The 72,089-nt window shown below is 49.1% G+C and overlaps 1 protein-coding gene across 1 annotated transcript; it reads left to right on the top strand.

Annotated features, from left to right (window-relative positions):
- Positions 1-17,272: 17,272 nt before the first annotated feature.
- On the top strand, positions 17,273-56,530 carry LOC119406729 (uncharacterized). The gene is made up of 2 exons (XM_037673462.1): positions 17,273-17,422; positions 56,212-56,530. Exons 1-2 carry the CDS (start codon positions 17,273-17,275, stop codon positions 56,512-56,514), a joined length of 453 nt encoding a protein of 150 aa, XP_037529390.1. The 3' UTR covers positions 56,515-56,530.
- Positions 56,531-72,089: the final 15,559 nt, after the last annotated feature.

Raw genomic sequence — 72,089 nt, 5'->3', positions numbered from 1 at the left:
ATCATCGTTCCTCTTCGGATTCCGTAAAGTGTTACGTACCAGAGTGGACCATTATTCCCCTGAAGAATACGATGGAATTGTTCTTGCTTTATGTGAAGTCCTCCGAGTTCTCATCGGCCAAGGTAGGTGACGAGCGCTGACACAGAATCTTTTCCCTTTGTTATATGCCCCTTGCGCAGCTTGGAGGACGCTCATCGGGACGAGGGGAGAGTGAAAGCGCCTAAAGCGTGCGACAAATTCGTGCAAATCGGCTCGTTCGTCATGGAGTCGATCAATTCTAGAGGCAAGAACTCCGGTACTGAAACCACTTGATTACTTGAAAAAGTCGTTCAAGAACCTTTTAACTTAAGGGAAGGCACTCAGGAAACGAGGCTCGTTGGCGGGAAATATGTACCACCGACAATAGTTTCCTAGATACATTGCATGCATCACGACATTCATGACGGCTTCGGACGCATCTACATAAAGCTCCTGAAACCGTTTACGAGGCAAAATATGAAAGATAATGAGAGAACCTACATTCGCACATGCCAGCTGGGTAAAGAGAACAATGAAAAGTTGAAGCAGGCAATAGATGTAATGATTACGCCGACACGCCCCCCTCATAATTGTCATCATCATTCTCAGCCTGTTTTAGTCCACTGCAGGATGAAGGCCTCTCCCAATGATCTCCAGTTTACCCTATCCTGTGCGAGCTGGTTCCCATTCATTCCTGCGAACTTCATTATTCCGTGACTTAATCTAACTCTCTGCCTTTCTCGACTGCGTTTTACATTCTTTGGTAACCATTCTATTGCTCTTACTGTCAATCGGTTGTCTGTTCTGTGCATTATTTGGCCGGCACAGGTACATTTCTTTTGCTTGATGTCAACTAGGATATCTGCTACCCTCGTTGGTTCATTGACCAATTCCGTCGTCCTCTGATCTCGTAATGTTGTTCCTATCATTTTACGCTCCATTGCACGCTGCATGGTCCTCAACTTTTTCTCTAGTTGCTTTGTTCTCCTCCATGCTTTAGACCCCTTTGTAAGAACCGGCAGTATGTAGTGAGTGTATACATTTCGCTTTAATGCGCTCCAGCCCTTTTTTATTCTTCGGAGACTTTTTCTAGTGATTAGACTGTCCTGTCAGTAGTTGTCCTTGGTATACATATTCTTGTATACTCTCCAACGTGTGGTTTTCAATGTTGGACACTTCGTCCTCTTTCGCCAGGCTGTTCAGCATTGTCTATGTCTTTATGATATCCATTTTAGTCCTACTTTTATGCTTTCTTCGTTTATTTCCTCAATAATTTTTGCTACTTGTCACTATCGTTACTGTAAAGTACTATGTCAACTGCAATTCGTAGGTTGTTGAGCCCTTCTCCTTTAACCTAATTCCTGTTTCTTCTCAGTCTTACTTAAATACTTCCTATAAACATGCAATAAACAGTGCCGATATTGTATCTCCTTGTCAGACTTCTTTTCGTTTGTAATTTTATAGCTTTATTGTGAAGAAGACGTGGGAGCGGCCCGCTACGTGCCAGTTCTCGCCCCGAAGGACAGAAAGAAAGTTTTTCTATCCGACTGCAAGTGAGGCAGCCGTGAATTCTTGTAGATGTCCGCTAAGGTTGTGACATCAGATTTAGGTCGTCCTTGTCGACTTAGTGCTTTTAGGACTACACGTGTCTCTACTGAGTCGAATGCCTTTTCGTAGTCTATGAAGGCTGAGAGGTTTGTTGTATAAAGCAGCCTTCTCCATTACCAGATTGATTTCGTGAAGGTGATCTATCGTAGAGTAGCCTTCCTGAACCCGGCGTCCTCTTTACGTTGGTTGAACACAAGTGCTTCTCTTATCCTATTTGAAATTACTTTGTAGATATTTTGTACATCACCGAAAGTAAGCTGATTGGGCTATAGTTCTTTATCTTTTATGTCTCTTTTCTGGCGTAATAGTATAATGTTGGCATTTTTTCTACTGACTGGAACCATTGCGGTTTTGAGGCACTGAGTGTTAAGTCTTGCAAGTTTCTTCCGAATAATTTCTCCTCCATCTTATTGAAGATTGGCTGTTATTCTATTACCACCAACTGCTTTCGGCCTTTCTAACCGCGTGCAGAGCGTGTCGGAGCGTGCATGTTATGCCTTCCTAGACAGAATATCTTTTTGACTGCTTTGATAGTGGTGCCTTTTTTTAGTGCCTCTTATACCGTTTTGACGTTGTAGTTGCTTGTCTGAGTGTGTTTCTTATTGTTGATCAGCTTTGTCCACAGTGAACTATTTTAGATCTTGAGTTAGTGCCGTTCATATGGGACCATTTCTTTAAGGGTTTTGTTGATTGCGAGATCTTGCCTAGTTCTTGACCTGGCGCTTTGTCTCCAACTTTCATAGCTGGTCCAGAGATGAGTCTAGGTACTTTTTGCCGTTTGATGGTCTTCATTTGCACTTCGCGGAGATCAGTCTAGTTGCTGCATGCCATTTCAAGTCCTTCATCTTCGCTTTGCGGAACGAAAAGGCTCAGGGTACCAAGAGAACACATGCATTCTTGCTCGGCATAGGCGAAGGCACAAAAAAGGACACCAACTTGGGTATTGCTTTTCTTCATGCTGAGTGTTTCAATGCCACAGAGACAACAGCTTGTGAAAACCACTGTGCCTTCCGCAGTGCAAAGCTGGCTAAGTGTGTACGATATCGTGGCATGAGTATGAAGTTTTGCTGAGCAGATCTCCCTGCAACAAATGACCTTGCTGAACGTGCTAGTCGTGACATAAAACGGCACTTGGAAATGTACCCCAAATGTTAAGGTGGCTGGAAATGCTGCCTCGATGCTGCCATTAGGAATTACAACCGCTTGTAAACCAGTGCTTTAGGATGCAGTTCTTTTGCTGCGTCTGTTCTTCGGCCTGCACCGTAGGCTGACGGCGAAGTTGGCCTACTTCTAAAACTCGTTCGAAAAGGAGTCGGAAAAGTTAGACGCTTACAGGCAACGCATTAAGAGGAACTGTGAAAAAAGACGCAACTGTGACATGGTGGATATACAAGTGAAAGACCACTTCTTAATCAGGAAAAAAATCGGCGTGTGAATAATGAGTTGTGTTGGTAAAATTGGCATCACAAAACAGTGTCCTCAAGACGACTTGGTACACGCCATCAGCTTGTCAGACTGAGTGCGCTTCTATTATAAACGTGTTCAAATGTTACGTCAGGAAGTAATGGGCGCGAGTCCGACCACCGAAAAGCTGGCGGCGCCGTCGGCGAGACGTGGTAGGTTGGATCAAGTGTTCACAGCAGGTGCGTGGTCTGTTCCGGGAGCATCGACGCGATATGAAAACGAAATGTTAGAATGACACCTGCGCTGTATTTCTGATTAAGTGGGAAGGCTTTTCCGCTTCGGTTGTGTGCTTGACAACACTTGGAAGCACTACAATATGCGGTCGCTGTCTTTCAAGGCGTCTCTTGTGGTAAGGCCACTGCCCGATGCAGCAGCGCAGCGCGTCTACCTGAAGCTTGGATTGTGAAAATTAGAACTGGTAATCAGCCATCGGCTGCAAGACGCGCGTGCAGCCAGCACGCCGCGAGAAAGATTTCTGCTGTGGCGTGGGCTGCGATATTCGGCGAGTAACAGAAACTGCTCACTGAGACGCCGCCAGGCTTATGATGCCTTTCTCCCATAGCTGGCCTCCATATCAACCCGAATATTAGACTGATTCACTGCGAAATTCAAGTTGCCCTATCTCTACCTTATTTGTTTTCTACGGAGCCGTACGTATTCTTGTCGGAAAGTTGCCACGCCTTTCGCTTTATAGACACAGTTTTGCACCACAATTGCTCGAGAACTATCTAGGGAAGGATGCGCAATAAATTCGACCACTGCCGTCTGTACAATTGTTTTTACCCCGATTTGCAGCTACTTGTTGCAATAAATTATGTTCTTCACTTTGATTCCAAGCTAATGCGAGTACTTGTCTAGTATTGCCGTTCAGAACCAGTCCAGCGAAGGTTATGTGATATTTAATCGCCTTCGCGTTGTACAATATCACATGCTCGTCCTGGTCGACTGAATCTCCTGCCAACAGAGGACAAAGAAAGCGCGAATGATGATGCTAGTTTTCTTTATAGAGGCACGGCAAACCTCGAGAAGACCAGCCCAGCTCTAAAAAGGATGGTCGAAAATGAGCAAGGAGCTTCCAAGCTTCTCGAGCCGTGAAAGTGAATTGGCGCACGTCTTGAGTGGTGTAGTCGTTTAAGTCACCAAATAGCCTCTTCGACCACGTGCGTGTGAAATTTGAAGGGCTTATTCCGTCGTGCCAAAGTTTCATGAACATGCATACGTATGTCGACCGTGGACAGCCTGTGTTTATTTTCTGTGAATGCACACAGCCAGGCAGGTATTTCTGCGACGCGACTCTATGAAGACGCCATTGACTCGTACGAAGGCCCCTTTTGGTGTTCTTTCTCGTTCAGAGAAGACCTTCAAGATTGACGTTCCGGGCAATGAAAAGGCCTCCTGTAATGATTACGTGATTTATTAACTGCTTCTTTCATTCCTCCTGTTCATCGCTAAGCCTTTGAGGGGAGCGGGCCTTTTAGCGTCCGTTTGTCGCTTCTTTGTGGCTTTCCTCGAAGAGTCACGCATCTGAGGACTATATGTTCTCTAAGCAATTTACGGGGTACTTCGCTCATCAGAAAGTCGGCTCCACTGAGATCTTTTCCTTGCTCTTTCTTGGTATCGATGCAGGAAACAAACAATGAGATGACTGCACAGCCAATAGGTGAATCCGTCTTTAATTTTGAATAAAAGTGAGCCTACTCTGTGTTTTGTTCTCACACTGTGAATGCATGTAGTTCTTGCCTCCGCTAAACTAAGATCCAAACAAACTTGTCCAATAACACAACTACTCGGTTCACAGAAAATCGTCGGAACATACGACTTCACGTAAAATATTGCCCTGAAGCAATCCTCTTACAGACCGCTTCGCAATACGTAGATTACCATGTGCGTGCGACCTATGGGGATTTTTTCACTCTTTTCTGAAGATGCAGACAGATGTTATTGAACAACGAAGAATCAGAATATTGGGGCAGCTATGCACTAGTGCTGCGAAGACAGCAAACAGCAGAGTTGGTGGCGTCATTTCCCTCCTGCTCACCCTCACTTCTCCACCAATTGCCATACTATACAATACAAAACTATGCTATGCTTTACCCTTCTCCCTCCTACTTTTACTCGTCCCAACCCTCACTTTCCTTTCCTACCCATTGCTATACTATACATGGTGGCTATGCTATGCTTCGCCCTTTTGCTCTTACCTCACCTTGGAATCACTCCACCGCATCGTCATTTCCCTTTCCCAGTGCTTCGCTAAACTATACCGTAAGAGGCTATGTCATACTTTACCATCTACTCTCCCTCTTTTTCCTCCTCACCTTCACATCACTCCGCGTCACCACGTTTTATTTCCCACCTCCTAGCTATAGTATACTACACCTATGCTTTCTCTGTACCGCTTTCTTTGTCTCTCTCTTCATTTTTTTCTTTCTTTTGTTTCGCTCTTTCTCGTCCTCTCGCCCATAGCAATGCCACCACATGGTTCCTATAAATGTCTGTTCTGCTAGCGTGCTCCTCCCCTTCACATCACTCACCCTTACTTTCCTCCGCCATCCCCTTGCTATACTATACTATACAAGGCTTCGCTATGCTCCTTTGGTCTCTCTCTCTGTTTTAGATGTGAAGCATCTTATAGCGGAGTTCAATCCGGTGGTGGTGGTGGTGGTGGTGGTGTGCGGCGTGACCACCCTTACTGCGCATGCGCAAACCTTCTCCACTACCCTGTCCACCCCCTCTCTCCCCTTTCCCTCTCCCCATCACCTCTCTCCTTCCCTTTCCCCTTTTATGTCCCTTTCCCATCCCCCTCTCCACTTCCCCTCTCCACTCCTCCTCTTCCATCTCCCATCTCCCTCTCCCCTACCATGTCCACTCCACCTCTCCCCTCCCTTTCCCTTCCCCCGTCTCTCCATTCCTCCTCTCCACTTCCCCTCTCCCCTTTCCCCCTCACCACTCCACCTCTGAAACGCGGGCTCTACATGCCGAAATTCTCTCCTGCGCAACGCCGCGATGAGCCCGAGCGCATGCGCGTCCCCTTCCCTTCTCTCTCCTCTCCTACGCTGCCCGCCTCTCGCCCGCCTGTCGACCGCGTTCGCCACTCGCCCTGTAAAAATTAACGGCCAGGCTAGATGGAACATACGACGCGCGTAGCGTCCCTCTTCGCGTTCCACGATGCGAGGTCGGTAGCATGCATAACGAACGCCAACGGAACGCGATCGTGCAAGTGCTCCGGCTTCGCATCGGCTCATGGTCCCCTTTAGCGGGAGATGGTGTAATTTTTCTTTATATCGTTTTCTTTCTCTCTCCCTCTGTATTTCGTTTGAATTTTTCTATGTGTTTCTCTCTCTTTCTCGCTCTCTCGCCCATAGCAATGCAATCATATGGTTCCCATAAATGCTTCTGCTAGCATACCGAATAATAAATATCGTGAAAGAAAAGAAAGGTCTCGATATCCGAGCGGTTAGGACGCTCGCCTTCGGACTGTGCACACGCGGTTGGAATAAATCCCCGCCAAGGAATTTTATTTTGTTTTATGTATTTTTATCATATAAAACATAGGCCAATAATGATGACGATAGTTTCTTTAACGGCACAACATCTGCTGTTAAAACAACCATCAGCTTCAGTGCGTATGCCTTGAGATTGAATGTTTCCATCTCAATCAGGAGATCAAATTTTCCTCGATATGAAGTACTGTGATGGAAGCAATATGGCTCCTGCAATCAGTCGCTATGAGTCATAGCGCCGTTGCCACCTGCATGAAAGCTATAAAAAATTTAGGAGCCCTCCCGCACTCGAAGAAATAGGGGCAAGCAACGCTTGGAATGCCTGACGTAGTGCCTTTCTTCCGTCTTTCCTTTCCTTCTTTATTATACGTAGCGCCTTCCTCGCAACGCTGTTTTCGGGCTGAATCGGTGTGGTGTCTTTCATCTTCCTTCGAGCGTTCGTCAGCCTGGAACAGCCCAACGAAAGGGCCATCATGCGATGATGAAAACGCGGTTCGGGAACTTAAATTTCTAGAAGTCGGAAGTTTCCTGAAATCTCAAATCCTGATATCGACCTTACGAAATCTCCAGCAGATCGCTTTTCGCCCGCCAACGCGAACTATTGCAATGAAGCGCCAACAGCAAGAGTGCTGCTCCCCTATTGTTTTTTGCATCGTCGGTATAACGCATTCAGATTCTTTAGTTCAGTTCTGATTGAACAAGCACAGGCGCGTGGCATAGTTTTTAACGCACTCGCTTGCGGAAACTGATGCGACTTCACTGCCACACCACAAGTTGCCAGGTTCGCTCCAGCAGTACGTGGCCACATCCACACAATCTCCCGATGTTGTCATCTTACAGGAACCATGGTGGACCCCTTCTTTATCAGGATACAGCACGGCTCTTGGATGGTGTCTTTTGGTGGGAGCCGTAGTTTCGAAACACCTCACATCTCGCGCGCATACCGCGAGTACTGACATCCCTCCTCAAATAATTACGCAGGGCTCACAAAGGAAAAGCCTTTTTGTACTCACTGTATACGGCTGCCCCCCGTTTGCGTGTGCACTGTTTTCTCCGCCGCCTCATCTAATTTGGGAGGTTTGGACTGGTTTGTGCGCTATTTACAAAGACATCCTCTGTCATTATAGGCACGTCCCGTCCACCGCACTCACAGCGCACCACCGCCATCTTTCTCGCTCGAGGAGACAGTAGCGTTACGCCAATGGCATAACAACACATTTCAAAATTTTCTCTCTCTAAATAAATATCTACCTGTACTGCTGTGCAGACCGTTGCCCGTGCTGCGGAAGCTCGCCCACTACCTTTCATGTCACGGATGTATGCACTGCAATCATCTTCTTTCGCTTACCACTTTTTATTTTCATTTTACGCGACGAGGAGCATCGGCACAATGCCCTCCACGATAGACCTCCCGAGGTCCTCAGAACCACGATACAGCGGGCCCGACTCGTCGCTGGAGTCATCCTAGGACTCCGGACTATGGGTTAACCGACATTCTCCTACTCCATTCAAACATTAATAAAGACGTCTTGCTCTCTCTTGCTTTTGGTAGGTGGGGACCCGGGTTCAAAACCCAGCCCTGGAAAAAAATTCTTTTGTATTATTTATTATTTCTTTTGTGCGCGCGCGCCAGCTGTGGGTGAGCATTTTTTGTGGGAGAGGAGCGTTTTTTGAACACCACCAGCTACACAAGTCAGTCAATACAAGCTTCGCTGGAAAATATGCACAAAACGCAGACGGTGAAAAAACAGGGGGACGCATCGCATCTTGAGTTATAGGAAAACCGCCATACCTTCTTTTCAACCGGATGTGCTGGTGATAAACATGTTTACATCTGCGTCAGGGTTAACCTGCCTGACTGTACGTATATGTCACAGTACGAGAGGTGAGCACAGCTTCAATTTGTAGAAGTAATAACATAGCCTTTCCCACCAGCCGCACCACCACGGGGCTTTGGGCGCAAGGAATTTCCGCGACATTCGATGGTTGGCTAGAAATGTAGAAAACGGAGATCCACTTATAGGTTTCCCTATGTCACGCAGCTCTTTGCTTGCCTTCTTGAACGTCAACGCGTTGAGTAAACTGTTCGAGGCACTCCTCTACGGGCAAGAAACCTCCTGAGGGCAAGAATGAGACTCCGATGAGAGGCAGTCTGCCAGTTCCAGATGTACCGCCCTTGTTGTTAACACGATGTAAACCTTGGTAACACTGGGTCTCTCTCTTGTTGAATTTCACATACAACGGGCCTGCAAAATCGATTCCGACAACTTCAAAGGGGTGAGACATAGTAGCTCGATCGCCTGGCAGTGGGGCATGTTCCACATTCATGGGCTTCGTTCGGAATCGTTTACAGAGGTAACAGTTGTGGATCACTTTCTTTGTCTCCTGGCGCGCATGAATAATCGAGAACCGCTCACGAAGTATTGTCAGTGCGGCTGATACTCCACCATGTAAAACACGGCAATGCGCTTCCATAATTACTAGTCTCGTGAAGTCATGGTTCTGAGGCAAAATCAGTGAATGTTTTTCTCGAACTGAGAGTTGCGCTCCCTGTAGGCGTCCACGAAGACGAAGTCGTCTTTCTGTATCTAAAAATGGATGCAGGTCATAAAGAATAGACCGTCTTGATATGTCGAGTCCGTTGGACAGCTGCCCCATTTCTTGAGAGATAGCTTCTCGCTGAGCTCTTATTATCCAGAACTTCTCGACCAAATGCAGCTCTTCTGCGGCAATAGGACCCGTATGTGGTTCTGGCGCGCGCCGTCTTCTTTCCACAAATCTGGTAACTAACGCCGTAACAAGAAGCCTAGTCATGCTGCTGTACTTCTGGACGTTTATGACATTTTCAAGTGGTTGTCGTATGTGTAGAAGTAGGTCCGTCTCAGAAACTTCATGTTTGTTGTCATTTTCTGGAACGGCAACCGGATTGGTTTCGACCGGCCAAGTGGTTTCGGGCTGAAGCAACCATTCTGGGCCGTTCCACCAGTCGAGACATGCTGCAAGCGCTGCTTATGATAAACCCCGTGTAAGATAATCACATGGGTTCTCCACTCCAGGACACCAACGCCATTGATATCTGTCGGTACAGTCAGCTATTTCAGCGACTCTGTTTCTCACAAAAGGTTTGAGTTGACCTTGTGCACGAATCCAGCTCAGCACAATTGTAGAGTATCACCACATGATATTTGAAAACTGTACGGTGTCCCATGACTTCCTGAGGTATTTTAGTAGTCTCGCTCCTACAATTGCGCCCATTAGTTCCAACTTTGGCATTGTCAAGGATTTCATGGGTGCCACTCGAGACTTTGCCACGATGATCTTCCTACCGCACGGCCATTGAGGTCCACTGTTCTAAGGCATGGAGGAAGGAAAACTAAGGAGAGGCCCTCGCTATCCGAGCTGCAGCGCAAAAAGTGTGGCGGAAGTCACGTGGTTTTTTCGCAACGGCTGCTGGGATTCCACGGGCACGCCGCCGGCTCGTGTACTCTGCTCCACCACCACAGAGCCGGCCACAGAGTTGCGAATATGCATTTTTATGCGATCGTTTCGTTTCGCGGATGACGCACGGTTTTCGAAGCCTACAGTGAGCGTCGGTCTTCACGATTGTGTGTTCAGTTCATTCAGCATGCAGACGCAAGTGGTTGTTTTCGAAGCCCGCTGCAGCTTATCCGCAAAGGCGTCGCGCCGCAGCTTCCTTGTTAGCCTTTGGCACCGTGCTGTTGTGTCCCTTAGCGGTGAAATGATACATTTCCGAGAAAAAAGAAACGACACCTCTTAATGTGGGAGACGGCGGTGACCCGTTCCCGCGCACGACGGTGACAACGATTGGAAAGCATTGGCCCGGAGCGCTCAGCGAAGGTTCCAGCGTCAAGGGTAGAAAAGACGTGCCAGACCCAATATTGTTTCACTCAGTCAGGTGATTTGTAAAGCAACTTGGAGCGCTCGGGCTCGGATTTTTTACCTTTTGTACGCGGTATGTTTATGTACGCCAAAGTTATCTTCTATGCGGTCGTAGACGACCGACCCGTGCCACTGTAGGCTCGAGTGCCACGACGTTCGTGCAAACGTTAAGACACACACAGGCCGGGGATAATCTGAAGGCGCCGCATGCCCCTACGTAAGAAGACCAATTCAGATGTTGCTATTAGATTACGTCGCGTAGGGTTACTGTATATGCTACCTTTAGGTAGCATACAGTGACTCTAAAATGTCGCGTGCCCTGAACTTACCGTTTCTCCTGGAAAAAAAAAGCGATCGAGCTGTCCGCGGCGACCATCCTGCCGAATTGCACCATTGCTTTCTTGCATTCAGCTGAATAAACATGAAGCACAAAGTTGGAAATTTATTGGACAATCTCCAGGGCGCAGTTATTGCGGTCTCTCACCAGGGCAGGGACGGCATCCTCGTGGAGGCGAACTACCAGCGGCGACGCCCGATTGAATTGTTCGAGTGCAAAGTGTTTTGAGCACACGCAAGCCGACTTCGCCGGTTCCCAGTCGCGTTGACCGGGTCTTATGGCTTCGATCCATAACCTCCGACGATGGGGATCTTTGGGAAAGCTGTTTGAAAGCATGTAACAATACATACGCGCATTCGCATACATTAATAAGAAATGGACAAACAGCCACGAAAAATTGGAACACCGCGCAACCACGACGTGCACAAAGAAGACGAAAAGACAAACACCAGCGCAATGATCGTGTCGTCGTTGCGCTATGTTTTAATAGTCAAGGAGAGTCACCAACTGGCCCAGCTTTCCATTCCTCTACAGCATGTTCTACAGCCATGAATAAAGCAGAGGAACACTACGCTCACGCATGCAGTATCGTGCATTATGTTCTGAGAGCTAGCGCATGCGTTTACTTTCGATCATGCGTCAAATACAAAGCAAATGCAATACGCTTACGCGTGGAAGGCGACGCCCGGTTCCTTTCTTATCGCGCGCGAGCGGCACCCGGGCACACTGCAAGAAGGCATTGCCGCTCCTTTGTTCTTCGATACACTCACATGCTTCGTTCTTCGGCTCGTCTGTCAGCTGACGGCGCCCCGACGCTCTGCAGGCGCGACGTGATAGTCTGCTAGCCGCTAACGACGCATGCGTCAGCGAGTTAGCGTGCCCAACCTTGCGAGAAGGAGCCTTCTCTACCCTTCCCTACTTCCGGCTTCAAGAAATGTGACGTAACTGCCTCTCCTTATTTTATTCCTTCCTCCATGGTTCTAAGGTATGCGGATGCTCCATAAGCCCTTGGACTAGCATCAACGAAGATATGGGCTTGCGTCATGGTGACTTCTGCTTTCGGATGCCTCATGACGTAGCGTGGTATCTTAATAAGGCGTAGCTGAGCAACTTCGGATCACTATTTTATCCATGCCTTCTCGATTTCCTTTGGTAACCTGGAATCCCATGGCGTCCGTAACAACCATAGCTTCTGGAATAGGATTTTCGTAGTTAGCGTGAAAGGTGAAAGAATACCGAGAGGGTCGAATATTCTGGAAGCTGCTCTTCAAATGGTCCGCTTCGTGTTCTCCTTCCGCGAAACCAGGAAGTGAGTGACAGACTTTGAAGATCATGCCAAATAATCGTCTTCGGTGTTCCAGAGCATACCTAGAACCATTATTGAAATACTGTCAAATCCTTCCAGACACTCTTCGTTATTCGAGAAAACTTCCTGGAGTGGAGTGTCATCTCTCTTCCACTTCCACAGGTTCATCGCAGCGTCTTCCAGCATCGACCTTGCCTTGTTGTACAGGTCTAAGCCTTCGTCAAAACTGTCGGCAAGTCGTCCACGTAGAAACTCTGTTTCAGCGTTCGGGCCAACGTTCTTTGCTCTCCTCCTACGTTGTCCAGGTGGTGATATATTGTTGCCATAAGCAGGAAAGGAATTGATGTAGATCCAAATGGCACACGTGTCATTCCCCATTCGAATGTGCGGTCTTTTACACCACAGGGCACGTTCTCAAACCACAGAAACCGAAAGGCATCTCGATCCGGTTCCTGTATTTCTATCGGCAGGAAAGCTTTCTCGATGTCGGCGTTGATGGCTATTGGGTAGCATCGAAAACGAAACAACACTTCAAGCAGATCATTATTCAGGTTGGTTCCTTTGTCCAAACAGTCGTTGAATGACGTGCATTCTTTGACATGCGATGACGCGTCGAACACTACTCGCAATTTTGTGGTCAGTGAGTCTTCTCGTACAAATTTGCGTGCCGCATATAGTACACGGTATTATCAGTGTTTTGGTCCGGCACCACTTCAGCATGTCGCATTCGCAATTAGTCGTGTCATATGTTTCTGTTAAGCCACCACGCTGATAGTATTTTGACGAGCTTGTAAAGCCGGTTGATTGCTGTGTCACGATTGTCGCCTAGAAGATGCTTGCGACCTTCTCTCCATGGAAGTGCCACCGAGTACCGACCGCCAGACTTCCTAACGGTATGCTTAAACTGTAAAAGGTTCCGGTCGGAGAGACGTTCGCTGGAGTCAGTAATGCCCATAGACTCCAGTTGTCAAAAGAACTGTAGCATTTCTGCTGTCGACTCCTCGTCTGCTGCATCAACGCGCAAGACGCTGACAAGGAGATGAGTTCCACAGTCCAAAAAAGTCTTGTGGCTAATAGATCCCTGTACTGTGCAACAAAATATTGTCTATATTGCTACCAGACCTGGAACGTGTGGACTTCGGACAACTTCGCCGGTGATTACTTGCCACATATAGTCCGAACCTATTAGCAAACCGATTCCGGTGTCTGTTGTGACGTTAGGCCAGTAGTCGTTCGCGAGCAACTTGCCTTGTCCTCTTAATTCTTGAATGAATGTGTTGTTGGCTGACGGCACAGTCACATCGTGGCAAATGGCAGGGACGACTACAGCTTATATGCGAATGTTAGCCTTGTTGTGTCTGTTTCGAAGCTGTATTTTAACCACGTTCCGCATTTCTGGTGCTGATGAGCAAGTGCTTCCGAAGGCATTCAGTGCCAACCGTGTCTGTCTGACCAACTTCAGGCTAAGCTTACAAGCCACATCTTCCTTAATGCAATTTCTTTGGCTTCCTCCATCCAGAATCCCTCGAACGCAGTGCCTCCTCTCTTTGTTGGCCAATTCAGTGCGGAATGTCTGTAGGCACACCGCGTTGTCCTTAGGTGGTTGGCCAGTGGACGATTCGTTATTGCAGGACGAAAACCTTCCGGTAATTGGGGTGGCACATACGTGAGGCGTCTCTTCCGCGGCAGGAACTGCAGGTGAGCTTGATGCGACAATTCTTCGCTCTGTGACCTTTTGACGTGCCGCAAAAGCACCGGTTATCTTTTGTCAGCTGCTCCTTTTTGACCGCCTCTAGGGATATCTGCGTTGCAACTCCGCGTCCCATGCTGATCAGTACGGCAGAATAAGCATTTGAACCTTGCGCTAGACGTGGCGTGCAAAACTGATGCCGCCGGAATGCCACTATGCCTTCGGTCCAAGCGATCGTCCAAAGGAGGTCTCTGACGTGGCAGTGCGTGCTGTTCTCTGCTTTCGAGCTCCACCCGCATGAACAGTAAAATGTCGTTCAGCTCGGCATCCGAGGCAGTTGACGCACCTGCTGGTGCACCCGACGAAGAGACTTGAGCAGCACGTAAGTCAGATGACTGTGTCAAGGGGCGGTGGCGTTTTCCTCGAGTGAAGGAGAGACTGATGTGACGTGGTAGAGCCTGCCGCAAGATGTCGATGAGCATAGCTGAATATGTCGGGGTAGGCACGTTCAGGGCTCCAAGGCAGCGAACATTCACTTGCGTGGCATCATACAATCTTCGAAAACCGCGGATGTCGTTGGTTGATGTCACGTTCGAAAGATTCCTCAGTGCCGTCAGATGGTCCTGAATAATCGTTGTTTTGTCGCCGAATCGTTACTTCAACATAGCAACAGCATCGGCGTAAGATGATTCGGTCGTGGGCAAGCCCGCGATTGCTGCTGCTGCGTCACCGGATGGAAAACTCTTCAGGTAATAGAATTTAGTGGTTGCCGTCGGGTCGTTGTTGAGATGAACAACTGGTTCAAGTTGCTCCCAAAAGCCTGTCCACTGTGAGATGTCACCTCTGAACGTCAGGATGTGCAGCTGAGGTAACCGGGGAGCCATAAATCTTGCGGGAGCCTCATTTCTGAAAGCCGGTTCTTCTGTGCTTTAACCACTGGGAGCTTGAGCATGGCCGTTCCGATCTCTCTGCAGTTGGGATATTCGGATATTCGGCATTGTAACTCAGTAAGGATGACAGCGGGCTTCATCCTTGTTTTCAGCTGTAGCTGTATACTTCTGTTCGATATTTTCTGTCGGAATGTACTACTCATATAGCTCGACGATCTGGGAGAGCTCATCGTTGCTAGCCGCGGGTCGTTCCTTCACATATGCGCGCTTCGCGGTCTCGACGTTAGCGGAGTCAAGCAAGAGTCACGCTTCCTGAATTATCTTCGTGTTCTGCGCGCGTCTTGCAGATCGCTTGCCTGTGAGCCGATCAATTGAGTGAACAATACTGCTGGCCGAAGTCGTTGTACCAACGCCGATATTCGCATCCACGATCCGTCGATTCCTCACCGCCTGCGACGCGAAGCTAGAGTAGATTCCTGGTCGCCGTGCGTAGATGGAAGGCGCGTCCGCACGTGAGTTTTCGGCACCAAAATGTAGATGCTGCGATATTAGCGGGTACAGAAAAAAATTCACAGCATATCCACGGGTGAATGATGAGCTTGGGCGAAGCTCCTGAAGCAATCATGGTTACAACGTGAAGTCTTCAGTGGTTTCGCCCAGCAGTAATCAAAACGATAGCCCAGTACATCATCAAAGACGTGACAAACACTGTATATATTTATACAAGAAATTTTATTAATCGTAAGTGGTAGCTAGACGTGGCTTCCGTTCCCCCTTCAGTTAACCGCTTTATAGTCGGTGAAGTGATGGATCGGTAATGGGTCATAATGGGATGTTTGCAGAGACGAAGTAGTGGGCAGTTTGCAAAGGTGGCTTCCGTTCCCCTTTCATTATAACGGCTTTATGGTCGGTGAAGTAATGGATCGGTGATGGATCGTAGTGGGATGTTTGCAAAGACGAAGTAGTGAGCAGTTTGCAAAGCATCGGTGATGGGTCGTAGCGGGATGTTTGCAAAGACGAAGGGGTGGGTAGTTTGAAAAGGTGGTTACGCCGGATAACGGAGACGTGACAAGGTTAGACTAAGAGGAGCTTCGCCCCTAAACTGAAAAAGCCATCGTTTGCTTGCTTGTTCCTTGTGTTGGCTCTTACCGACTACGGTGGATTGGCGTGTCGCCATGATAGAACGTGTTCTCTACTTCTTCTTTGCCTTTTTTGCCTTTTCATATACCTTGCCGCAGGATAGGGGGATCGAGTACACGACCCCCGTGGAACATTTCACAAAAGGCCTCTCATGATTCTTCTCGCTGCTGCGCTTTTTGCTATCGCAATTACGTTGGCTTAGATTTGAGCCTCACGTGGAACAATCAGCACTTTTGCTGATTTCTTTCATCCCCGTGTTATGAAGGAGCTGTTGCCGTACGACTCTGTCCATTCAAAGATTGTGAAGAGGGGCGTATCCTCTCTCTGCTTGGAATCAGTGCTTAGGAGGTCCTGCCCAAACCCCATGGAACGTAGTTTCCGTAATTAGGTTAGCCGATTAGAGGCTGCTGGCTTCCCTCGATCGGTCACACGGGCGTTGCTAAATCACTGCTGCAGAAGTTTAAACGTGGAACACGGAAAGCGACGACTGCTACACAGCCCTCAAGGATTAGGCCACAAGTTGTGCAATATCCATAGGCTCTCGCACAATTTCAAGGAAGTCGCGGGTAGGCACGGTATACCGATGGTCTTTTTGGCGCCCGAGGAAATCGGGAAGTTGTGCCAACGTCTTTGCGATAGCAAAAAGCGCGGCTGCGAGAAGAAGCATGAGAGGCCTTTTGTGAAATGTTCCACGGGGGTCGTGTCTCGATACCCCTATCCTGCGGCAAGGTATACATCGGTGAAACCGAAAGGGGTGTTAATGACCGGTTAAGAGAGCACGCCCAGAAATTAATAACACGAGACAAGTATGCGCACCTGGTTGCGCATGCTGTAATGTGTGGCTATGACGCAGGATTCTCTGAGGCAAAGATTCTGGGCAGAAGCACAAGGAAAACTGCACGTAAAGTGTTAGAGCTTTTTTGCAGAGAAAACGACAAGGACCGCTGTGTAAGCACCCCGTCGCTCTCTTTGTTTCCTAGGAAAATTCAGCTCATCAGTTATAGACTGTGACCAGCAAGAAGCAGGAAAGGAAATGTTTGTCTTGTTAGTGTGTGTGTTGGCTTTATCTGATGTTAATGCGCGCAGGTACCACATGTATATATTCAACCTCCGTGCGATAAATAAATCAGTTTGAAGTGAACGCTGTACGTGGTTGATGCCTGGGTGTGTGAGTGTGTGTGTGTGAATGTGTCGTGTGTTTGCGCTCTAATTAAGTTTTTTGGAAATCGTACAATAGTGGACGCATAGTGGCGGTGCGAAAAAAGTAGCGAGGTATTTAGAGGGCCGAAATGTTTGTTTTTGACGTTTCTTTCCGTATTCAATTCACCACTAACTATACTTACATGCCCAGCTGTGCATACACCGCATTCCCGTCGATTTCTTCTGGGCCTTTGGATGCTCTTCGGGCAAGTTTTGTCCATGGGTTACAGCGGCAACCTCATCTCCTATATGACTGAACCCGGCAGGGAGCCCGCTGTTGACACACTCGCTAAGCTTGCAACAGAGGTGCGCAGGAATCACTACGCTTGCGGCACGATCCGTGACGCCTCCGAGCATGTGATGCTCAAGGTGAGCACAACAGAAAATGCTTTGCGCCTATTTTATACAAGAACGTGAACGAATAACACAGCCGTGCTCTACTTCAATAACTTAAACTCGCTTTTTGCAATTTGCACTCGAGTTAAATTTGCCTATACTAATAATTGTTGGTGTTTAAGGTCCCAAAACCACATTATGATTATCAGGGAAGCCGTAGTGGAGGAATCCAGAAATAGCAATAACTTGAGCAGTCGAGCACCATAACCACTAGACCACCATGGCGGCTTTCCATTTGCCTGGAGGCACAGGAGCAAACAGACACACTACGGCACGTTAGCACATCAGAATAAACAGCCAAGCCTTCTAAATACACGGCGTATAATTACAGACCTAACTTGCCGATGAGCTATCGTAACCAATTCTCAATTTATTTATTCGCTTATTCAAGCTACACCTCGGGGACAGTTCACAGGAATCCTAACAACTTGCTCCCCACTACGAGCAAAGTGTTGAACAAATCAGCTGTTTTGATGGTTGCTCTTGACGCGGGCGATGTGAACGAATGAATAAGTACTAACGTGATGGTAAATTTCGATTTGTGCTTGGTAAAGCATTTCCCTTCTGTAGTGGCGGTTAAATGGAGAGACACAAACCCTGTTTAAATACTGCTCTAGAAAAAGAAGTAAATGCCGGTAATCCATGTATATCTCTGCTGCTTCTCGTTTACCCGAATGATGTTTCGTTTGCAGCGCAGCTTTCATTAATTACCAAAATAATTGTGAAACCCAGCAAAAAGAAAAGAAAATGTGAAGATCCACTGAAAATCCGAAATAACAAAGCTCCAAGCAGCACGGCACAATCGACCGCCGCCTGCTCAGGTTACAAGAACACACGTCCTGCATAAGTATGCGCTGGTAATGAATATAATGTGCTGTAGGGTATACAAATGATGGATCGCCCCGATATATATATATCTATATATAGGTATATCTATCTATATATATAAATATATATATATATATTTGTGTGTTGTCACGAAACTTTGTCAAACTTTGTCTTCTTCATTCCTTATTCTATCGGGGTCCGCGTGATTCTTTTCCCACTACTATATATATATATATATATATATATATATATATATATATATATATATATATATATATATATATATATATATATATATATATATATTGTTGCGGTGCAGCGCGAACAAAAGGCAAGAAGCACTTGCGACAGCGAGACAGCGTGTCTAAAGCTACTTGTACAGAAAAACGTCTTCTTTTTTTCCGAAACCTACTGCCCCACTAGCCAAAGTCTCTGAAACTTCCCCATCGTCATTCTCTTTTATGTATACTGACTTTTCACTTGCCTCTCCTTAAATAAGCATCGCCCCGATGCTAAACCAGGACCGCCGTTTCATGGGAACGCACAGTCAGTCGCTGACATGCGGCTTCATGCGTACTGCATGCACAAGTTCAGGCCGGTGCTGGCGACGCGTCATGTAGTAGGGACTGTCAGGGACGACCTCGTAGGTGACGTCACTCAGCTGTCGCGATACTCGATATGGTCCGAAGTATCGCCTTAGCAGTTTCTCGGACAGTTCACGTTTTCGTATGGGCGTCCAAACCCACACTCTGTCGCCGGTTCCGTAGGTTACTGTTTTGCGGTTCATCCTCGTTCCGTACCTCCCGTTCATGAACGAGGGTGAATGGAGTCATGCGATTCGTTTCTTGTTTAGCTGTATCGTGTGAGAATGTGATATAGGGCAAGATTTAGTCCCAATTTTGTGTTGGACATCCACGTACATCGAAAGCATATCTTCGATCGTCTTGTTTAGGCGCTGTGTTAGCCCGTATGTTTGCGGGTGGTAGGCGATGGTCTTACGATGAGTCGTTCCACTTAGCTTCAAGACGCCGTCTAAAAGAGCTGCCGTGAATGCGGATCCACGGTTTCACGACGCTTGGTGCACCATGTCGCAGTATAACATTTTCGACGAAGAATCTAACGACCTCCGCTGCTGTGCTTCTTTGGATAACCTTTGTTACGGCGTACCGTGTCAGATAATCCGTTGCGACGATAACGCAGCGGTTCCATGCAGTAGAGGTAGGAAGTGGACCCCAAATGTCCATTCCGATCTGGTCCAATGGAGTTAGGGGGATTTGAACAGGTTGCAGCAGACCGGCTGGTTTCGTCGGAGGCGAGTTGCATCGCTGGCAGTTGAGGCAAGTGCGAATGTGGTGGTTCACGGATATCGTGAGTCTTGGCCAGTAGTATCTTTGCCAAACCCTTGCAAACGTGCACGTGTAGCCTAAGTGGCCAGAAGTCACCTCGTTGTGGTATGCTTGAAGCACTTGATTATTTAGGGTTGCAGGAATGACGAGCTAATAGGGAGATACAATCGATGAAAAGTTTCTCTTATAAAGGACGCTATTCTGTAGACGAAACGACGACAATATTCTTGCAAAAACTCTGGGTGCACTCTGAGACCACTCGTCTAAGTAATTAATTAAACCAAGTAACTCGGGGTCGTCAGGTCGTTGTTGGACGATGGTGGAAGTGCCGAGGACACAAAGGAATGGAGTTTCATCCTCATCAGGTAGATAAGCTGAATGTATTGTTGAAAAGGAGAGGCAGTCGGCGTCCATATGTCGCTTCCCTGACTTGTGTATGACCGTCATATCAAACTCTTGCAGCCTCAGACTCCAACGCGGTAATCGGCCGGTGGGATCATTAAGATTAGTCAACCAAGAAAGTGAATGATGGTCGCTAATAACTTTGAAGGGGCGGCCATACAAATACGGGCGAAATTTCATAACTGCGCATACCATGGCGAAGCATTCTTTCTTTGTTGTAGACAAATTTGCTTCTGCGCGTGTTAGCATTCTGCTTACGTAAGCGATCACTCTTTCTGTGCCCTCCTGCCGCTGCACTAGCACAGCTCCCAGACCTACATTGCTAGTGTCAGTGTGAAGCATCGTGAGGGCTTCGCGTCGAAGTGGGCTAGCACTGGGGGTGTTTGAATACGTTGGCGCAGATCATTAAACGAAGCTTCCTGTTCATCGTTCCTCTCAAAGGCAACGTCGTCTCTCGTCAGGCGAGATAAAGGTGACGTGATGCGTGCGAAGTCCGCGATATACCGTCGATAATAAGCACAAAGGCCCAGACAGCGTCAGACAGCCTTCTTATCGGACGGTACCGGGAACTCTACAACGGCGGCAATTTTTTCAAGATCAGGCCGAAAACCTGCGTGGCTGATGACCTGACCAAGAAACTGCAGTTCTTCAAAACAAAAGTGACATTTCTCTGGCTTCAACGTGAGGCCCGCAGACCGTATGGCTCGTAAAACAACATTCAGCCTTTTGAGGTGCTCGTCAAAAGTTGCTGAAAACACTATGACGTCGTCAAGATAAACTAAGTAGCTTTTCTACTTGAAACCCGAAAGTACGGTATCCATGAGCCAGTTGAATTTCCCGCGTTCAGCTTGCTGGAAGAAGAAGACGAGCTTTGGGCCAGCGAGCGCGTGAGCTCGCTTTATCAGGAACGAAGGAGCCATCTTGAGGTTCTGGGCTCATGCGGACGCCAATAAACGTCTGTTTGAGCTTGTAAGTCCGCGTCGGCTGTTATTTGTGCCACATATTTTACAAGCCTTTGACATGTAGCGGGCGCTGAGCACAAACCGAACGGCAATAATTTAAAGGGACACTAAAGAGAAACAATGAATTGGCTGTTATTGATAAAGTGTGCTTGGAGAACTCTTGTGTAGTTTATTTCACCACCATAGGTTTATTATTGGAGGAGAAAACCAAGTTCAAAGTTTCATTTTTATAATTCGCGCCGAACTTTGTAATTCGTGATGTAAAATGTTTCAAAGAACATTTAACGCATTTTGGCGCCACTGGCTCGACGAAATTTCCACAAACTCCTTATGTCAAGTCTCTGGCCCCCTCAGAGGACAATGCACTTCGACTTAACTGATTATGAACTACGTAGGTCCAAGCAGGCGCCGTCAAAAATATGTGACGTCACGGCAAGTGGTGCGGGAAATCCAAGGTGGCGTACGCACCTGTATTTTCATTTTGCGCGTTTTCTCGCTTAATAGGCGTCTTATCGCAGCAAGCGCGGTGTTTTTGGTATCGTGGAAGACTACTTTACTAATGCGAGAAAAATCGTTTCGCTCTTTGGTGTCCCTTTAAATTCGTATTAACCATCTAGCATCACAAAAGCGGTTTTCTCCCGGTCTCTCGGGTCTACCTTAATTTGCCAGTATCCGCTCAAGTCCATTGAAGAAAAGTAGCGAGCGTGTCGAAGTCTGTCAAGGGAATCATCGATACGTGGAAGTGTGTACACATCTTTGTTGATCACCTGATTCAGCTTCCTGTAGTCCACGCAAAAACGCAGGGTGCCGTCCTTTTTCTTGATTAGCACTACAGGTGACGCCCAGGTGCCATCACAGGTCCCCTGTGATGGCTGATTCGCGTCATCTTCAAGTGTTTTCGCTACTTGTTGCTGTATCACTTCACTTTCCTTCCGAGCCACACGATAAGGATTCTGGTGAATAGGTCTCGCTGTGTCTTCAGTAATTATTCATTAGCGGCGTGCGACCAACTCATGATGTTGATGAAAAGTAGTCTAGGAATTCGGCTAGAAACTCAAGTCGCTTTCACTCGTCCTTTGGCAAACTAGTGCCAACGTCAAGAACGGGTACTGATTCTTGTTTAGGTGCTTCGTCTAGTACCGATATGCAACCTTTACTACTACAACAAAAGGGAGAGTTGGGCTATTTGGTTTGCGTTCATATTAAACCGCGCAAAATACGTAGGACACAGAAAGACTTGACAACACGAGCGCTGACAGTCAACTGAATGGTTTATTCAAGCGAAAGGTAGAAAGAGCGAAGAAGAAAGAACAAAAATTGGGGGACCCTTAAGCTTCCCCTTTAAGAGTTGAACGCAATAGCGAAATCCGGCCCCTAGTGCGCACTTCAACCACTAAGTGCATACTTAATAATGTGTATTGTTACACACACACGCACGCAGACACACACACGTGCGCGCGCGATGTGTGTATAGTAATGGTACAGGTTTTCGATCTAAAGCACTTCCCTGGTGCAAGAGTCGAGACATTTTTCTCACAATGCCCCACAGATGGCAGCACATTATCTACGTTTGCTGTTTGCTTGATCAACGCCTCCTCTAGAAAGCAGGCGTTGGCTTGATATGTTTTCCGCTAGATGGACATAGTTGTCCATTCTTAGAGCTGTTTGAAAGCTCGTGTGTTTTTAGCGACGATGGCTGCCCAATAAGGCTTTTTTAGAAGCATGGCGTCGCGCAAAAAACGTAGTTTGGTGGTCTCGCCAATGCGCCTACCAATCGTCGAATGGGCTCATTTTCTCCGTGACACCTGCCGAACAAAATGCGGTAAGTACTTCCACTACATGGCATTTATGTAGTGTTTTTGTCCGTAGCAGCTTCGAGTAACATCGCGGCTTTGTGGTAGGACATCTGCTTGCCACGCAAACGGCCCGGGTTCGATCCTCAATGGGACCGAAGATATTTATTGTTTTATTTGCATCTTTCTCGATTTTTCTGTCACGGAGGAGTTTTCGCTCACAAGCGTTGGTAGCGACGTCTACACCGACATTTCTACGATACGAGCTCTCTAACGCTACCGTGTTAAAAATGCGCACGAATCCTATGCACATGACAAGACTGCACTTGTAACATCATTATGTCTTCTCCAAGTATGTCAACTCGCAATCAATATTAATGAGAACTAACAGACAATAGACCCGCGGGCAGGTTCGGTCCATGCCCGCGGCAAGCTATCTTTTCGTCAACTTTTCTTTCTTCACATTTACATTACATTTACTACTAATAACGTCCCCTATACTTTCCTTGGCATTATTGTCTGTTAGTTCTCATTAATATTATGTATAACAAAGAAAAACGAGCGCTTAAAATTTCCACTTCTTTCCTTCATTCATAGCCAGGGTCCCGTTCTGGCAGACTTGATGCTTTCAGGTACTATACGAGGGATTATTGGTCAGCTGCCAGCTCGTAATAAGTTCACGTGCTACGTGACGCCAAGAGGCAGAAAAAGAGTTCCACACTTGCTGTCATGGCTACTGGCGGCGCTGACTGACGCTCTCACGTTTAAGTACACATATTGTGACGGAGGCGAGATGACGGTTTGGTGGATATTTACACAAGTGAAGTGGCAGCCAAACAAGATGGCTGAGCAACCCCACGCGCAAGCGCTTCTCGCTCACTCGTCGTCTGCATCTTAGGCGAGCACCGCGCTAGCTCATCTCCATGACGCACCGTGACATCACTCTCCCGCGGCGGAAGCTCCGTCACGGCGCTTGGTATGGCAGCGAGGGACTAGGAGGGCAATACGGTTTCAGTCTGGAAACGTGCACAACGTCCGTCTGGTGTGAGGAGGTCAAAGAGGCAGTGTCGAGGGGTGTGTCCTCATAATTCACGTTACTGAGTTGTCGTACCACTTCATAGGGGCCATGGTAACGGGGGAGAAGCTTTTCTGATAAGCCGACCTCGCGGTGTGGTGTCCAGAGGAGGACCAGAGATCGCGGCGGGAAGTGAACATTTCGGTAGCGACTGTCATAACGGTTTTTTTGGTGTGCTTGCGACAAGGATAATCGGTTATCGGCAAGCTGACGAGCTGCATGGGCTCAAGCAACGATATCGCTGGCGTAATCTGTAGACAAGGGTACAGCTGAGGAAGAAGCGTGTCAAAAGGCAACACTGGATGTCGGCCAAATAGCAAATAAAATGGTGAATAACCAGCGGTGTCATGTCGTGAAGAGTTGTGCGCGAAGGTGACAAATGGGAGTGCTCTGTCCCAGTCACGGTGATCAGGGGAGACGTTCATTGACAGCATCAGAGTCAGCGTTCGGTTCAGACGCTCGGTCAATCCATTCGTCTGTGGATGATAAGCGGTGGTAAGCTTCTGCTCAGTGGAGCAGGCACGCAGCATGTCATCCACAACGCGTGACAGGAAGTACCTCCCTCGATCGGTAAGCAGCTGCCGGGGGGCACCATGACGAAGAATGACTTCATACAAGAGAAGTCAGCGACGTCAGTGGAGCAACTTGTTGGCCATTCTCGTGTGATGGCAAAGCGTGTGGCGTAATCTGTGGCAACTGCAACCCATTTATTTCCCGAAGTGGACGTAGGAAAAGGGCCCAGCAGGTCAAGGCCAACACGGAAGAATGGTTCCGCAGGTATATCGATGGGTTGTAGAAGACTGCAACCCATCGGCAGCGCAGAGGGGCGCTTGCGGCGTTGGCAGCGGTCGCAAGCAGCGACGTAGCGGACCACAGAACGGTACAGGCCGGGCCAGAAAAAGCGACGTCGCACGCGATCGTTGGTACGAGAGACACCGAGGTGACCGGCTGTCGGGACGTCGTGGAGTTGTTCGAGAACACTGGTACTTAGATGGTGGGGTAGCACAAGATGTAGTTCCGGGCCATCGGCGTTGAAGCTGCGACGGTACAGAATGTTGTCATGCAACTCGAACAGGCGCACGGAAGGGTCTTGTGAAGCGGAGGTTAGATGGTTGATGATGGAGAGTAACGAAGGGTCCCGTCGTTGTTCGGTGGAGATATCAACCAAAGCGCGGATGGAGAGCACGCAGGGGTCTGATTCAAGGTCAGTGACGTCGGGCGCTTCTACCGGATGACGTGACAAACAGTCTGCGTCTGTGTGCAGTCGTCCCGACTTGTAGTGGACCACGAACGAGTACTCCTGCAGACGTAGGGCCCAGCGACCGAGACGTCCAGATGGGTATTTTAGCGATGAGAGCCAGCAGAGAGCGTGATGGTCTGTGACTACGGAAAAAGTTCGGCCATACAGGTAGGGCCTGAACTTTGTCACTGCCCACACTAAAGCTAGGCATTCACGCTCAGTGATGGAGAACTTCCGTTCGGCGGGCGAAAGAAGACGACTGGCGTAAGCAATTACTCGATCCGTGCCGTGCTGTCGTTGGCCGAGGACCGCCCCAATTCCATGGCCACTGGCATCGGTCCGGAGCTCTGTATGCGATGCTGGGTCGAAATGGGCCAGTATTGGTGGCGTAGTTAGCAGATGAATAAGGGCAGAAAAGGAGTCTACTTGCTCGACGCCCCACGTGAAGGGAACGTCCTGTTTTAAGAGATCAGTAAGCGGTCGGGCGATGTCGGCTAAGTTGCGGACGAATCGACGAAAATAGTAACATAATCCTACAAAATTTCGGACGTCCTTGGTTGAGGACGGGACAGGAAATTCTTGTACTGCTCGCACCTTATCTGGGTCCGGTTGAACACCGGCGGCACTCACAAGCTGACCGAGTACAGTGATTTGGCGCCGTCCGAAAATTTTGCAGAATTCAGCTGGAGAGCGGCTTTTCGAAAGAAATCCAGAACGGCCGACAGACGCGTGAGATGGCTGTCAAACGTAGGTGAATAGACGATGACATCGTCTAAGTACATAAGCAGACAGACCACTTATATTCTCGGAGAAGGGAGTGCATCATGCGTTCGAAAGTTGCCGTGGCATTGCATAGTCCGAACGGCATGACCTTGAACTGGCAAAAACCATCGGGCGTAACGAAAGCGGTTTTTTCGCGGTCCATGGGCTCGACGGAAATTTGCCAATAGCCGGACCGAAGGTCGATAGATGAAAAGTATTGGGCACCATGGAGGCAATCGAGGGCGTCATTGATTCTAGGCAAAGGGTAGACATCTTTATGAGTTACATTATTTAAATTGCGATAGTCGACGCAAAAGCGCCAGCTGCCATCCTTCTTTTTGACGAGCACGACCGGGGAGGCCCAAGGGCTGGAAGATGGTTCCATGACGTCTTTGGTAAGCATTTTGTCGACTTCACTCTCAATGACTTGACGTGCCTGTTGAGATACACGATATGGATGCCGGCGTATAGGGCTGGCGGCATCAGTGTTGATCCGGTGAGTCACGACAGATGTTTGGCCTAGAGGGCGGTCGTCAAAGTCGAAAATGTCACGACAGGATACGAGCAGACGACGGAGGCCGGTAGCTTGCGCTATGTTGTGTGGGGTTGCACACGCAACCCATTGTCTTCAACGCGGCGGCACCTCGGCTTCGCGCTACGTTTGTACGCGCAGTGGCGAGGGGGGTTGCGTGGGAGAGGACACGTGCCGCTCCCGCAGCCCTTCGCGCCCTGCTCCCTGGCCGAAGTCGAGATGCCCCGTTTTCCCTCCTTGCCCTTTTCGGGAGAGACTCCTATCCAGACCCCAAGGGACGCACGCCGCTTCCTTGGGGACCGCCTTGTCTTTCGACTCGAGCAGCGGTGACGACCACAGCTTGATCGAGTCGGGAGCCACCCAGACGCCATCATCCCCTGCGCAAGGCCCGGTCTATTGTGAGGCAACTTACTGCCTCAGGGCCGGACTGCGAAGCCACGAGAGGTGAGTTGAACCTTATCGCTCTAAATCTCGTATGCTTCCCATTTTGTTGTTTTTTTTCACGTTGTCGTGTGGAACTTCTCCGCCGCTTCGTTTTTATCTGTATTTTTGTTGCGTTGGTGGCGCTTTTGGCACAATAAACTGTGTCAGGCAAAGAACTTGTCTCTGTTACCACTGGCTTGAAACCCGCCGTGGTCGCACTCAACGCGAACCGCGGGATAGGGGGTCACAGCTCTGACTGTTAGGGCTGCTGCGTAGCGCTAGTAGCGAGTAACTACACTCATCTAGTGCGCGGTGTGATCCAATGACGGGACAGTTTCGCACGCGCGGATCTGTTCGTTACAAAGTAACCCCTATATTTGGCGCCCAACGTGGAGCCAGTGGTTAAACAGGACGAGTAGTTCGTGTGAGTGACTGCCACTACACGAACAACCATAGCAGCAGACGAGGCTGACTTACAGCCGCTCTTCACGCTGTCAAGGGTGGCTGCCAACAGGCAACAATTCGAAGCGCGCGGTAACTGCTACCGCACAGTCGGACCCTGCGGCGAACATTAGCCAAGGGGATCTGATTAGCTTCGATGAGGGTGGTGCTACACATGAGGCCCTCCCTCCGTTAGATTGTCCGCTCGAAGGCGCGAGGCACATTACGCCGAGCCCTTTGTCCGAGCGTGCGGAGAGCAGGGAGCCACAGCGGCATACCGGCTCAACGCAATCAGCTCCTGTGCCAGACCTTACTGGCCAGAGCGAGTCTCCACAGGTTTTAAGGGATGCCTTGCGCCTGATTGAGACTTTGACGGGTGTCGTGCAGAACACTCTGCTGAGGCCCAGCACAGCTGCGCGACCAAACGTAAAGGTGGACTTACCCACCTACAGCGGTCAGCGCCAATGATTACCTCGACCGCATGCTGACTTACCAGCAGGCAACGGCGTTGTCCGATGGCGAGATGCTAGGGCGCGTCGTTACAGTATCACTGACTGAGCAGGCTGCCCGGTGCTTCCGACTTACCGGTTACCGGTCAAGCACGCTGAACGAATTCCGAGCGAGGTTTCGCGACGAATTTTTACCCGCTGATTACCAGCGTCGCATGCTGCGCGAGTTAGAGCGGCGTACTCAGCATCCGGACGAATCCTTGCTCGAGTACGTGAGGGCGATGGACGAGCTCTATCGTATTGCTGACCCCTCTGCTCTAAATTGCGAGAAGGTGGAGCGAGTCACGCGACAAGCGCACCCCACTTTCGCAGCATATTTGAGAGGCGGCAAGTTCAGGGATTTGGACGAGCTGGCGTCGGAGGCAAAACGCATACAGGCGGACATACTCGCAGCACGTGCGTACCGACCGCCACCCCCAGCGTCGCAGGCACTTGAGCCGCGATGCGCGTGGAACGGAGACAATGTTCGCTTCCGTCTACAGGGAAATGGTGCAGTTGCTTTCAGTGACGGGCACTCGAGTAGCGGTTGGGACATATCTGACCGGGCTCTTGACCCGTACACGTACGCCATGCGAGCAGCACACGCTGCCGATGGCCGAGGTAAGCAGAATCGGAGTCGACATACCGACCCGAGGACGCTACAGCGGAGCGCGCCCAGAAGGGAGCATCCGATAGGGAGGAATGGTGGCCAAACGGCGCGAGGCACAGCACGCCAAGCCCGAACGCGGCCGGCCACCCTCTGCTATCGCTGCAACCAGCCGGGGCATTTCGCCCGAGATTGTTGGCAACCCGCAAGCCGAGAGCACGCGCTTTCGGGAAACGAGCGAGGCCGCCGGTGAGCAACACTGCATGGCCGGCGGCAAACAAAGCGGTGCTGAGTGAGACACATGAACTCCTAGCCCCGCTGGCTTGTCGTACTGGACCACCCAACGACACGCCAGTGCCACTTATTGAGCTAACAGTCGCCCGGCGCAGGTTCTTTGCGCTGGTAGACACGGGAGCAAGCGCTTCACTCTTTGGCGACGAAATGTACTATCATCTCTGTCGGAACGCTATCCGGCTTAGATCGAGTAATGTGACTTTCGGGCTCGCCAGCGGCTCGGCGCAAGCAAGCGCTGCCGCTCGGCTTGTGGTGCGGTGGGAGAAACGGGTCAGGCGGCAACGCCTAGCTTACCTCCCCGGCCTGTCGGTTCCCATCATTCTTGGTAGAGAGACTTCCTCGCCAAGACGGGCATTGTTATTGACGTCTGCAACGGAGGATATAGGGAGCGAGCATGTGGCACCCTGAAACCTTTCGTTTTCTTTCAAAAAGCGTCAGAGACAATTACGTTCGATGATGCTTCGCGCGCAGACCGTCCCAACAATTGCCCGAAAAAGTCACTCGTACATGTTTCTGCCGGGTCGACAAACCGACCCGCGGAGAAAGAACGCGCCGGAGGGAACGGCTCCCCTCGCGCGCGTCCCCCGTCCCCCTCTGCGGAGGCACTGTGCACTGCAGAGCGGGGTGAAAGGGACCACCCGCTGCTCATAGCTCAAGCAGTTTGACGGTGGAAGAGAAAGCTCGCCTCTCATCGCTTCTGAATGAACATGACGCCATATTCACAGAACAGCCTGGCTGCACTGCGCTAGTTAGGCACAAAATTGAGACAGGCGAGGCTTCTCCTTGGAAATGCAATCCTCGGCCGGTGAGTTTGGCTAAGAGGAAAGCATTAGACAGCGCTCTGGACGAACTGCTCGATACAGGCGTTGTCGAAAGGTCAGAGAGCCCGTGGGGTTTTCCCGTGGTGCTGGTACCGAAAAAGGATGGGACGGCCCGTCTTTGTGTTGACCACGGTCGCCTGAACGAGGTAACAAGCAAGGATACATATCCGCTTCCTAGCATTCCCTTGATCGTATCCAATGTTGGCGGAGCGTAGTATTTCACTACGCTCGATGCTAGCAGAGGATACTTTCAGGTGGAGGTAGATCACTGTGACCGAGAGAAGACTGCCTTCACTTGTCACAGGGGCCTTTTCCAGTTTACCCGTATGCCATTCGGCCTTGTCGGTGCGCCTGCGACTTACTAGCGCCTGATGGACCGCGTCTTAGGTGATGCAAGGTGGCACTACGCTCTTGCTTACCTGGACGATGTCGTGGTATACTCACGAACCTTTGATGAGCACTTACGCCATCTCAGGGACGTGCTGGAGCGTCTGAGGTCGGCGGGAATAACGCTAAACCCGGCCAAAACTCAGGTTGCCGAGACCCGAGTAATGCTACTGGGTTTCACGTTGGATAACGGTCGCCTTCTGCCGTGTGATGACAAGGTTCAGGCATTATTGAACTACCCATCACCGACAGACATAGGCGGACTGAGACGCTTTCTGGGGCTGGTGAACTTTTATCGTCAGTTATCCCAGACTGCGCTGCACTGCAAGCCCCCTTGACACTTCTGTTGAGGAAATGTGAGCGGTGGAGATGGGGTCTCGAGCAAGAGGAGGCACTGCGCAACCTCATTAAAGCGCTCGCGGAAACCACTGAATTAAGGCTAGCGGATCGCAGCAAAGATTTTGTGATCCAAACGGACGCCAGCGACCTCCCAGGCAGCACGCCGCCATTGGACCGATCTCGGCCCAACGTCGGCAAATGACGGCAGCAATATTGGCCCCACGTCGGCAAATCACGCTCGCGCTACTTTCACCCGCATCGGCCCGACGTCGGCTAGCCGCCTTTGGGCCGATGCGGGCTTGCCAGCTTCGGGTCGACCTGGGCTAGCCAGCGTCGGTCCGTGTCGGGCCTGCCGTTATTCAGCCGATGATGGCAAGCCGTCATTGGCCCTATCTATGCTAGCCGATGCTGGCGCGGTGTCGGCCCCGCCGACGTCGGGTAGCCGCCGACGTGACCGTTTACACCCGTTATTATGTTTTAGCAGTGGTGGCTTACCGTGCGTTAAGTACGGTAGTACTGTACCGTCGTGGTCGGCACGTAGCTAGTTTATATGGAGACACCGGCGGTAGTTGCTCGATGCGTAAAGTAACTTGATCAGGCAGGCTGATACATGCGTTATAAAGTAAAATGGCTGCGTGCCGACCACGGCAGTTCGGTATTACTGTGGTTACTGTACTGTAAGTCAGCAGCGCTAAAATAGACTATTCGCGGCCCAACGACATTCATCGACTGCCGTTGGTGCCATATTCGAAAAATGCTTCCTAATTAGAACGACTGCTCCACTGATGTCTTAGTGTGCGATTAAGACCCACAATTCTGTCGAACCGTGCAAGGCCGAGAACGAAAGTCAATATTGTCTCTAACACAACTAAATTGATGAAAGGCCTGCTGCACCAACTACGCATGCGTCTGAGAAATTAAGGAGCAACACATTTGCAAGGTGATAAACACAAATTTATTGACAGATATGAACACAGGCCAGCAGTTCCGGAATAATTATGCCATTAAGGAATATCTAAACATCTATACATACCGTAGCCAACATCTAAAACAACCCCACAGCCACCGTATTCCTCAAAAAAACAGGACAATCTTAATCAAGAATGGGATCAGGCGCAAAATCATAGGCGTGAGCAGGGTTCCCCTTCAGAGGGGGTGGGGGGGCGAAGGTTCATCGCGGCGCCCCCCTCCCTCCCTATTAAGTCAATGTGTTTGGCAGACCTTGCGCCCACCTCTTCTTAGGTGACTACGGGGGCCGGCCGCCCCCCTGCCCCACTGTGTGCACGCCTATGCGAAGTTACAATCTCCTCAACGTTATGCGCGGCACATTCACTATAAATATTGAAAGAACTAGAACGGGCAAAAATAGGAATAAGGATTAACGAAGAATATCTTAGCTACTTGCGTTTTGTGGACGATATCGCGCTTTTCAGTAACGACGGTGCCGAATCACGAAAAAAAATTCTGGAGATGTAAAGGAAGGCAGCATTAAAGTAGGATTAAAGACGGACCCGAAGAAAAGAAAGATAATGTTAGGCGGCTTGCCGAAAAAGCGAGATTAAGAGTGGCAACTAGACTAGAAGACTGTGTATACGCGTGAGCTAATTACGAGCAGAGGAGCACCCCCCCCCCCCACGTTTATTAAGTTCACCAAGGAACAGTAGGCATTCGCAACACATGACTGGCAATTAAATTAGCGTTATCCTTTAAGCGGGGATTGCAATTTTTTAGTGATATCTTAAGGGCCAAAAAGATGGATAAACTGCTGCACGCAACGCGAGAAACATTGCGAGTGGTACCACAAGATCCCATGAACTCTACATCTAAACAAGATAGACACGCACGCATTTCTAATCTAAAGGCAAGATTGTAACAAAGGAATCGTGCATAAAAACCACTCACGTGTGCCCGTTGGATCGCTAAAAACACGAGCGAATAAAAAATGCAAGCGCACCACATCAGAATACACAAAACACGATGGTCAATAGAGAATACGCGATAAGAAGAGAACAAAAATCTGATGACACGTAACAGTAGTGAACACGCGGCCTTATATGAGGTGAGCGAGTTCAACATGGAAGCAGGGGGCCACTGGTGTCTCGCTGCGGTGATCTCTGCCGAAAACAATGCCGGAATGCTGCCGCGTATCCGTCTCGTGCACGATTTTAACTTTCAACCACACATGTCCACACACCGCACTTCTTGAAGAATTCTGCTGGCCGGAGTGAAAAAACTTGCTCCCGCAGCTACGATTGTCCCTACCCTGCCTGGTCCCTACCCTACGATTGTCGCCACCCTACCCTGCCTGGTCAAGCGAGTTTCTCGGCAATTACGCTGAACGAGGGGAAGGGAGGGAGGGGGGGGGGTAGAGGTTGAAGACGAAAAAAAAAGCGAATTCTCCCTTCTTGAAAGCACGGCTCAGCCTACCACAATGGTGTGCGATCCCCCCAGCATGTCTATGGGCATGCCGTTTGAGAAAGGCGTTCGTCGAATTTTCAATGCATCACTTGTTGCCACATGTCGCTACATGAAAACTTTGCGTACACCACGTTGTAGCCGCATTTTTCATCGTATTTCACGTGCCATAATAATAATTTTATGCGACTGTTTCTGAAAGCACGTGGGAAGTAATCGTTGAGCGAGTTTTTTACTTGAAAAAGATATGTATGTCACAAAATGGACGGCAAAGAAGTGCAAATGCGAACTGACAAACACGTGGCAAACACGTGTTTGTCAGTTCGTTAAAGATGGTCAGCGAGCTAGTTGATTTGTAAACATTCAAACGACAAAACTTGTCATCACTTCGCCCGGTCTTTTTTGCACCATACTTATTTTTCTCAAGTAATGAACCAACTGGCTCAGCAACACGCCTTGCTGAGCTTTTTACTATTTTCGTAAAGTAAAATGTGACATCACTGAAGCAAATGCGCTTGTTACGCTTCACCCAAACACGTGCGTGTGTAAATATGTGTAAACACAAAGATCGGAAACTGTCCGTGTAGTATATGAGCGCTGGCGCCACACATTCAGCGGCTGAAAGGATATAGCGCTATAAATATGATGACAGGCTCGATTTATATTCACATAAAACTTCTTCCGCTAAAAGCATTCGTGCGGGAATGTTTGGGTGAATTTTGATGCTGGATACATTAGTGAAGTCGGCCGACCAGTGGCAAAAACATTCATGAAACAGAAGTACTTCGAATTTGGCGCATGAAGTTATTGGTATGTGTTATAACGTTTCAACGTTTTTGATAGCGTTGAACAACTGGTCAACGAAGTGGCCATCTAATTTCAATCAGTTATTCTTCTAAAGACCACCTTTCTTGGTAGAAAAGTGACTGTGCTAGTGATAGTTGTTAGTCATTGTCATAGCAGAAACTAATAAGAGAATGCAAGCTATTCAGTCGGCGATAACTTCGCGCCCCGAGTCGTACGTGCGGCATTAGCACGGTACAATATTGCAACTTTGTTATTTGTGCTAGTACAGCAATCCATGTAGCGGTATTCTACAGCTTAAGCTACAAATATTCAAGCGCCTAATGCTCTATTGCATTACGATTGTATTCTAGGCGGGCGAGCTGCCGGGCTTCTTCGGCGGGCTAAAGGTAGAGCGCAACGTCGAGGTTATTCTCGTCACTGACGGCCGGCAACACGGCGTCCAGCGTCGTTGGGGGGCTTCCGTGAACTAGTTTGAACGGCGTCATATGTGCGCCGTTTCTTGCACTGCCGTGTTAACTTCAGGTTATGTGCGGAAGATATTATGGCGTCCCATGTCATGTGTTGGACGTACAGTACATTGCCAGCATGTCGGCGAGGGTTTCATTTAGCCGCTCCGTGAGGCCATTCGCCTGCGGGTGATGTCCGTCGGTGACTTGTGTGGCTATATTTCAAGATGGTTTGCGTTAGTTCTGCCGTAAAAGACGTACCTCTGTCGGTGACGAGGACTTTTGGAGCGCCGCGACGCAGGAGGACGTTCTCAACAGGGCATGTATAACTGTCTGAAGGGAGACAAAAAAGTTCCAACATCGTCGATAAGCCATCGGCTCCGCCGATGTCAGCTGAAGCACGGCAGAATGACGGCATGCTCGGCCCAATGTTGCCGGTGAAAACCATCGGCTCGGTCGATGTCGGCGAAAGTACGGCAAAACGGCGGCTAACTCGGCCCAATGTTGCCGGTGAAAGCCATCGGCTAAGCCGATATCGGCGGAAGAACAGCGAAACGCCGGCAAACTTGGCCCAGTGCTGCCGGTGAAAGAAATCGGCTAAGCCGATATCGGCGAGAGGACGGCAGAAGGCCGGATAACTCGGCCCAATGTTGCCGGTGAAAGACCAACATTGGCTGGAAGGCGGCAAGGTCGGCCCAATTTTGCCGGCAAAAGACGACGGCACCGCCGATATCGGCGCCAGGCTGGCAATGCTGGCCCGAGGTGGGGCCGCGCACAGCCGTCGTAAAACCAATATCGGCCCGACGTCGTGTGCTGCCTGGGCTCGGCCTAGGTGCGGTTTTGCTCAACCAGCTGTGGGAATCGAGCGCGCCCTCCCCTTTGGCGCCTCATTCCCCAGCTAGCGCGTGTGTTGGCCCCGCGCGGGTACGCGTCCGGGCATGACTCGACATGCTCACATGCTCACGCCACCAAGCTAGCTTACGTCACTGCGCAACGCCTCTCCTCATTGGCCGCCAGTGACAACCCCCTTCCCCTTTGAGCTCGCTTCTGTCTGGCGCGGGCTTGCCCGCGTCAGATGCTCTCAGGCCTTGACGAGAGGTTGACGCGCTGCTCTAAAAGGCGGCTTCTCGTTCGTGTGCTCGACTGCTGCCCTTTGTGTGAGAGTCGTAGCGCCGTAGGCAAGCGTACTTGCTCGGTCTTGCGGAGTTCCCTATACGGCCTGCAAGCCCGTGAGTGTCGCACCGTGCTGCATCTTGGCTTAATAAACCCGTTGTTGTTGTTACCCTGCCTCGTGCGTGGTTTCTGCGCCGTGTCGGAGAATACGACGAACCCGGCCGCAGCGTCGTCGCACGCAGCGGTCGCGCTCGTAGGTAAGCCTAGTGCAAACCTATCTCCACACAGCACGAAGGTGGCTTGCGGCCGGTAGCTTTTGCTAGCCGCTCTTTGACTCCCGCAGAGAAAAATTATTCAGTGACGGAAAAGGAATGTGTGGCAATTATTTTTGCCCTGAAAAAGTTCGATTACTATATTGATGGAGCTCAATTTGTTATCGAGACTGATCACATGGCACTAACTTGGCTTAGACGCCTAGGGGAGCCGAGCGGCAGACTTGCACGATGGGCACTTCTCCTGCAGCGATACGACTTTAACGTTCCCTACAGGAAAGAAAAGAGCAACGTTGTGGCGGACGCACTTTCGCGCGCACCCGTTGACTGTGAGAAGAGTAACATTACTACTCAACTCACCTCGCCCGACGTCGTGCCCGAGAGCGACGTAACTGTTGCGACGCTCGATGTTGTCACGAGTGGTAACATTAATACCCATCCTGACACCTTTGAAACTCAGCCTAAGAGCAGAGTAACTGCTACACTGCTCGACGGCGAGAGTCCTCACGGAAGGGCGGACAACCCACCTTCAATTGAGGAGAGCGTTAACCACTTGGACTGCGTCAGTTCAGTGGGGAACGTGTTCATCAGGAAGGAGCTATTAGAGGCTCAGCGGGAGGATCCATTTTGCAAAAAGGTGCTTGAGGGGCTCCGGGAGCCCGGCGGCGCGGCCGCGGCGCATGTTGACGCAGCTGGTGTTGCTGTTAATGCGCGGCGCTCTGAAACAACTGGTAATGCTGTGAGCGCGTTGGATTCCTACCTGCTTGACTCTGACGGCACTTTGCTGAGATACATTCCTGCGGAGAAGGATACACATGAGTCCTTCAAAGTGGTGATCCCACGCACGTTGAGAGGAGCACTGTTACGCTACTTTCACGATACGTGCATCGCTGGGCATGCAAGTGACCCTAAGACTTACATTAAGTTGTGCCGCTTTGCTACCTGGCCAGACATGAAACAGGATGTAACGCGCTACGCCCGCTCATGCAATGTGTGCCAACGCGTGAAGCCGTGTGGTGGACGCCCACACGATCTCATGCAGCCGATCCAAAGCCAAACACCATGGCAAATAGTGGCCTGTGACGTCATGGGACCTTACCTAAGAACACCGAGAGGAAATCAATTCCTTCTCGTCGTCACAGATCACTTCACCAAGTGGGTGGAACTGTTCCCCCTACGAAGGCTGACGGCACGCATTATCATGGAAAAGCTCATCGAAGTGTTCACGAGATTCGGCCATCCAAAGCAGTTGATTACGGACAATGCGTCCTATTTCACCGCCAAAATTTTTGTGGACTCTTGTGCAGCCCTGGGCCTTAAGCACAAGAGAACAACCACGTACCACGCCCAGGCAAATCCAACCGAACGTGTAAACCGCAACATCAAGCACATGCTTGTTGCTTTTGCGGGGACGCACAAGGATTGGGACAATTGCGTCCCTGAAATCGGATTTGCTCTGAGGACGACCGTGAACCGCTCGGCTGGCTTTACCCCCGCCACTCTCAATTTTGGGAGAGAGCTGCTGAATCCAGTAGAACATACTCTACAGGAACGCAGCACGGAACTGGCTGCTTCGTCGGCACGCGCCGATTATGCAGCTGGGCTGCGCGCGAAGGTGACGGAGGCTTTGGGCGAAGCACGACGGAACCTGAGCACTGCTCGTGGGGAGCAGAAAGCGCAGTAAGACCGCTCTCATCCGGACGTTCACTCAAAAGTGGGGGACCTGGTGTTGAAGCGCAATCATGTCCTAAGCGATGCCAGTAAGAAATTCTCAGCTTCTCTGGCACCGAAGTGGATAGGACCGTACCGGGTGGGAGAGACTGTCTCGTCTCTCGTGTACAAGCTGACGGACTTAACGCTAAGACCGATCGGCGGACCGGTGCATGTCTGTGATCTCAAACTCTACTATGACAGAGGGAACGAGTGGCCCGAGGGAAACGCTTCCCCGCGCCCGCAGGCAGTGGCATCCGAAGGCACGGCTCGACGTACGAGCTCAGTGCGACGTTACAACTTGCGATCTCGGCAGAATCCGATTCCCGCTGCCCACAAATTGCCCAACACCAGCAACCAGGGAGGTGCGGAGGCAGCGCCAAGCCGTCCGGACGCCCCCGGATCATCCGAGCCTGTCGTCCAGGGTCCATCACCAGCACCAGGCGCGAATCACAAAACGCGCTCGGTCGCCACCTGGACGTTTCAGGCCGGCACGGAGCCGCCCACCTCCTACTTCTCGGCGGCACCGTGGAAGAAACAGGAGCGGGCGCAACGCTCGAAGCCCGAGAACCGGCTGTTCGCGCCATTCCAGGGGCGGACGATCGACCGACAAGCAAGGGGAGCCTGCCTCCCGCCGACACCCGGGTCCACCTTTTGTGAATGCGGCGGACTGCTGTTGCACGACGCCCACGGGCGTTCGCTCTTACATAAAGGGTGGGCGGCGGCACAAAAGGACGGCAGAGCGGGAAGTGCAGCCACTGCGACGGACGACATCATCCGCCGCCTTCAATCGGAGCCGCAATTCGCCATGTGGCTGGCGTCGCTGGCTTCGGGAGCGACGACGCCAGGCCCGGCGGATCCACCGTCACAGCCGCCGACCATCCAGCAGCGGTCAACACCGGCCAACGCCACACCTGAAGCGGCGTCGACCGACGGACCAGCGACACCGGTCGTGGACGAGTCCGACTGCGCGCTCGTGGACTTGGACTTTGACGTGTTAACTTAATTTGGCCCCTCCTCTTAAGCCCCAGGTGATGGCGGTCCTCTTTTTTTTGGCTAAAGGGTTCAATTAAGGAGGGGGGGGATGTGGGGTTGCACACGCAACCCATTGTCTTCAACAAGGCGGCACCTCGGCTTCGCGCTACGTTTGTACGCGCAGTGGCGAGAAGGGTTGCATGGGAGAGGGCACGTGCCGCTCCCGCAGCCCTTCGCGCCCTGGTCCCTGGCCGAAGTCGAGATGCCCCGTTTTCCCTCCTTGCCCTTTTCGGGAGAGACTCCTCTCCAGACCCCAAGGGACGCACGCCGCTTCCTTGGGGACCGCCTTGTCTTTCGACTCGAGCAGCGGTGATGACCACAGCTTGATCGAGTCGGGAGCCACCCAGACACAATCACCCCCTGCGCAACGCCCGGTATATTGTGAGGCAACTTACTGCCTCAGGGCCGCACTGCGAAGCCACGAGAGGTGAGTCGAACCTTATCGCTCTAAATCTCGTGTGCTTCCTATTTTGTTGTTGTTTTCACGTTGTCGTGCGGAACTTCTCCGCCGCTTCGTTTTTATCTGTGTTTTTGTTGCGTTGGTGGCGCTTTTGGCACAATAAACTGTGTCAGGCAAAGAACTTGTCTCTGTTACCACTGGCCTGAAACCCGCCGTGGTCGCACTCAACGCGAACCGCGGGATAGGGGGTCACAGCTCTGACTGTTAGTGCTGCTGCGTAGCGCTAGTAGCGAGTAACTACACTCCTCTAGTGCGCGGTGTGATCCAAAGACGGGACAGTTTCGCACGCGCGGATCTGTTCGTTACAAAGTAACCCCTATAGGTGAGATCGGGAGCAATCATTTTGTTAATGTCATCGAGAGGCAAAGTGAGATCAGCATCATGACATGGAGACGCAATTTTGGCGTCCATATCAACAACCTTGCAATTGTCAAGCGGAGAGATGGTGGCCAAAGACATATCTTGCGGAAGAACTTGAGTCAACATACTGACGTTGAGAAGGGGAAGGGTCACTGTATTATCAGTCACGGAAACAACAGTGTGAGCAAGAGCGACGTGTCGGGTCATCAGTACGTCAACAATAGGAGTCACGATGTAGTCACCATCGGGCACACCGCGTGAAGACGACAGAGTGACGTATGTCGCAGCTTGTGGAGGCAAGCGAACGTAATGGCGAGAGCATAAGCGTGGAGGTAGGTCGGTTGGAAAATCAGCAAGCTGCGGCAACTCGAGCTGAAGAGCACCAGTCGCACAATCAATGAGCGCAGAATGACGTGACAGAAAATCCAAGCGAAGGATTAGATCGTGAGGGCACCTCTCAATGACGGCGAATTGGACTGATGTAGGATGACGGGCAATAGAAACACGGGCTGCGCACATCCCTTGAACGGCAGGAGTTCCTCCATCAGCGACTCGGAGTGTAGGGAAGCAGCAGGCGTGAGTACTTTGTGCAGTCGGCGGCGAAGGTCTGCGGTCATTACAGAAATGTGCGCTCCGGTATCGATAAGCGCGGAAATAGTCACACCATCGACGTCAACTTCTAATAAGCTTCGTCTCGTCAAAAGCGTCAAGAGAGGATTTATGGAGGAAGTCGACAATGCAGCGTCGCCTCCGGGCGCTGCACTGTTTAGTTTTCCGGATAAGCAGAAGCAGGGTTGAATGGGGACGACGGTTGGCGAGTGTGCGGCGAGCGAGACGACTGGCGACGTCCTGGAGGCGAACGCGACTGGTGGCCGTGCGGCGACGGAGAGCGGCTGGTGAACATTCTGTTGAAGTTAGCGAAGCAGACTGGGTGGGAGGTGCGAAGCGGGTGCTGTCCTGTCGGTGGTAAGGGGCAGACGATGGCCGAGGTGGCGAGGACCAGCGGGTATCGCAGTAACGGGCTACATGGCCGATACGATGGTGGTGAAAACAAATTGGTCGATTGTCAGTGGTTCTCCAAGCAGCAGGGTCGCGAGATCGGGTCGGAAACCGCTGCTCTTGATAGGACGAGGGCGGACGCCACGAAGTTTGCTGTGGGCTTGTCACAGTGCAGACAGAGTGAATGCCTATGCTGGCGAGTTCCTGACGCACGATGGCTTGAACCATGGAAGCAGTGATTGGGGTCGTGTCACTTGCAGTAGTACGAGCCAGAGGAGGGTACATGGCTTCAAGTTTGTGGCGGACAATGCGGGTGACCTGGTCTGATGAAACTGGAGCTGGTGGTTGTGTTATTGCACGATCTTCGCAAGACGATGTTGCAGCCGTATTTGGCACTCCTTTATAATGGCGTTCACTGTCGACTAATTTTTGGATAATAAGAGGTTGAAGGCGCCATCCGCGATCCCCTTGAGTATATGTCCAACCTTGTCGGCCTCCGGCATCTCGGCATTGGCTTTTCGACACAGTGCTAGCACATCTTCTATATACGAGACGTACGATTCCGTGGAAGTCTGCGCCCGAGACTCGAGCATTTTGTTCGCGGCCATCTTTCGTTCGACGGGCATCCCAAACAAGTCCAACATTTTCTCTTTGCACGTCGCCCAACTCCCGAGTTCAGTTTCGTGGTTCTCATGCCACACTTTGGCAGTTCCCTTGAGGTAAAATATCAGATAGGCCAGCATAGGAGGCGGGCCCCAGCGGTTGCGAGCACTCGCCCGTTCGTACTCTGCCAGCCAATCCTCGACGCCCACTTCATTAGGATCGCCGGAACCACTAAACGTGCCAGGATCCCGTGGGTGTTCGAGCACGACCGTTGTTGTCGCAGATGCAGCTGCAGTCGCCGCATCTTCTTCATCCGCAGAGACCGGGCGCAGATGCAGCAGGCGTATCTTCCGCCATTGTTGTCGAGAGACCTTTCAAATGACGGCCGCTGTGGAGTTCCGTTGCGAGGCGTGTCGTATCCAGCACCTCCACCAAGTGTGACGGAGGCGAGATGACAGTTTAATGGATATTTACACAAGTGAAGTGGCAGCCAAACAAGATGGCTGAGAAACCCCGCGCGAAAGCGCTTCTCGCTTACTCGTTGTCTTCATCTTCGGCGAGCACCGCGCTAGCTCATGTTCATGACGCACCGTGACAATATATACCCCATAAAGAGGACGGGGGGGATGGCCGCCGCGGTAGCTTAGTTGGTAGAGCATCGGCCGCGTCATTCGAAGGTCGCAGGTTCGGTCCCTGCTCGCGGCAAGCTATCTTTTCGTCCACTTTTCTTTCTTCACATTTACATTGTATTTACTACTAATAACGTTCCATATACTTTCCTTGGATTTATTGTCTGTTAGTTCTCATTAATATTGTGCATAACAAAGAAAAACGAGCCCTTAAAATTTCCACTTCTTTCCTTAACTCGCAATCAAGTAATGCAATTGACGGTGCGCTGACACACGTGTCACTGTTTTTGCAGATAGCGAAGGCTTCAGTAATCTCTCGTATGTAAGAAGCCGTGTATCTATAAATGGTGGTCGTGCGGCAGAATTCTGGGGTGCAACCACAGGCGGTACAGAGGGCAGGCAAATCGGGAGAACGGCGCACCCCTTTAAAGAGCTGTGGTGCTCACGCAGGCGAATGCTGAGGCAGCGCTCCGTTTGTTCCACAATGGGGCGTTCTTTGGCTGCTTTCGGAAAGGACGCAGCTCGTGCTGAGAGTGGGCCCCGCCTTGACTGTTGCTGTCGTGTGTTGCAATATATAAATATATATAAAATTATATAATATATAAATATATAAATATATATGTCACGAGCGATAGCAGACGACGCTCGGTTTGTGTCTCGTGCTTTCGCGCGAAGAAAATGAACAAGATCGTCGGCGACCTCGCGCGCGCTCGGGCAGCTTCGAAGAATAAAGAAAAGGGTCTGGCAGTCCCTTCCTGGTCTCCAATGTGTTCGGTCGTCTTTCCTACGCCGCCTCAGAACCCATAGATTCCGACGGCCACAACGGCACGCCACATGTCGCGCCCAACGGCTCGGGGTGAGCTAAGAAGGCGTTCATATTTTCTATGTGGGGACGTCGCTCTCTACGTGCTCCTTTGGCTGAACCACTCACTTCAGGACAACGTCGGCTCCGTGAACCCAAGATGGCGACCGCCCCGTGTTCCATCGACGTGTTCGAACAGCTGGATGACGCCGCCCGGGTGAAAGCCTACAGGTCAGCTGTGTCCGAAGCCGGTGCCCTGAAGACCGATGTGGATCAGCTCCGGCGCGAATTGGAGGGACTCAAAACCTTGATTTCGACGAACCGCGACGCCGCTAAAGCCGAAGACGCACTACGGCCACCTCTGGACCCGTAGCTGCAGGCAAGTCACAATTTCTTTTGCAACCTACTAGCTCCACTTGTAGAACGCATCGAGCGCTTGGAGTAAAAAATGCATGAAGATTCTGACGCCGAATCAAGCACGAGTGCAGAGAGCAGCGCGTCGATGAATCTTAAACGTGGCTCGCAAAATCAACACAGCAAAGCCAGAAGCAATAATGCCATATGCATGTCTAACGGTGAAGAGGCTCGCGACCGACTTTCCAGTTTCGCGGCGAGTTTCTTGCCGCATCTCGGGAAAGATCTTAACGCCTGGTTTCACCGAGTCGACTGTTCGTTCAGAACCTTCAGCGTTGCTGACGAGGTCGCCATACAGTTCATTATTTCGAGGCTCCCAGCTAAAGGCTCACCACACAAAGGTGGCTGATATCACTACTTGGGCTGATATGAAAGCAGCGTTCCGCCGAACTTATAGCATGGATTGCGATGTAACGTCTAAGCAGCTAATGTTCGGAGCAACGCAACACACTGGAGAGTCTTGTACAGACTTCGCATACCGAAAGTTGGACCTCACTGAACAGTGCAATTATCCCGTACTTCAATCAGAAAAGTGTCAAGTCATCATGGCTGCACGGTCACTTTAGGCAAAGAAGCACTTTTTTTGACAAGACATTCATGCAGTTAGACGATATGATAAGTTCCTTTCTGCACTCCCACCAGATCAGCAATTCTGAGGAAAGCGTTCAGACTGCTGATCCAGAAGAACGCGAGAGTCCATCCATCCTCTGAACGCCGCGTTAACTCAAAGCGTTGGCCTTGGAAACCTATGCGCCATCGTCAGCGCACGGATAGCATAGAGTCGAGTGATTCTTCAGAGGATCAAGTAGCACAGAAGAACGCGCTTAAAAAAGAAGACACAAATGCGACGCCGTCTCCGTTGCAGCATTCGACTCATTCCGGGACGCGCGTTTTTGAAAGATCCCAAGGAAACGTCCTGAGAATTCGTAAACTGTGCTTGAACTAGCCCAGAAGTGGTCACTTTGCCACGCAGTGTCGTCTACCGCTAACGGAAGAATTCTTGAAGTGGCAGGAAGAATTTGAATCTTCCAGTTCAAAACAGCGGGGAAGCGCACAGCTGGTGACGCCAATGCCCGCGAGCAGTCGCCAGTAATTGAGCAGGTGTCGTGTGTCTCAGAAGCGGGTACTTTTTCCGTTACTGTCACCATCAACGGACGAACAATTAAAGGCATCCTAGACTCTGGAGCTGTCAAAAGTGTGACTACGGCTCCACTAGTTCACAAACTCAAACTAACCATTTGGCCTTCGTCCCTACGTTCGGTAGGAGCAAGCGGCCATCACCTGCAAAACTTGGGTGAAGTCAGAGCCGTACTAGCAATAGTGGATGACCAAGCACCGCAGCATGCCTTTGTAATTGTTCCCAGTTACCTCACGAAGGAATCCTTCTAGGCGGCGACTTCTTGCGGGCCTCAAGAGCCGTCGTCGACTGGTGCTCGGAGAGCTTTGCGCATCTGTCCCTCAAAGGCTACGCAAGGTCTACCTCGTTAGGGAGCAAACACTGCCAGCTTTTATCACAGAAGTTAGTTCCCATAACCTGGCATCGCATATATGAGGAGGAACATTTTGTAATAATCATCAGAGGGACGAAGCTCTTGTGCGACCGCATATCACCCCGCCGCAAACGGCTTGTGCGAAAGGGCCAATACGATGATTGCCATGACTGCCGCCGGGGGAGAAAAGTGAGGCGGTATTGTCCTATATGTTACATTCGGCTACAACACCGGGCACACGGTTCGTCAAACCCCATTCTTCTTGGTGAACGGTAGGGATCCAGTGCTGCCACTAGACGTTGTTTACAGCCGCCGGAAACCTCAATAGCTCAAAGAAGAATCAAGCTATTTCGCGGTAGTGCGTGAAAGACTGCAAAAAGCCAGAAAGCTCGCTGTCACGTTCATCAGACTGACTTCAGAAAAACAAGAAGAGCACTTCAACAAGCACCACAAAGACGTTGTGTCTGAGAGAGGGTAACATGGTACTCCTCAGGGACCCTATCTGACCCCCATTGCTCAGATCGGTCAACCTCATGATTAGGACTAAACTATCCACGTGTTCGATTCAGTGTTAATTATCGTCAGTGCTTCTGGATACTTTTGCGTGCGTGAAAGTGGAAAGACTTCGATTGATTTTCGTAAATTGTTATAAATCGGTCTGTTTAGGTTAGTTTAGTTATGTTTAGCCAATCTTCTGTTTTTGTGTTACGCGATGTATTACGTCGGGACGACTAGTTTCAAAACCCGGGCATGTCACCAGCGATAGCAGCAGACGACGCTCGGTTTGCGTCTCGTGCTTTCGCGCGAAGAAAACGAAGAAGATCGACGCCGAGCTCGCGCGCGCTCGGGCAGCTTCGAAGAATAAAGAAAAGGGTCTGGCAGTCCCTTCCTGGTCTCCAATGTGTTCGGTCGTCTTTCTTACGTCGCGTCGGAAACCATAGATTCCGACGGCCACAACGGCACGTCACAATACACACATATGTAGTAATGGAATCAGACACAAAGACAGCACCTTTGCTGCGAGGTGGCTGTTCTATTCCCCCCCTCTTCGTCTTCCTATCTTTCGAGCACTGTGCGCGCTGTCGTTTTCCTTCGGTGCGTTGAACACACTCGGCCATGACTGCGAACGCGCGGAGTAGCCGACAATGTCTCTGGTGGGCGTTACTGGCCGTACCGCGGTGGCAGATCCCGGCCACGCTGTGGCTTGGCTTGTGGATCCGTCATACGTGTCTGTACGGCGACATTGGCTGGATGGCGGTGGTCGGTCCACGCCACGCGGCGACTTGGCTGGAGATGGTGCCTCAGCGTTCTCTGGCGGGCGAAATTCACTTTGTCGGTGTGGTCGAAGTCCTCGGCCATGGTGCGACATCGTTTCAATATATATCGGTGACGGCTCTGGCGAGCGGCCCTTGTTGCTATAGACTGGTCGCATGTAGTCCACAAATTTATTCCGTCGCAGTTGGGAAAACAGGGGAACAAGTGATGAGCCCTAGAACGCCACTTGATGCACCGACCCTGCGCTTTTTGGAGGGTCTTCGCTTTTTGCAGTGGTTCGAAAGGCAGCTGGTAGCCCTAGTGGACGTCTGCGGTAACGTGAAGTTCACACGCTGACCTGCGACTTGGCTTGTGCTTTTGTACCATTCTCGATGTTGTGCACCCTGTCGTTCTGAAACGAGCTCTTCAAGGCGCGCTGTCACCAGCCGGTACATCTTCGTCAGAAGCCGTTCCAACAACAGGACATTTGTGTTGCAGTGGCAGGTCTTCTGACACCTTGGCGTCTTCTGGAGAGACGTGTCACAGCAAATTGGAAGCGTTCTCACGTTCTGCCAGTGCATGCTGTGGAGTACACAGATCCGCCTCGGACTAGTCAGAGAGGATCGTGTTGGAATCCACGGACAGGTACGGCTCGTTTTGTGTTAGAGCGTCCACTACTACACGGGCCGGTGCCTCAAATTGTCCAAGTTATGACGAGGCTGGCGGCAGCTTTTCCGACAGATATGGCCGGCAAATGCTCTCTGCCACCGGCAGGGACGTTCTGACGTCGGATACCGAAGCAGTCACAGCACAGTTCGAGTCCCGTTTCGGTACTTGGCCGAGCTGTGCAGCTGTCTGCCGATGAGCTGCAGTGCACAGTTGCAGAAAAAGGAAACGCGGCTATTCAGAAAAACTGGCGAGAGATGTCAGAAAAACATGCCAAAGTAAGAATGAAAACAGCGGAACTACTCAACAGCCTGAGTCTAGGAAAACGGCTCGAAAGGGTAAAGAAAGAAACAGGCCAGACTCTAGGAAGTTTTCTTTTCCGCTAGGACTCACAAGCCCGAAATCTCTTTCCGAACCATTATTTCTTAAAGGAAAACTTGGCTTGAGGTAGTGCCTCGGTACATACAGAACTTGGAGCGCCTTGTTCATAACGATCCTTTCCTTGTGCCCACTTCAGACATGGTCGTGGAATTTCTTAGGCAGAACTACTCGGGAGGGTCACGGGCGTTCAGCCTTGACATCGAGGGTCTATACTACTCTTTACCGCAAGGTCCTCTGCTGCAGTGTGTAAAGAAGTGTATAGGCGATCAAGATAGCAAAGAACCATTCACCACTCGTTAGGGCCTATCGGTTGGTGGTTTCCTCGAGGTGCTACCTGGATTCAACGTTCGTCACCTGGAAGGAGAATGTTTTCGCTCAGAGATCTGGCGTATGCATTGGTCCTTGCGAGGTGCCGACTCGGAGTACGATCTTTTTAGCGAAGGTAGTAACCTTTTCGGTCTAGTAAACAAGGTAATTTGTTGTGCTGACGACTACTTGGTCTTTGTGGACAGGCGCAATTTCTGCAGAAAAATGGTTGATGTTATGGAGGTATTCAGGAAACAAGGGCAGGGACTCACCTTCACATGCGGGACCCCCCAGAACGATATATTGCAGCATCTCGACCTTCATTTGGTTTTTTGCCCTGATGATATATTCTTGCAGTATAAACCAACATCGCAAAATTTTTTGCTCAGCTATCAGTCTGGCCATTCTACGGTTGTAAAAAACGACCTTCCGAAGTCATGCATCAGGTCTGCCATCTGAAAGTCTTGCCCGCACCTGGTAAACCAAAGCGCTAACGAACAGGCTAGAAAACTGCGGCAGGCAGGTTACCCTGATGCTCTAATAGCAGATACCAGTGAACGTGTGCCAGAAGTTGTAAGAACAGGTGGAAAGTTGGTGCCGGCAGGGAGAACTGAAAAAAAAAACAGGCCGTTCTCTGTGATGCCCTACATTCACGGAATGTCCTACCGCTTCAAGAGAGTGGCTGCACGCTCTATTGATGATGTCCTTTCAGCCGCAACTAAGCGAAAGGGAATTTGTCCAATACTTCAGTATCAGCAGAAAAGAAAAAAGAAGCAAGAGGAGAGTGCACCATGAAACATGGCCTTCGTTTTGTGTCGTGAGTAAAGGGGGTGGTATACCACATTCCCTTTTCATGTGGAAACGTTTATGCGGGCCAGACTGGCCCGTGTCTGAATATTCGTCTGCACGAGAACAACAGCTCCTTCTTTTGTAAAAGTTGCTGTTAGGCTAGTTGGTGCATGTTTACAAGAAAATTCGACGACGGAGACCACCGAGAACCATCTTTCGCCTTTTCTTCTCGGTGGTTTGCGTCGTTGTATTTTCTTGTAAACAGCTCCTTCAAATGTGCTCCGTCGTCCACTTTGGCCTTACATTGCCGTCAGTGTGGTTGGAATCCGCTGTTCGAACTAACCTCTTTTATTATTCTGTCACAGGGTGCAAATAAATCGTGAAATAGCTGAGCTTTGCGTCATCCAGAGGCAAGGCTCCATGTGCGTGAGCCAGCCGTCTGTACACCTTCATGATAAGCAATTATCATTCCTTAACATACCTTCCTAAAATCGCACTCGTCATGGTAACATCAGCATTATGGACGAATTTATTTACTTACCTGATGTTGAACTTGTAATAGCAATGCGTACATGAAGTGTTATTTCTGTTTTGTTGTTTTTCTAGATGAGGATTACTGTACTGATCTTTTTTTTTCTGTGCTTCTTTGGTATCAGCAGGGACAGTCGGGCGAGTTCGTTATTTGGTGCCATTGCTGTCGACACATGCGGTATACTCTGCTCAGTAGTATCACTGTCTTCCGAAATAAATGCGGTTTGAAGTTAGCACTTGTGCTGTCTACGCCTCTATCTTTTGCGTCCCTGCCTCATGCGCTGCCCATTCGAAGTTAGGCAAGTATGTGTTCTTAATATCAGTCAGAGAAGTACCGGCGAGCGTGGCCGGCAGATTTTGATGACAGCCTATGTGCGTTGCTTAAAGTACGTCACATCGATGGTCATCGCACACAGCAAAAACACGTCGATCCACCTCGTAACGCCATAAAATAGAGTATAAATGTACTTCCTGAGTGCTTCGCATCATACCGATTGTATTCGAGAAGCTTCGCGATTGTATTCGAGAAGTGTTCGAGAAGCTTCGCGATTGTAATAGATCATTTTGTTAAGATTGCGCGCAGGACGCGAATAGTTTAGATTATTCCGGAGCTTGCGCGACCAGCAGTCATAAGACTGGCAAGTTCTATGCGTGATGTATGAAAAACGGCGCGTCCCAGCCATGTGCAGATTATCGACGGCCGACGCCCAGTTCGGCGCTCTCAGTGTACAGCGTGTATTGCTGTAGTTTGATCTTTCATTTCCCGGCCACAAGTGCGGCCAAATAAAGATTTTCATCTTGAGCACGGCGGCCGCTGTCTTCGTGGACGTCACGACCACGTGACATCTGGTGGAGCTGCTGCTTCGTCCATGTTCCGGACGCACCCGCAAGACCGTGATCCAAGTCCACGTCGTCAACAAGAAGACGCCAAAGACATCCCGGATCGTCGAGCTAGCCGCAGGCAGCTAGGACTACAACCGGAGTTCGGATCCCTACCTGACATTACAAGAGCCAAGACGACAAAGCAAGCGGCCATGATGACAGCCACTGTGCCGCCTGCACCGATCCTTCTCCGGCAGCCCAAGGAGCCGCCAACCTTTCGCGGATCGTCATTTGAAGATCCGGAAAGCTGGCTCGAAGCCTACGACCGAGTCGCCGCTTTCAATGCCTGGGCCAGCGAAGACAAGCTACGGCATCTCTATTTCGCTTTGCAAGACGTCGCTCGGACCTGATTCGAGAACCAAGAGCGAAATCTGACAACGTGGGACATTTTTCGCACCAGGTTCCTTGCCACATTCACGAGCGTCGTCCGCAAGGAGAGGGCCGAAGCTCTGTTGGAAACCCGTGTCCAGCTCCCAAACGAAAACGTGGGGCTCTACACAGAAGAGATGAACCGACTGTTTTACCATGCTGACCATGACATGCCCGAGGAGAAAAAAGTTCGCTTGCTCATGCGAAGAATCTAGCAGGAATTGTTCGCGGGACTGATCAGAAACCCATCCAAGACCATCCAAGAATTCCTGTCAGAGGCAACAACCATCGAGAAGACGCTCGAGATGGGCACCCGGCAGAACAATCGCCGCGCATTTCAAGAGTGCGCAGGTGCTCATGCCCTCGGCTCCAACGACTTGCGCGAAACTATCCAAGACATCGTGCGAGAGGAGCTGCGAAAGCTCGCACCTTTTGCACAGCCCGAAGTAACTTTGGTTGCTGACGTACGCGAGGAAATCCAACAGTCACTGGGTGTTCCTCAGCCGGCACCGCCGCAGCTACAAGCAATGGGCTATGCTGCTGCAGCCCGACGCAACGCCCCCACTGCTCGCCAATGTCGAGACGCCGCGCCGCCACCACCGACGTCATACCGCCCGCCTGCCGGCCAGCGATACACACCGAGGAAGACCGACGTTTGGCGCGCCCCCAACCACCGCCCACTTTGCTACCATTTCGAGGAAGCTGGCCACACCTACCACCTCTTCCGGTACCGACAGATGGGACTGCGTGGGTTCGCCATTGACGCGCCACGTGCACAGCGGAGTGAAAGACCACGCGACATCGCCGACTACACCGCAGGAACGCAGTGGACGCCCCGACAACCTTCCCGTTCACCGTCGCCAGGCCGTTATGCCTCAACGCAGCGCCGCCAGTGCAATGGCCCAACTCGCGGCCGGTCAGGTAGGCTGTATCCGGAAAAGTATTGGCAGCAACCGATGGAGGTGCGGTTGCTGTATGACGAAATACCGAAGATCCTTCCGCCGACGACGACGGCGCCAGGACGAAATCTAGAGAAGAGGATTCAAACCAGACTTAGCCCTGACGACGACAACTTGGTCCCTGAAGAAGACCTCTCGACGCGACAAATAAGCAGCCGGACAAGCCGACCTAGCCGTGACCCGACGCCGCGATTTAACCGCAACGCAAGACGACGGATTAGCGACCTCGACGTACTATTCGATGGTCACAACGCCACAGCTCTCGTCGACAATGCAGCGGACTATACCGTCGTTAGTGGACCATTCGCCACAAGGCTGAAGAAAGTTAGGACCGCTTGGCAAGGCCCCAAAATCCGGACCACTGGGGGCCATCTAATAACTCCGGCTGGAGTCTGCACCGCAAGAGTCCCCATCAATAACCGGACTTATCCTGCGAGCTTTGTAATCTTACAGCATTGCTCCAGAGATGTGATACTTGGGATGGACTTCTTAAGCCACCAAAGTGCCGTCATCAATCTGAGGTCTGAGTCAATAACACAAACCTCAGAAAAAGCGCTGCCGCCACACACGACACCAGGAAACCCCGTAGTGAATGTGATAGAACAGTACGTCACCATTCCGCCTCTCTCCAGCATCATCATTTCTGTCGGCACCGAAGAACCCGCACACCTTGAAGATGTCATCGAGGGCGATCAGAACCTACTTGTGAACCGTCAGATTTGCGTCGCAAGAGGCATAGCCGAGCTGCGTGATGGCAAAGCAAAGGTAGTGCTGACAATCTTTACCCACGAATATAGGCACCTCGACATTGGTACGATGGTCGCCTACATCCACGAAGTCGTGGAAGCCAGCAATGTTTTCGCCCTCTTCGATGCTACCGAACCTGCTTCGACGGATCGACGAACCCAGGCAGATTTCCACGTCAGTCCGAGCCTCCCGAAGCACAAGCAAGACTAGCTAAAAGCCCTGCTTCTACAATTCAAGGACTGCTTCTCGTCGTCAAAAAGAATTCGACAGACCCCAGTCGCGAAACATCGCATCATAACAGAAGAAAGTGCCCGACTAATCCGTCAGAGCCCGTACCGAGTTTGGACGCGAAAACGTGAGGCCGTCAAGAAACAGGCCGACGAAATGCTGCGCGACGACATCATCCAGCCGTCCAACAGTCCCTGGGCGTCACCTGTGGTGTCAGTGAGGAAGAAGGGTGGAACCCTACGTTTTTGCGTCGACTATCGTCCCCTGAACAAGGTCATGAAGAAGGACGTGTACCTTCTCCTACGAATAGAAGATGCCCTAGATCGACTCCACAACGCGAGGTACTTTTCGTCGACGGACCCCAAGACCGGACACTGGAAAATTGAAGTCGACGACGAGAAACCGAGAATAGACTGCCTTCATAACACCAGACGACCTGTTCGAGTTCAAGGTCATGCCCTTTGGTCTTTGCTCGGCACCCGCGACTTTCCAACGCGTTATGGATACAGTGCTGGCTGGCTTGAAGTGGCAGACGAGCCTTGTGTACTCGGACGACGTCGTTGTGTTTGCCTCAAACTTCGACGAACACCTCCAGCGCCTTGACGCTGTACATCAAGCAATCAAAACATCCGGATTCACCCTGAAGCCAGAAAAGTGCCGCTTTGCGTACGAGGAGCTCTTGTTCTTGGGACACGTGATAAGCAAGTCCGGATTACGCCCTGACCCGCGGAAGACAGTCGCCATCGCTACATTCCCGCCACCTGCGGACAAGAAGGCCGTACGTCGATTTTTCAACGTGTGGGCCTATTACATGCAGTTCGTCAAAAACATTGCCCGCATCGCCGAGCCACTTACTAACATTACCAGGACCGATGTCGAGTTGAAGTGGTAAACGCCGCAGGAGGAAGCATTTCAAGAAATAAACGATGACTGGAGACGCCTCCGTTACTCGCGCATTTCGACGAATACGCCCAAACGGAAGTGCACACCGACGCAAGCAATGTAGGACTGAGCGCCGTTCTTGTGGAGAGGACTGACGGATTGCAAAGGGTAATCAGCCATGCTAGCCGGTCGCTATCAAAGGCGGAAGCCAACTATTCTATGACAGACAAGGAGTGCCTTCCCATAATCTGGGCTACATCAAAGTTTCGCCCCTACCTTTACGCCATGCCCTTCGAAGTTGTGAGCGACCACCACGCCCTGTGTTGACTAGCTAACTTGAAGGACCCTTCAGGTCGTCTCGCCCGATGGAGCTTGAGACTTCAAGAATTCGACATTGCCGTCGTTTACAAGTCCGGAAGAAAACACTCTGACGCCCACTGCCTGTCTCGTGGACCCGCCGCCGCAAGACGACCAGGACGATGACAACTTCTTGGGAACCATAAGTGCCGACGACTTCGCTGAACAACAGCGATCCGAGCCGGAACTCGGAGGCCTTATGGAATACTTCGACGTTCCGAAAGTATTCAAGCGAGCACTGCCCTCGTTTTTCTTACGCAACGCCGTTCTCCAAAAGAAGAACTTCTCACCACTTCGAGCCAAGTACCTTCTCGTGGTGCCTTCAGAATTGCGACCAGAAGTCCTCCAGGCCCTGCATTACGACCCGACAGCAGGACATCTCGGTGTTTCCCGAACGCTGGCAAGAATACAGGAAAACTACTATTTGGCTCGCCTTGCCGCCGACGTCACTCGCTACGTAAGGACATGCCGAGACTGTCAGCGACGCAAGACAACGCCAACAAGACCAGCGGGCTTTCTTCAGGCGATCAAGCCACCTCGGTGACCGTTCCAGCAGATCGGGATGGACCTCCTGGGGCCGTTGCCAACGTCGACTAGCGGTAATAAGTGGATAGGCGTAGCTACCGACTACCTGATCCGCTACGTCGAAACGAGGGCCCTACCTAGAGGCAGTGCCGCCGAGGTAGCGAGGTTCTTCGCTGAAGACATCGTTCTGCGTCATGGCGCCCCAGAGGTCCTCGTCACCGACAGAAGTACGGCTTTTACCGCGGAGCTAACTCAGGCGACCTTGAGGTACAGCCAGACAAGCCACCGCCGGACCACTGCCTACCACCCTCAGACCAATTCCCTCACCGAGCGGCTTAATAAGACCATCGCCACCATGCTGGCCTTGACGTCGACGTCGAGCACAAGACGTGGGATGCCATCCTACCGTACCTGACCTTCGCATACAACACCGCTGTGCAAGAAACGACGCAGGTGACGCCTTACATGTTGGTCTACGGAAGGAGCTCAGCAACGACGCTCGACGCAATGCTGCCAACGGCCACCGACCAAGAAAATATCGACGTCATTGCTTATTTGCAACGCACCGAAGAAGTTCGACAGCTCGCCCGCCTGCGCATCAAGAACCAGCAGAGGGTCGACAGCCGCCACTATAATCTTCGACGACGCCACATGGAATACCAACTCGGTGACCTTGTGTGGGTTTGGACACCGATACGCCGTCGGGGACTCAGCGAGAAGCTTCTTCGTGGATACTTCGGACCAAACAAGGTGCTTCGACATCTCGGCGTTCTAGACAGCGAGGTTATCCCGGACGGCATTACGAGCTCTCAAAGGCGCCGCGCACGACCTGAAATCGTCCATGTCGTGCGCCTTAAGCCGTTTCATGCGCGTTAGCGAACCTGAGGACTGTACCTTTTGCTTTATTATTGTAATTTTGCTTGTAATTATTGCTTGTTGTAATTTATTTGTGTATGCACTTTTTTTACTTCTATGTTCTGCCACAAGCATCGGGACGATACTTTTTCAGAGGGGGGAAATGCCACGCCCACTTCTTGTTTTATTTTGATGTATTCGGGATTTACCAGCAAGGACGGTTAGCAACGCTCGACGCTGACCGTGCTGCAGTGTCCGAGAAGCTTCGCGATTGTAGTAGATCATTTTGTTAAGATTGCGCGCAGGACGCGAATAGTCTACATTATTCCGGAGCTTGCGCGACCACCAGTGATAAGACTGGAAATTTCCATGCGTGATATATAAAAGACGGCGCGTCCCAGTCATGAGCAGATTATCGACGGCCGACGCCCAGTTCGCCGCTGTCACTGTACACCGTGTATTGTTGTAGTTCGGTTTTCATTTCCCGGCCACAAGTTCGGCCAAATAAAGAGTTTCACCTTGAGCACGCCGGCTGTTGTCTTCGTCGACGTCACGACTACGTGAAAATATACAGTTAATATTGCATGAGCAAAATGAAGGAGCCAGACTACACCATTAGCCATTGCGCTAAAACTTACACCGTTCACAAAGAATACGGAGAAATTATGAAAAACACACTTTCACCTACCAAATAACTTATCTATTAAACGAATTAGAAACGCAGCTTAATTTCGACTGTGCAGAAACAGCTTTCCAGATAAAGGAGGAGGAGGAGAAGAAAGACAGGGAGGTTAGCCAGTTCATTTCCAGATAAAAGATTAAAAAAGAATAATGGAGTAAAATATGCAATTTGACGCAACATAAGGACGACTGCTGTAAGTACCGATAGGTGTAAGTACTGACTGCTGTAAGTACCGATGAAAATTTGTGTTGCATGTGATACACAACAATATTAAGTTTCAAATGTTTGATATTCTTCAACTCAACTTTATTTTTCAGCGTGATGGTTATTTCAGAAGGTTAGGTACAAGTTGCTTATACTCAAAGCCTGATTTAATGTAGTGCCAAATCTTCATCGGAGCTATTTCCTCTATCGCTTCTTTTAACGATGTTGGCCTGAAGGTCGTGAAAGCCGTTTTTTCTAAATCAATAATAATTGATGTATTATTGTACAGATATGAGTGCTGTACGATATTTCTACAAGAATGTTGGGTCCTTTGTCAGGCACTATGCCTTTAGTCCCACAACCCTTTTGTTTTTTGTACCAGAAAACAATAAAACAATTTTTGAAACTGAAATGGAAACATGCATGTCATAGCTCAACCTTGAACTACAATAATAAATTACCAAGTCCAGCATCCCGACGTCAGCGTCTCCTTGTTTTTCACTCCATATTGTCACGCGGTCGCGACGGTGACGACGGAAGTTTGGTCTATTAACGACGAAACTCTCTCTTGAACAAACATGTGCCTAGGAAACGGAAATCAAAGCACAAACAATACACGCTGTACGCTGAAAGCGGCGATCACAGTCGCTGGCCATCGGTAACCTGATCATCGCTGTAACGCGTTTTTTATACATCAGTGATCGAACCTTCCAGCGTTATCGCTGATGCTCGCGTAAGCTCTAAAATAAACTTGGCTAGTCGAGCGCCACCTTAACGAAACAATAACACAATCGCGAAGCTTCCCGAACATTTCTGCGTGGCCTGCGTTCAGCAGTTCTGACAGTTTTTGTGTGCGAAACTCGGTCACATCATAATAGTGAAATAAGGGCGGCTCGCAATGCCCCCTCTGAAAAATCATCGTCCCGATGCTGCAAAAGAACACGAAAGCGAGAAAAACCAACGTATGCATGTATATGTACAACAGCTGCTTTTCACGTAGTTGTCCTGGGTTATATTGCCACTCGCACCGAAGATTTTTATTATTTCTACAGTTGCGTTTATCTCTAATTTTTTTTTCGCACAAAGAACGCTGATTTCTCGCTAACAACCAATGACGCCGACGCCGACACCGGAATTTCTTCGAAACTAACTTTTTAATCCTGTCGCGTTGAAATTACTGAAGGTAGTCGCTGCTTGAGGATAGTAATTTCACTTCGCTCAGACCAATTATGAATGTATAAATGCTGATATGTATATTGCCACTCGTGCTCCTTTCTTTTTATGCTTTATGTTAACGCCCCCTTACAGGCGTTACACCACCTTGCGCAAACCGAGCCACAATGTCTGGGAACCTTCCCAGACATCCGGGCGCGGTTTGTGCAAGGCGGCAGTAATGCGTGTAAGGGGCGTTAACACAAAGCATAGAAAGAAAGGAGCACGTGTAGCGGCATGGTGGCGAAATGCTAGAGGCCCGTGTGCTGTGCAATGTCAGTGACTGTTAAACAACACCAACAGGTCAAAATTTTCGGAGCTACGGCGTCTATCATAAACTCAGCGTGGTTTTGGGATGTAAAACCATGATATGTAAAAGAAGATTACTAAAAGTAAATAGGAGTTGAAAGAAGGAGGAGGATTACGTCTGGACCTGTTATATCGTTAGTACTCACTGACCCAATAATCAGATGCCAGAAGATGTCAGCCTAAATAGTAAGGACATTTTCCTCCTCAATCGTAACCAAATTATTTTTGGCCATTGTGGCTTTCACTTGATTGGCTTTCACTTGATTGCGAGAATACGCGCTTAGGCGTAGCAATGACGCGCTATGTGTCCATGCGCTTTCTTTTCGCAGAGTGACAACTCGAGCCTGTCCAAGCTGCTGCTACGTTCCCTGGAATCATCGCAGCGCAACTTCGTGCAAAGCGATATCGAAGGGCTTCTGGAGTGCCTGCGTCGAAATTACGCTTATATCGCTGCCGAGATAACAGTCGATGCGGATATCGTGGAGCCGGAGCGTTTCCTGTTCGCCCGAGACAATTTCCTGATTGAGAGCTACGCGCTTGCATTCGCCAGGAATTTCTGCTGCATCGAGCCCATTAACAGGAAGTGCGTTTACCTTTTTCATACTAGTAGCGCCTCAGATACCGCAGTCTAATATTTCAGATGTTAGAACTGTCATTATAGTGTTCATAAAGGGTCCCAAATTTAGAGGTTGGACCGAAACGTCTATAAACACTAATCTCCACAAAAAAACAAAACAACTAGGCTGATAATCAGCGTAAAACGACCTGCACCCCTAATGAAAGCATGTTTTGTTCCCCTTTCGCTTTGTATTGGATGATGCTCCAGAAAAAAATCAGGCCATATCCACGGAATGAATGATGATAAGTGGGCGAAGCTCGAGAGGGGGAGATCATCGGTAAAGCCGTAACCCTACCGTGAAAGTTCGCTCATTACATCATTAAGAAAGACGTGAGACTGTGTGCGTGTATACAAATAAACTTTTATTATGTTCTTTTATTTTGTTCGTTTGTTCTTTCGTTTGTTCGTTTTTTCTTTCATTTCTTCATTGTTGGATGGATTGCGAGGTCCCTTCATTATGACGGCTTTATGGTCCGTAAAATGAAGTGAGAACGGTTCTTGTACTGGCTGCGCGCGCTGCCGCCGCCTTCCGTGCCCTCCGTTCCGCAGCCTTGTATTCCATCTGGCGACTCCAAGCTAAAGAGAAAGCGTGCCAGGAGGGAGCCTCATGGCGCGTTACTTTTGAAACGTCGTCTTCTTCTACTACTGTATACCAGAACGCGCGCAGTAAAGAAGAAAGGCTGCCACAGAGGCGAACATGCACGAGAGTCTCACTCGTCAACGGTGTTTTCTTCTTCTACTGCATACCAGAACGCGCTCTTCTCACGAGCTAGAGGTGGCCCCAACTGGGTGGTTACAAACCGGTCATAGAGGAAGGACAGACCCACGGCTTTAGGAGCTTCGCCCCTAAAAGGCGTGAAGATCAACGTCTCCGACATTTTGTTCTGACCACAAGTCGGTTACCTCAGGGAGTGTCTTGGCGCACGCCGCCAACTTGAGGCCGTCTAGCCAAAAAGGCACGTCGCATATGTTTAGATGTAGCTTTTAGGACACATACAGACGCGGGGCACAGAGAGACGTAGGACACGCAGACGCACATCTGCTGTATATATATATTGTATTGAAGAAACAGAGAAACAAGAGACAACGCCCGTTCGTGGGCCGGCTGTTCTTATTCTGAACCTCGTTCTTCTCTTCTTCGCGCATCCTGCTCTCGCGCCAGAGCCCCGTTGTCGTTCTTCGTCATTATTTATTTGTACTGCAACCCTTTGCGGGGTTTTAGAAGGGTGGGATACAATGCATGAAGAAAATACATCATAATGGCACTAAAAAAATGTATATACAGGAAGATGAGTAGAATGATTTACAACACACACACTTTAAAGGCAACAAATTCAGCCTCAATTACATAGCAAAGCATTTTTCAAATGTGTAAATGAAACAAAACAGCAGGCAACGGACGTGTAATACACACAGTATATACGAAAAAAAAAACTCATTATGTTTATACCATCAAGAAAGGATGAAAATGCTGAAAAAGAATGTGCTCGAATGATGGTGCTGCTAAGGTTATTCCAATCTGTGACTGTACGTGGGAAAAAAGAATACTTGAAACAGTCGTTAAGCGAACGGAAAGGAGTGATTGTTAGTTCATGCCTTTGGCGAGTTGACTAACCGGATGAGAACGAAATCCATTCACTAACGTTGACGTTACAATGCCCCTTAATTAACTGATATAGAAATTTTAATCGTGACGAGCGCTTTCTTCCGGCTAACGGCGTTAACTTAGCGCGAGCTTGCAGTCCACGTACTGAACTGCGTTGGAAATCGTTATAGATGAACTGTATGGCTCTTTTTTGGACATTTTCTAGTTTCAGAATATTACCTTTCGTATAGGGGTCCCATATTACAGCAGCATAGTCTAAGACTGGTAGGACAATGGAATTGTATGCTAATTTTCTTACAGCAGGGGTAGCCAAAGTCAGTGTTCTCCTTAAAAAGAATAATTTCCTGTAAGCATTAGCTGTAACGTAACGAATATGTTTATTCCACCTAAGATCGTTCGATATCCATAGCCCAAGATATTTGTATTCGGACACCTCAGACAAAATCACACTGTTGAAATTATATGTAAACATTAAGGGCATTTTCTTTTGAGTTAGCCGCATTAAAACTGTCTTCTCGAAGTTTATGCACATCTGCCACCGCTTACACCATGAAGCAACACGCTGAAAATCACTGTTCAATAGTTTCTGATCTGATTGGTCATTAACCTCTGTATAGAGAACACAGTCGTCCACGTACAATTTTATTTTGACAGAGATGTCTTTTACTATGTCATTCGTAAATATAAGAAAAAGGAGCGTCCCGAGGACCGAGCCCTGTGGGACACCCGATTGCACTGGTAGGTAATTATATTGACGGCCTTTAAATGCAACAAACTGGTGGCGATTGTTCAGGTACGCTGAAATCCAATTAACAAGACGAGAATTTCTTAGCGAGCGATGTAATTTGAATAATAATTTACTGTGTGATATTTTGTCGAACGCTTTCGAGAAGTCTATAAAAATTACATAAATTTGTTTGACATTATTTACTGATACGGCGAAATCAAGAATGGTAGCAACTAGCTGTGTACAAGTGGAGTACCCTTTCCGAAGTCTGTGCTGCCATTCTGTTAAGATCTTATTAGTATCCAAAAATTCTATGATATCTTTATGTATGATGTGCTCTAATATTTTGCAGCTGGTAGACGTTAAAGATATCGGTCGATAATTCTTTATATACTCTTTGGCATTGCTTTTATGAAGTGGTATCACTCGGGCTGTCCTCCGTTCCTTCTTCGAAGGAACGTAAAAACACAATGCGCAAGTTTTTCGAAACACATTCGGCATACCTTTCTAGGAAAGCGTTGGGTATATCATCAGGGCCTGAACTTTTCTTTTCATCGAGTTTTAAAAGCATGTGGAAAATTCCCTGTTCGCTTATTAACACATCAGAAATAGGGGGTAAAGAGTTCTCTAAAGCAGGTAAAACACCATCATCACAAGTAAAAACGGACTGGAAATGCTCAATAAATGAGTTAGCAATTTTTGCTTCATCTAAATGAATACCATCAACTTCAAATACATCGCACTGGTAATGTTTCGGTGACATCTCCCACCAAAATTTCTCTGGGGACGCTGTGTTGAATTTAGGCAACGATTCTCCATAGTAACGTTGTTTATCGGTAGACAGTTGGATGCGAAGCTTAGACGAAAGAGACAGAAATTTCTGTCGTTCATGTGGTGTAACACTGCTTGTTTTTTTTTTTTTCATTTTATTTTTCAATCTCTTTAGCTGCCTTTTCAATCTCAGCGTCTCCCGAGTAAGCAACGGATTCTTTTTTATTTTCTTAACAATAGTTGGTACCAATTTTTCAATGCAGTCGTTAACAATACACTTAAAGCGATCCCACAATTGTTGCACATCTACAACGTTTTCCGAAAAAGAATCTAAGTAAAACGAAAACGTGTCTATAATGGAAACATCATCAGCTCTGGAGAAGTTGCGCAAATGGAGAGAGGTACAATTGTCTTTCGAGTTCATATTACTTATTGTTAATAACACAGCCTCGTGATCCGATATACCGGGAAATACTTCACACGCTGATTGACTACTTAAGGTCCCACTTACAAAGAAAAGACCCAGAATCGATTCGGAATCGCCCTGTTTTCTGGTATATGTATTACCTAATTGTGATAAATGAAAGGAAAGGTAATGTTAAGCATAGCTTCTCCTAAACGATCGTTATCAGAATACAAAATGGATAACTGCACTACCTGATCAGTTTTCAGCGACATCGTTGCTCAATCAACGTTTGGCAAGTTCAAATCTCTCGAAAGAATAATACGGTCACTTGGTTTCATATGCTCATTCATGTATAGGTTTAAAGAATACAAAACGTCAACACCAAAACTAGGGGGTCTGTACGGAGCAGCTATAATATATCTAACGTTTTCATAGTAGACCTTACAAAAAATCAGGCATTTTTATCAGCCTTATGCTCTCCTTGAAGAGGATGGCTACACCGCCATCCCTGCTGCTCCTGTCCCTTCTGAATGCGCCATACCCAAGCGGAATGAACTCGCTGTCATATATGTCGCCACTTAACCATGTTTCTGTCAGGACAACGATATCTGGGTTGCATTACAAAAGAATTCCCTCTAACTCTGTACGCTTGTTTATCACGCTCCTACAATTTACGTTAAGTATTCCTAAAGGACTGCGCTTGTCTTCAGACCGTCAGTCAGTTTCGAGGACCTGATCTCTGTAGCTTATAACAGGACCTTTTTCAGGCATCCCAACCAAACAAAGTCTCGTCATTGCTCAACTTATCCTAAACCAGCTTTACTTTCATGTTTTTTTTTTCTTTCTTTCTGAGCACTCTACCATAAAAGCCTCCGTGTGTCCTGTACTCGCCTAGAAAAGTCTTCAGATAGTGACAATTCATTACCTTTTACTTCATGCGAAGCTTCAAGCGGCAATTTTTTCTCGGTAGTCAAGAAATTTAAGAATCACTGGACGGGTTTTACTTTCGCTTTTTCTTCCAAGCCTGTGGCACCTTTCAAAGGCCGGTTACGTTGATGCCCAGTTTATCATTAAATACTTCGTCTTTCACTTTGCGTTCTAAGTCTTGCGTTTTCCCTACTCTAGCTTTATGTAAGCCATAAGTCGTTCTAACGAGAGAGAGTACGACACACATTCATTTTTTGTGGTGTATTTACTGACGTGTCGGCTGGGCCCCGCCATGGTGGTCTAGTGGTTATGGCGCTCGACTGCTGACCCAAAGGTCGCGGGATCGAATCCCGGCCGTGGCGGCTGCATTTTCGATGGAGGCAAAAATGTTTGAGGCCCGTGTACTTAGATTTAGGTGCACGTTAAAGAACCCCAGGTGGTCAAAATTTCCGGAGCCCTCCACTACGGCGTCTCTCATAATCATATCGTGGTTTTGGGACGTTAAACCCCAGATATTATTATTATTACGTGTCGGCTGGTAAACCAGCCTTTGTCAAAGATAGCATAAAAAATCAACGTGCGTCGTATTCTCTCTTGTTCCTGATTCTACTGGGCCCAACGTGACTTCCTTGATATATATATATATACACACACACACACACACACATATATATATATATATATATATATATATATATATATATATATATATTAGAGTGAAGAAGATCCTCCGTGAGAACTGTAACAATGGACGTGTTTCTTTAGGAAGTTTGGGCCAGAGGCTGGCCTTCATCAGATGATTCCTGATGAAGGCGAGACCCTGGCTGAAACTGTCGGAATAAAAACTTCCGTTGTTAGTGTTCTCACGGAGGATCTTCTTCACTGTTTGCAACACTACGGCCACTGTCGCCACCATGCCTGCCTATCTATCTATCTATCTATCTATCTATCTATCTATCTATCTATCTATCTATCTATCTATCTATATATATATATATATATATATATATATATATATATATATATATATATATATATATATATATGAGTGGACGAGGCGGCAGCAAACCCGGCACCATGCTGAGCAGTCCTTTTTGCTTCATGTTGCAGGTCGCGGTGGTCATTCAAGGAAGTCACGTTGGCCCCAGTGGAATTAGGAACAAGAGAGAATACGACGCACGTTGATTTTTTGTGGTAACTTTGACAAAGGCTGGTCCACCAGACGAAACGTCAGTATATATACCACAGAAAATGAATGTGCGTCGTTCTCTCTCTCGACATATATATATATATATATATATATATATATATATATATATATATATATATATATATATATATATATATATATATATATATTGGCCTCGAGGCCCACCACTGCAAACGCCGGCGCCACCGTCGGCGTGACGTGCTTGGCAGGATCACGTGGTCTCAGCGGCCGCGTCGGCTGCTTGTGGCGCACTGCGGCGTGCTTTGAAAACGAGTTTCAAGTCCCACATGCGCTGCGGTCTGTTCAAATTAAAAAGTTTTCTCTCATGTTCTACTCAATTGAAACCATTGTAATAGAGTGGCTGCCTCCGAAGGCGACGAACATGGGGCTCTACCGCTCGGTGCCGCAGTGCCGCGCTTACGCAAAGGAGCCCAGTGTCAGCCTGCACTGGTAACCACGGGACAAGAAACAGCGTGAAGCATGGGTTGTAAAGCTAAGAACCGGCAAGTAGCCATCCGCTACGAGTCTTGTGTGCAACAAGCACTTCCGGGACGAAGACTTTTGTTACTGCGTCGGGCTTGCGATGTTCGGTGTGTAGCCGACAGCGCGCACTGAGACGATGGCTCGCGCGCGCTTCCCGCCGGCAAATGATGCTTATCTGCCACAGGATGGTAAAAGCGCTACCTTTTACCACGTGCGATGCCATCTCAGAACCCTCCAATGCGACCTCTTGATCGTCGGCCCCGTGCTCAGCGTCCACAATATCGGCTGCAGATGCGCAAGTCATTGTTTAGCTACGTTGAATTAAACAACGCACAGGGTCCCTTATGCATTCGTTAAGAAGGCGAAAGCCATCTTCTTGTCAGTCGATGTACTGATTCTCCCGCGCCCCCCTCCAAAAGCGTTCTGCACCTAACGCGGTTTTGCACGGCGTCCGTGACCGATCACGAGGCAATGCAAAGCGACCATGACGTGTGAATACGTCATCATGTGACCTCACAATATATGACGTCATAATGACGCTACATATGTTGGCAATCTGTGACGTGATGATGATGTCATATGGTGACACCATCACGTGACGATTATTATTTGCATCACTCGTGTTGACGCCGCCGACGCGGGACGCCGACGGGCAACCTCCCCATTTGATGAGGCACGTATTGCTTCATAGGCTACATAAATTTTGCATTGCCTCCGTGATCGGCCCAACGATGATCGGCCCACCGGCCAACCCCGTGTATTTTCTTGGAGCCTCATTTATTTACGTGGGAAGGTTACCACCCTGTTGGAACAGCGCTAAAACACGGGACGAACGAGGAAAGGACACAAACAACGGCGCTGACTAACAACCAAATGTGTTTTATTCTTCCAGTCTGCATTTATATACTCCGCCACAATCTCAACAAAGCAAAAGGCAAAGAAACATAGAAAAAGATGATTAGCCTGCGCAGAGGCCAAAAATCTTCAAACAGACAGAAACGTTAACTCCTTCGGAAGGAGGGAGATCGAGGGGAGGCTGACACATGCCTCTCCGCCATTATAGATATGATACGCTTCAGAAATGACACGCGCCCGTTCATCATGGTATCATATCTATAATGGCGGAGAGGCATGTGTCAGCCTCGATCTCCCTCCTTCCGAAGGAGTTAACGTTTCTGTCTGTTTGAAGATTTTTGGCCTCTGCGCAGGCTAATCATCTTTTTCTATGTTTCTTTGCCTTTTGCTTTGTTGAGATTGTGGCGGAGTATATAAATGCAGACTGGAAGAATAAAACACATTTGGTTGTTAGTCAGCGCCGTTGTTTGTGTCCTTTCCTCGTTCGTCCCGTGTTTTAGCGCTGTTTCTACAGTTAATCATGAACCAACCAGCCCAAATGCGTACCCTGTTGGCGTTAGACACGACACTGCTGCCAGAATTGCTGTGGTACACGCCAAATAATTACTATCCTGTTTTGCGGCTGCTGGTTGCTGCAATACCGTCTATTTTATTCACCGCTATTTCAAGTTCATGTGGGTCCTATTTCACAGCCGACGTTTGGAGAACAAGTCCGGCAAATGTTACTGTATTTTCTTTTTTTTTCCTAGGCGTCGCATGCTGCTACATGCTCGTTCTCGTAGACTGGTTCTCCTTCCACCAGCAATCTCGAAGTGGTGAAGCTTTGGTCTATGAATTTGTTGATCACAGAGAGCGTTAAGTTCACTGGAATGAAAACGGAACGATAATTAAGGAGCATTAAAAAAAGGCGTCGCATTTGGTCACGTTTTATGTGAGCACCAAACGAAACGAATGCGCTGAATAAAGAAACAGAAGAAGCGGCATTTGCCCGCTGAGAAGACCGATCAATACACAGTGCGAGATAAGTTGTCCAATGACATTGAAACGTACCCGAATTTAGACCGAAAAAGAAAAAAAAAAACACTGAATCGTCGGGACGGCAGATCACGAAGTTGCCATGCGCACCGAAGCCGCAGTTGTAAGGAAATTGTTTTTGAACTGCTCTGATAGCGTCCGCGTCCGTAGACAGGCTGATGATGATGATGATGATGATGATGATGATAGCGTCCGCGCAACTGTAGTTGCTTGTTTACTCACAAATTCTCGTATTTTGCGGCCTAAAGTTCACGGCGCGGTGCCAAAACGCGCTCGTAGCAAAAGCTAAACCATCAGTACGAACATACATGCAGACGCTCATACATGCAGAGGCACCGTCAGTCGTCACGAACCCGTGCGATCGCTGGCTTGAGGCTTCTTTCTGTTATGCTCCGTTTGGTTATAGAGGCAGTCTACTCTAACGAGATATTTCACATAGTTTGCACTCAGCGAGTGACTACCTTTTACGCAAGAAGCCGGTTCAGGGGTCTCCAACGCGGTGACAGCGTGAAGCGGGTGCTCGGTTTTCTGCAAAGAGACAGCGACTGTAGACTATCTTGTGCTTTCAGTTCGTCGAAAATGATTATCTTGACAGTAAAGAACGCAGTTCATTTCGAAAGTACTTACAGAAATGCTCTGGAGGGCTTCCACGAGGTGTTTTTGTAGAGCGCCGACAGCAAAACCTATGGGGAGCGCGCCGGCGGTATCCTGCCTAGCACGCAATCGAGGCGCGTCCGATGGAGGGCGACTCCGTAACTCCTCGAGGCCAATACAGGGTCAGGGTGTCCCACATAACTCGTGCCAAGAGTGAAAATGAAAGGCACTACAGAGGCAAACTGAACCAAACGTATACCACTCGCACTAGCCTATAGATAATCAGGCTATTTTTATTTTAAACAATATTATTTTAAATAAATTATTTAATTATTTAAACAAAAACTATTATTTTAAACAAATTAGTGAATTATTTTTAATTACCTAACTTTTTCATTATTGGCTGAAAACAGGAAATATGAACACTGAGCTGTAGAGCACTTTTAGAAACCACGGACTGAATTGTTTCCTCTACGATACGACTCGCGGTGTTATTTTTTCCGCGTTGTAAAGAAAGCCCGCGAAATTTGAAAAGAGGCCACGCGACGGGCCGCGATCGCACTGCTATAGTGCTGCTCTCAAACGTGCAGCCGGTGAACGAGGTCGCCCGCGGCTGCCACGGGGAAGCGACAGGGTGCTTTGAAAGTGGCCGATGTTTGGGCGTCCGTCTTTCGTTGAATGACGGTGCAAATGCACGCTGCTGGCCGAACGCTGCCGAGATAAGCGTCCGTGACGGATAAATAAAACATGAAAATAGCTTTATGGTCTCTTTTGAACTTGAGATGCGTAAAAGGAGGCGACGACGTGAAGCTAGTCACAGGTGCCGTTGGTAGGCGAACGACATTAATGTCCCTGAAAAATATAAAGTAGCGCCAACTGCGTCCCTTCGCCTTTGCCTCCTCTCCTAGCAGCTGCAGCAACGCCTCTAGGGTGTCCTACGGGAAGCTACAGATCTTACCCGCTGTAGTGAAAACCTCTTCTTTCTGCTGTTGTACCGGTGGTTGGTGCAACTGGCACACCAGGTCGGCATCCTGAAGCATCCAGAACCACCGTACAAACTGACTCAAGCGCGGTCCACCACGCACAGTGCACCGATCAAGTAAACACCCGGACGAGGACAAACAAGATGGCACTCGGACGACCTTATAAAAAGCTAGCGCACCACTCTAGCGATTTCTTAGCGCCACCGAGGTTGCAATGGCGCTGCCATCAGGAGCGAACACTTTTGCGTACTGAAAGATTATGTACCGTACAATTTTATGCTGTCAGACACCATGAAAAGACGCCACTTGCTTCGGTATACATTACATCGCCATATTTATCACTATTAGGAGCTGGCTCGAAGTTCCGCGCCGTAACCTGCATCCATCCATTCAAAGCGTCGTGGAACGCGAAGTAGAACGCTACGCGCGTCGTGTCTTCCCTCTAGCCTGGCCGCTAATTCTCACAGGGTGATCGTGGAACGCGGTCGACAGCCAGGCGAGCGCCGGAGAGCCCTTTTTAGGGTCACTTAGTCGTGCGCGTCTCGAGGGCAGTTTTCAAATCGAAAGAACATTAGGAGCGTTGCGTCTGCAAGTGTCGACAATGAAGAATCAGACGCTCTTAGATGTTTCTTGTATACATACTTCATCAATATGTATATAATTGTCAGTTGTGTATAGAGTTCATCAAAATTGTAAATTAATCAAACCTTGTGTATATATGTATATATAGGGTGATTCCACGTAAGATCGAACAAACGATGGCTGGTCGCCCTCTCAAATTTATTTCAAAATTTTATATATTATTGCCTGATGAGTGGAAAGAACAGATCCGCAATTTGTTTTGCCGCCAAAAATTTTTTCGAACCACAGGAAATCAATAATGACGAAGAGGTGGAGTGGAGCGCTCATCCGCTCTGCTGTTTTGGCCAACTTTCGTTATGAATTGCACAAAATATATTAAAGTTAGATCGCTCAAATTTATTTACCTAAATATATGCATGTTTTTGCTTCTGCTGAGGTATTTTTAGTTTTTATGCGTCATGTAGATGTTTTTATAAAAAACCTTAAAAATGGCCCAATCGGCAAAATTTTCATTACTTTGAAGGTATTTATCTCAAAAAAGCCTTGTAGCAGAGCGACAAAAATTCTACATTACGTTCTGCGCATGCTTATCTACCAAACTGCCAAATCTTGTATTTATATAACTTTTCAGTAAAGAGATATGATCGGGCTAAGTTCAAGAAAACACCGAACAATGGAAAGTTCTGACGACAATTAAAAAAAAACCCATTTTTTAAATTTCTTAAACTTTGTCCACTTATTCTCCTCCACATCAGCTTTCAGAATCATTAAAAACATGTTGCATAATGTCGTTGCACTAATAGTTATGGCCCCTCCAATGAGACCCTTAGGCAAGGATGGGCAATTCCGACTTCTTGCCCAGCAAGTGTATAAAATGCAGGCAGGATTGAATTTCTTTTTATTAAAAGGTCAGCAGGTACCTAAAAAGGTGTCGCCGGCACTGAAGACGTTAATTTTGAAATTATTTGGTCACTGCAGCGGCCACGAGCGCGGAGCTACCGAGTAGGCGCGCGCGCACCCGAGATGCTCGTTGTAAGAGACGGCGCAGTGAGAGCTCGTTCTCGCGTCCTCAGACCGATTGAGTTCGAATCAGCAACACCTCTCGGGTGACTTGAACGCACGTGCACTGGAGCTTCGCTATTCTATCCGCCCTCTGTTCGCATCTCAGCTAGGCGCTGATAACACGGCGGAGATGGAAGCAAGATGAAAACTCTATAAGGGAGCTATGAGCGCTCGCTTCACGCAAGCTGCTGCCACAGAAACTGCGCTGCGCCAGTTGCGATCAGTGGAAAGCATGAACGTGGCGCTCCAGTGGCAAAGCAAAATATGGATTGTCAAAGGAAAGAAAAGCAAAACTATCGGTAACCGGATGCGATTAAATGTCGGCAGCAGACGGCGTGAACTGGCCGTGCGTTCGGTGCGCTGTTCACACTTCATTCGGCGCGGATAGTTCTTGTGCTTTGCTCTTACTCTACTCCTCCTGTGCGTCTCATGACGAGAAAGTATAGCTCTCAATGAGTCTATTGTGGAGACTACCTTTCGAAGCACAAGAAGCTTAAAGGAGTACTGACACGAATTTTAAAAAAATTCGGATTGTTGCTCTAAATAAAAATACTGGTGTCGAGAAACGTAAAACGACTATTGTGGTGCCTGGGAATGCATCCTATATATTTTAATTAGCGCCACCTTAAAAAGACACTTTCGGTTTCGATATCGAGGAGGTGGCTTCTCAGTATCGTTTCATAGCAGTGTGACGTCACGGAGATACAGAAATATGCGACGTACTAGCGGGAAATCCGTCATCTGCTCGTGGTGCAATAGACAACAATGAGTGAATTGTCGTCCAGTGACCCTGACAGTGATTTCTACGATTTAGGCTGCATGCAGGATGCAGAACTCGCGAACTAGGAGGAACTGTCTTGACTTGTCGGGATAATGTCCTTGCAGTGTGCCTGGCTTGCAAATGCTCAGCGACGAAAACTTCAAAGTCAAATTAAAATATTTTATACGTGTTCTCCGACTCCAGTGTGTGGACAGCGTGGCTGCATACCAACGAAGCAAAAGATGTCCCTTTTGCGATGTCTCAAAATCGTGTCAGTACTCCTTTAATTATTGCAAAGAAGCCAAAATTTCGCAGAGTTACCGACCTAGACATAAATGCTTTGAAGGAACGTTTAACGCCCGAAAGATCAGTGACTGTCAGTGAGACGGACTACTTGTGCTACGCGTGCTTTTGCTACCACTGCAATGAAAGATCTTCACGGAACGCACAGTTTAACGATGACATTCTTATGCCCCCTGAAAAAGAAATCGACACAATTATCCAGATCACTGCGACTACCGGTGCACGTGCGTTCAAGTCACCCGAGAGGTGTTGCTGTTCCGAACTCAATCGGTCTGAGGACGCGAAAACGAGCTCTCACTGCGCCCTCTCTAACAACGAGCATCTCGGGTGCGCGCGCGCCTGATCGGTAGCCCCGCGCTCGTGGCCGCTGCAGTGACCAAATATTTTCAAAATTAACGTCTTCAGTGCCGGCGACACCTTTTTAGGTACCTGCTGACCTTTTAATAAAAAGAAATTCAATCCTGCCTGCATTTTAGACACTTGCTGGGCAAGAAGTCGGAATTGCCCATCCTTGCCTAAGGGTCTCATTGGAGGGGCCGTAACTATTAGTGCAACGACATTATGCAACATGTTTTTAATGATTGTGAAAGCTGATGTGGAGGAAAATAAGTGGACAAAGTTTAAGAAATTTAAAAAATGGGTTTTTTTTTTTAATTGTCGTCCGAAGTTTCCATTGTTCGGTGTTTTCTTGAACTTAGCCCGATCATATCTCTTTACTGAAAAGTTATATAAATACAAGATTTGGCAGTTTGGTAGATAAGCATGCGAACAACGTAATGCAGAATTTTTGTCGCTCTGCTACAAGGCTTTTTTGAGATAAATACCTTCAAAGTAAAGAAAATTTTGCCGATTGGGCCATTTTTGAGGTTTTTTATAAAAACATCTACACGACGCATAAAAACTAATAATACCTGAGCAGAAGCAAAAACATGCATATATTTAGGTAAATAAATTTGAGCTACCTAACTTTAATACATTTTGTGCAATTAATAACGAAAGTTGGCCAAAACAGCAGAGCGGATGAGCGCTCCACTCCACCTCTTCGTCATTACTGATTTCCTGTGGTTTGAAAAAATTTTTGGCGGCAAAACAAATTGCGGATCTCTTCTTTCCACTCATCAGGCAATAATATATAAAATTTTGAAATAAATTTGAGAGGTCGACCAGCGATCGTTTGTTCGATCTTACGTGGAATCACCCTATAACAACGTGTGTCACGTCTGCATATGATGGTAGAGCACTTGTACGGTAGATTCACGGGTTTTCCCGATCTTCTCCGAGCCAGCTCCTCGGTGATTCACTTCGTGTATATGGCATGATTTTTTTTTTCGTACCCTTTATTTCGCGGACTTTTCCAACTGCGTCACTTAGAAGTGCAGCGCTCTCGGGCGCTCTAGCGGAAGAATTGCACAAGCCTCTCTTTCCGGCCAAGAGGCATGCTCTGCGAGCTTCGCAGCTCAACTAACTTCAGCTGCAATCTACAAAGCGCACGAGTGAGGAGGTGTCTGTACACTGACACGAATGGCGCTACTTTAGTTATTTTTCAGGGACTTTAAACGACATGAGGAGACTTTCTTTTGTTTTCGGTGATCGGTGCTCGTAAAATTAAGCCGCGATTACAGAACATGTTCAGAGAGGTCGCCATCTGCTGCAATACAACTCTGGCATGTCTTTATCAGATTTTCCGTGACGTTCTTGACCATGGTTTCGGGAATGGAGTTGCAAACTTGTCTGATTTTTTCTTTTAGATTGCCCGATGTTGTGGTTGGTGCTTGGTATACCTGACTCTTGACGTACCCACAAAGAAAAAAAATCAAGGGGGTTTAAATCTGGAGACCTTGCTGGCCAAGCAATGGGTCCGTGCCGCCCTATCCACTGCTGCGGGAAAACTTTATCCAGCCAATTGCACGCATTACTGCTTCCGTGCGCAGGAGTTCCATCATGCTGATACCAGATATCTTTAATCCTAGTCAGTGGAACTTCGCACAGAAAATTTTCAAGTGGTCCATCCAAGATGTCTTTGACATATCGTTCGCCTGTAAGTGTGCTGTCAAAGAAGACAGGTCCGATTATAGTACCACCGTAAATGCCACACCACACATTGAATGACCACTGATATTGGTGACGCGCCTGCCAAACCCAGTGAGGGTTCTTGTCACTCCAATAGTGAGCGTTGTGGAGGTTCACTTGAGCATTGCGCGAGAAGTTAGCTTCGCCGGTCCAAAGTACCTTGTTCACGAAGCCTGGCTCTTCGGTCTTCATTAGGATCCAGTTTGCAAAGTCTGTGCGATTCTGGAAGTCGCGAGGCTCCAATGCTTGGTGCAGCTGCGCGTTGTAGGGATGAAGTTGTCTCTTCTTTAGTATTCTCTACACCGAAGATTTTGAGACACCAGCTTCAGCACCCACACTACGGACACTTGCCTGGGGGTTTCCAAGAAACTTGGACAGGATATTCCTCTCCACTTCCTCGCCCAAAGGTGAAGATTTGTGCCGTTTCGTGGTAAATGTCCCAGTCTCAGCTTTTCGTAAGTACGCACAATGGTCATTGAGCTCGGCCGCGTAGCTGGATGCCAGCGTTGAAACAGCTTCACTGCCTTCTGTTTCCGCGTGATGCACCTAGGGCCAGAACCATATCCGCCCGTTTCTCATTCGAGTACGGCATGTCAGCTGCTTTGTCACAAACGACAAACGAACGCGTCAACAAAGCGCGCGCACGGACTCTTTCAAACGGCACCGCGATAGCACGGCCCCAGCCGCTCACCCAAGAAGCGCGAACGACGAAAAAAACAAGTATTGAAAGACGCCGGCGCGCCGACGCTTCTCCTCGCCCACTCGAAGCCACCGCAGAACCGCAGACAACCAGATCAAACGACCGGTAAAGCCTGCGAGCGTTCTATGAGCTGCAAGGGATTGGTCGAGGCTCGATTCAAATTCAAATTCAATGTGCATTGTTTAACGGTCCAAGACGTGAGAATAGCCTGTAAAAGCCATAGAACGGTCACGTGATAGCCACCTACTCTCCCATGATGCGACGCCGAGCGACGTCGCGCGAGTAGAACCGGGGAGAGCAATCTCGTCTTGCAGCAGCCGTCGAGGCATTTCATCGTTCTGTCGCGTTTCGCCCTGTCTACATGAATCAGAATCAAACTGCTGTTTTTTTTTTCTCGCAGTCGTGACCGCTTTATCACCACCGCAGCGCTCGGCCAGCAGCGTGCATTTGCACCGTCATTCAACGAAAGACGGACGCCCAAACATCGGCCACTTTAAAAGCACCCTGTCGCTTC

This window comes from Rhipicephalus sanguineus, chromosome 10 (assembly GCF_013339695.2).
Source record: "Rhipicephalus sanguineus isolate Rsan-2018 chromosome 10, BIME_Rsan_1.4, whole genome shotgun sequence".
In the NCBI taxonomy this organism is placed as follows: Eukaryota; Metazoa; Arthropoda; class Arachnida; order Ixodida; family Ixodidae; genus Rhipicephalus; species Rhipicephalus sanguineus.
Note: the sequence above shows the minus strand (reverse complement) of the source record. Positions and strands in the feature narration are given on the sequence as shown.

Bases quoted from the DNA above. Each gene is read 5' to 3' on its own strand.
- LOC119406729 (XM_037673462.1), top strand. From the start codon at position 17,273: ATGGGTTACAGCGGCAACCTCATCTCCTATATGACTGAACCCGGCAGG. The intron at 17,423-56,211 runs GTGAGCACAACA...TTCTTTTCGCAG, and splicing joins CCGAGCATGTGATGCTCAAG to AGTGACAACTCGAGCCTGTC.